This window comes from Mya arenaria, chromosome 2, assembly GCF_026914265.1.
Source record: "Mya arenaria isolate MELC-2E11 chromosome 2, ASM2691426v1".
In the NCBI taxonomy this organism is placed as follows: domain Eukaryota; kingdom Metazoa; phylum Mollusca; class Bivalvia; order Myida; family Myidae; genus Mya; species Mya arenaria.
The window spans coordinates 30,566,678-30,625,047 of NC_069123.1; the positions used below are offsets into that span (position 1 = coordinate 30,566,678).

Consider the following 58,370-nt stretch of genomic DNA (forward strand, 5'->3'; position numbering starts at 1 on the left):
CCTATGGTCCCTTGCTCGTTTCTTCGAGCGAACGAGCCTTACATGTATGGTAGGGTCAGTAGGGCTTATATTGCCCATATACGCACAATGGTTGGGCTAAGGACGGGGCCAGACTAAAATCCTCGTAGTATTAACAGTTTCCCCGAATGTATCACACCGCCAGGTAACCCTTGGATACAGTGCCATTGGTCCCCTTGCTCGTTTTTAAGGCATCCGCACCATAACAGTGTCTGAATATGGGCCAAATTGGCATTGGGGGATCGAGTTCATGTCCCTATCCCGCATAGCCTGCCTAAAATCCTAGGGTATTCACATGTGCCATCACCTAGGGCCAGGTCTCGCTACACAGTGACATAGGCCCCTATGGTCCCCTTGCTCGTTTCTGCGAGAACGAGCCTTACATGTATGGTAGGGGTCAGTAGGGCTTATATTGCCCATATACGCACAATGTTGGGCTAAGGACGGGGCCAGACTAAAATCCTCGTAGTATTAACAGTTTCCCCGAATGTATCACACCGCCAGGTAACCCTTGGATACAGTGCCATTGGTCCCCTTGCTCGTTTTTAAGGCATCCGCACCATAACAGTGTCTGAATATGGGCCAAATTGGCATGGGGGATCGAGTTCATGTCCCTATCCCGCATAGCCTGCCTAAAATCCTAGGGTATTCACATGTGCCATCACCTAGGGCCAGGTCTCGCCTACACAGTGACATAGGCCCCTATGGTCCCCTTGCTCGTTTCTGCGAGAACGAGCCTTACATGTATGGTAGGGGTCAGTAGGGCTTATATTGCCCATATACGCACAATGTTGGGCTAAGGACGGGGCCAGACTAAAATCCTCGTAGTATTAACAGTTTCCCCGAATGTATCACACCGCCAGGTAACCCTTGGATACAGTGCCATTGGTCCCCTTGCTCGTTTTTAAGGCATCCGCACCATAACAGTGTCTGAATATGGGCCAAATTGGCATTGGGGATCGAGTTCATGTCCCTATCCCGCATAGCCTGCCTAAAATCCTAGGGTATTCACATGTGCCATCACCTAGGGCCAGGTCTCGCCTACACAGTGACATAGGCCCCTATGGTCCCCTTGCTCGTTTCTGCGAGAACGAGCCTTACATGTATGGTAGGGGTCAGTAGGGCTTATATTGCCCATATACGCACAATGTTGGGCTAAGGACGGGGCCAGACTAAAATCCTCGTAGTATTAACAGTTTCCCCGAATGTATCACACCGCCAGGTAACCCTTGGATACAGTGCCATTGGTCCCCTTGCTCGTTTTTAAGGCATCCGCACCATAACAGTGTCTGAATATGGGCCAAATTGGCATTGGGGATCGAGTTCATGTCCCTATCCCGCATAGCCTGCCTAAAATCCTAGGGTATTCACATGTGCCATCACCTAGGGCCAGGTCTCGGCTACACAGTGACATAGGCCCCTATGGTCCCCTTGCTCGTTTCTGCGAGAACGAGCCTTACATGTATGGTAGGGGTCAGTAGGGCTTATATTGCCCATATACGCACAATGTTGGGCTAAGGACGGGGCCAGACTAAAATCCTCGTAGTATTAACAGTTTCCCCGAATGTATCACACCGCCAGGTAACCCTTGGATACAGTGCCATTGGTCCCCTTGCTCGTTTTTAAGGCATCCGCACCATAACAGTGTCTGAATATGGGCCAAATTGGCATTGGGGATCGAGTTCATGTCCCTATCCCGCATAGCCTGCCTAAAATCCTAGGGTATTCACATGTGCCATCTCCTAGGGCCAGGTCTCGCCTACACAGTGACATAGGCCCCTATGGTCCCCTTGCTCGTTTCTGCGAGAACGAGCCTTACATGTATGGTAGGGGTCAGTAGGGCTTATATTGCCAACATACGCACAATGTTGGGCTAAGGACGGGGCCAGACTAAAATCCTCGTAGAATTAACAGTTTCCCCGAATGTATCACACCGCCAGGTAACCCTTGGATACAGTGCCATTGGTCCCCTTGCTCGTTTTTAAGGCATCCGCACCATAACAGTGTCTGAATATGGGCCAAATTGGCATGGGGGATCGAGTTCATGTCCCTATCCCGCATAGCCTGCCTAAAATCCTAGGGTATTCACATGTGCCATCACCTAGGGCCAGGTCTCGCCTACACAGTGACATAGGCCCCTATGGTCCCCTTGCTCGTTTCTGCGAGAACGAGCCTTACATGTATGGTAGGGGTCAGTAGGGCTTATATTGCCCATATACGCACAATGTTGGGCTAAGGACGGGGCCAGACTAAAATCCTCGTAGTATTAACAGTTTCCCCGAATGTATCACACCGCCAGGTAACCCTTGGATACAGTGCCATTGGTCCCCTTGCTCGTTTTTAAGGCATCCGCACCATAACAGTGTCTGAATATGGGCCAAATTGGCATTGGGGATCGAGTTCATGTCCCTATCCCGCATAGCCTGCCTAAAATCCTAGGGTATTCACATGTGCCATCACCTAGGGCCAGGTCTCGCCTACACAGTGACATAGGCCCCTATGGTCCCCTTGCTCGTTTCTGCGAGAACGAGCCTTACATGTATGGTAGGGGTCAGTAGGGCTTATATTGCCCATATACGCACAATGTTGGGCTAAGGACGGGGCCAGACTAAAATCCTCGTAGTATTAACAGTTTCCCCGAATGTATCACACCGCCAGGTAACCCTTGGATACAGTGTCATTGGTCCCCTTGCTCGTTTTTAAGGCATCCGCACCATAACAGTGTCTGAATATGGGCCAAATTGGCATGGGGGATCGAGTTCATGTCCCTATCCCGCATAGCCTGCCTAAAATCCTAGGGTATTCACATGTGCCATCACCTAGGGCCAGGTCTCGCCTACACAGTGACATAGGCCCCTATGGTCCCCTTGCTCGTTTCTGCGAGAACGAGCCTTACATGTTTCTTCGAGAATATTGCATGTCCTCTTATTGTATAGATTTTGATGGTGATATGGTGCTAGCACCGCATCACCGCGGTGATATGGGGATACGGTGCTACGGTGCTAACTTCACGCACATACTTGTATGTACTTTCTGGACTGACACAGATGGTAGTATGTTTACGCTTGCGTCTTTCAACAAGATTAAACAGGCTTTTACCGACATCAGTAGAACTATCTGAATAATTCTAGCATGTGTCAAACCTGTCACATTATGGTATACATTATTGCTATCAGGGGGCAATATGACCAGCATTATTGCTAACATCTGGCAATGGCCTACATAATTGCTAACATTTGATAGTATGGCCTACATTATTGCTAACATTTGGTAGTCTGGCCTAAATTATTGCTACCATTTGATAGTATGGCCTACATTATTGCTAACATTTGGTAGTCTGGCCTACATTATTGCTACCATTTGATAGTATTGCCTACATTATTGCTACCATTTGATAGTATGGCCTACATTATTGCTACCATTTGATAGTATGGCCTACATTATTGCTACCATTTGATAGTATGGCCTACATTATTGCTACCATTTCGTAGTATTGCCTACATTATTGCTACAATTTGATGGTATGGCCTACATTATTGCTACCATTTGATAGTATTGCCTACATTATTGCTACCATTTGATAGTATGGCTTACATTATTGCTACCATTTGATAGTATGGCCTACATTATAGCTACCATTTGATAGTATGGCCTACATTATAGCTACCATTTGATAGTATGGCCTACATTATTGCTACCATTTGATAGTATGGCCTACATTATAGCTACCATTTGATAGTATGGCCTACATTATTGCTACCATTTGATAGTATGGCCTACATTATTGCTACCATTTGATAGTATGGCCTACATTATTGCTACCATTTGATAGTATGGCCTACATTATAGCTACCATTTGATAGTATGTCCTACATTATTGCTACCATTTGATAGTATGGCCTACATTATAGCTACCATTTGACAGTATTACCTACATTATTGCTACCATTTGATAGTATGGCCTACATTATTGCTACCATTTGATAGTATGTCCTACATTATTGCTACCATTTGATAGTATGGCCTACATTATTGCTACCATTTGATAGTATGGCTTACATTATTGCTACCATTTGATAGTATGGCTTACATTATAGCTACCATTTGATAGTATGGCCTACATTATAGCTACCATTTGATAGTATGGCCTACATTATAGCTACCATTTGATAGTCTGGCCTACATTATAGCTACCATTTGATAGTATGGCCTACATTATAGCTACCATTTGATAGTATGGCCTACATTATAGCTACCATTTGATAGTATGGCCTACATTATAGCTACCATTTGATAGTATGGCCTACATTATTGCTAACATTTGATAGTATGGCCTACATTATTGCTAACATTTGGTAGTCTGGCCTACATTATTGTTACCATTTCGTAGTATTGCCTACATTATTGCTACCATTTGATAGTATGGCCTACATTATTGCTAACATTTGATAGTATGGCCTACATTGTTGCTAACATTTGATAGTATGGCCTACATTATAGCTTCCATTTGATAGTATGGCTTACATTATAGCTACCATTTGATATTATGGCCTACATTATAGCTACCATTTGATAGTATGGCCTACATTATTGCCACCACTTGGTAGTATTGCTTACATTATTGCTACCATTTCGTAGTCTGGCCTACATTATTGCTACCATTTGATAGTATGGCCTACATTATTGCTACCATTTGATAATATGGCCTACATTATTGCTACCATTTGATAGTATGACCTACATTATTGCTAACATTTGATAGTATTGCCTACATTATTGCTACCATTTGATAGTATGGCCTACATTATTGCTACCATTTGATAGTATGGCCTACATTATTGCTACCATTTGATAGTATGGCCTACATTATAGCTACCATTTGATAGTATGACCTACATTATTGCTAACATTTGATAGTATTGCCTACATTATTGCTACCATTTGATAGTATGGCCTACATTATTGCTACCATTTGATAGTATGGCCTACATTATTGCTACCATTTGATAGTATGGCCTACATTATTGCTACCATTTGATAGTATGGCTTACATTATTGCTACCATTTCGTAGTCTGGCCTACATTATTGCTACCATTTGATAGTATGGCTTAATTATTGCTACCATTTGATAGTATGGCTTACATTATTGCTACCATTTGATAGTATGGCCTACATTATTGCTACCATTTGTTTGTATGGCCTACATTATTGCTACCATTTCGTAGTCTGGCCTACATTATTGCTACCATTTGATAGTATGGCTTACATTATTGCTACCATTTGATAGTATGGCTTACATTATTGCTACCATTTGATAGTATGGCTTACATTATTGCTACCATTTGATAGTATGGCTTACATTATTGCTACCATTTGATAGTATGGCCTACATTATTGCTACCATTTCGTAGTCTGGCCTACATTATTGCTACCATTTGATAGTATGGCTTAATTATTGCTACCATTTGATAGTATGGCTTAATTATTGCTACCATTTGATAGTATGGCTTACATTATTGCTACCATTTGATAGTATGGCTTAATTATTGCTACCATTTCGTAGTCTGGCCTACATTATTGCTACCATTTGATAGTATGGCTTAATTATTGCTACCATTTGATAGTATGGCTTAATTATTGCTACCATTTGATAGTATGGCTTACATTATTGCTACCATTTGATAGTATGGCCTACATTATTGCTACCATTACGTAGTATTGCCTACATTATTGCTACCATTTGATAGTATGGCTTAATTATTGCTACCATTTGATAGTATGGCCTACATTATTGCTACCATTTGATAGTATGGCTTACATTATTGCTACCATTTCGTAGTCTGGCCTACATTATTGCTAAAATTTGATAGTATGGCTTAATTATTGCTACCATTTGATAGTATGGCTTACATTATTGCTACCATTTGATAGTATGGCCTACATTATTGCTACCATTACGTAGTATTGCTTACATTATTGCTACCATTTGATAGTATGGCCTACATTATTGCTACCATTACGTAGTATGGCCTACATTATTGATATCATTTGATAGTATGGCTCACATTATTGCTACCATTTGATAGTATGGCTTACATTATTGCTACCATTTGATAGTATGGCCTACATTATTGCTACCATTTGATAGTATGGCTTACATTATTGCTACCATTTGATAGTATGGCCTACATTATTGCTACCATGGCCTACATTATTGCTACCATTTGATAGTATGGCTTACATTATTGCTACCATTTCGTAGTCTGGCCTACATTATTGCTACCATTTGATAGTATGGCTTACATTATTGATATCATTTGATAGTATGGCTCACATTATTGCTAACATTTGATAGTATGGCCTATATTATTGCTACCATTTCGTAGTCTGGCCTACATTATTGCTATCATTTCGTAGTCTGGCCTACATTATTGCTACCATTTGATAGTATGGCCTACATTATTGCTACCATGGCTTACATTATTGCTACCATTTGATAGTATGGCTTACATTATTGCTAACATTTGATAGTATGGCCTACATTATTGCTACCATTACGTAGTATTGCCTACATTATTGCTACCATTTCGTAGTCTGGCCTACATTATTGCTACCATTTGATAGTATGGCTTAATTATTGCTACCATTTGATAGTATGGCTTAATTATTGCTAACATTTGATAGTATGGCCTACATTATAGCTACCATTTGATAGTATGGCCTACATTATTGCTACCATTTGATATTATGGCCTACATTATTGCTACCATTTGATAGTATGTCCTACATTATTGCTAACATTTGATAGTATGGCCTACATTATTGCTACCATTTGATAGTATGGCTTACATTATTGCTACCATTTGATAGTATGTCCTACATTATTGCTACCATTTGATAGTATGGCTTACATTATTGCTACCATTTGATAGTATGTCCTACATTATTGCTACCATTTGATAGTATGTCCTACATTATTGCTACCATTTGATAGTATGGCTTACATTATTGCTACCATTTGATAGTATGGCCTACATTATTGCTACCATTTGATAGTATGGCTTACATTATTGCTAACATTTGATAGTATGTCCTACATTATTGCTAACATTTGATAGTATGTCCTACATTATTGCTACCATTTGATAGTATGGCTTAATTATTGCTACCATTTGATAGTATGGCTTAATTATTGCTACCATTTGATAGTATGGCCTACATTATAGCTACCATTTGATAGTATGGCCTACATTATTGCTACCATTTGATATTATGGCCTACATTATTGCTACCATTTGATAGTATGTCCTACATTATTGCTAACATTTGATAGTATGGCCTACATTATTGCTACCATTTGATAGTATGGCTTACATTATTGCTACCATTTGATAGTATGTCCTACATTATTGCTACCATTTGATAGTATGGCTTACATTATTGCTACCATTTGATAGTATGTCCTACATTATTGCTACCATTTGATAGTATGTCCTACATTATTGCTACCATTTGATAGTATGGCTTACATTATTGCTACCATTTGATAGTATGGCCTACATTATTGCTACCATTTGATAGTATGGCTTACATTATTGCTAACATTTGATAGTATGTCCTACATTATTGCTAACATTTGATAGTATGTCCTACATTATTGCTACCATTTGATAGTATGGCTTACATTATTGCTACCATTTCGTAGTCTGGCCTACATTATTGCTACCATTTGATAGTATGGCTTAATTATTGCTACCATTTGATAGTATGGCTTACATTATTGCTACCATTTGATAGTATGGCCTACATTATTGCTACCATGGCCTACATTATTGCTACCATTTGATAGTATGGCTTACATTATTGATACCATTTGATAGTATGGCTTACATTATTGCTAACATTTGATAGTATGGCCTATATTATTGCTACCATTTCGTAGTCTGGCCTACATTATTGCTACCATTTCGTAGTCTGGCCTACATTATTGCTACCATTTCGTAGTCTGGCCTACATTATTGCCACCATTTGATAGTATGGCCTACATTATTGCTACCATTTGATAGTATGGCTTACATTATTGCTAACATTTGATAGTATTGCCTACATTATTGCTACCATTTGATAGTATGGCCTACATTATTGCTAACATTTGATAGTATGGCTTACATTATTGCTACCATTTGATAGTATGGCCTACATTATTGCTACCATTTGTTTGTATGGCCTACATTATTGCTACCATTTGATAGTATGGCCTACATTATTGCTACCATTCGTTAGTATGGCATACATTATTGCTACCATTTGATAGTATGGCCTACATTATTGCAAACATTTGATGGTATAGCCTACATTATTGCTACCATTTCGTAGTCTGGCCTACATTATTGCTACCATTTCGTAGTCTGGCCTACATTATTGCTACCATTTCGTAGTCTGGCCTACATTATTGCCACCATTTGATAGTATGGCCTACATTATTGCTACCATTTGATAGTATGGCTTACATTATTGCTAACATTTGATAGTATTGCCTACATTATTGCTACCATTTGATAGTATGGCCTACATTATTGCTAACATTTGATAGTATGGCTTACATTATTGCTACCATTTGATAGTATGGCCTACATTATTGCTACCATTTGTTTGTATGGCCTACATTATTGCTACCATTTGATAGTATGGCCTACATTATTGCTACCATTCGTTAGTATGGCATACATTATTGCTACCATTTGATAGTATGGCCTACATTATTGCAAACATTTGATGGTATAGCCTACATTATTGCTTACATTTGACAGTATGGCTTCCATTATTGTTAACATTTGATAGTATTGCATACATTATTGCTTACATTTGATAGTTTTGCCTATAATAATGCTAACATTTGATAGTATTGCCTACAATATTGCTAACATTTGATAGTATGGCCTACATTATTGCTAACATTTAATAGTATGGCCTACATTATTGTTAACATTTGTTAGTATTGCCTACATTATTGCTTACATTTGATAGTATTACCTACATTATTGTTTACATTTGATAGTATTGCCTACATTATTGCTACCATTTGATAGTATTACCTACATTATTGCTTACATTTGGTAGTCTGGCCTACATTATTGCTACCATTTCGTAGTATTGCCTACATTATTGTTACCATTTGATAGTATTGCCTACATTATTGCTTACATTTACTAGTATGTCCTACATTATTGCGTACATTTGATAGTATGGCTTACATTATTGCTACCATTTGATAGTATGGCCTGCATTATTGCTAACATTTAATAGTATGGCCTACATTATTGTTAACATTTGTTAGTATTGCCTACATTATTGCTTACATTTGACAGTATGGCTTCCATTATTGTTAACATTTGTTAGTATTGCCTACATTATTGCTTACATTTGACAGTATGGCTTCCATTATTGTTAACATTTGATAGTATTGCATACATTATTGCTTACATTTGATAGTTTTGCCAATATTATTGCTAACATTTGATAGTATGGCCTACATTATTGCTAACATTTGGATGTCTGGCCTACATTATTGCTACCATTTGAGAGTATGGCCTACATTATTGCTAACATTTGGTAGTCTGGACTACATTATTGCTACCATTTGATAGTATGGCCTACATTATTGCTTACATTTGGTAGTCTGGCCTACATTATTGCTACCATTTCGTAGTATTGCCTACATTATTGTTACCATTTGATAGTATTGCCTACATTATTGCTTACATTTGATAGTATGGCCTACATTATTGCTCACATTTGGTAGTCTGGCTTACATTATTGCTACCATTTGTAAGTATGGCCTACATTATTGCTACCATTTGATAGTATGCCCTACATTATTGCTCACATTTGATAGTATTGCCTACATTATTGCTACCATTTGATAGTATGGCCTACATTATTGCTAACATTTGGTAATCTGGCCTACATTATTGCTAACATTTAATAGTATGGTCTACATTATTGCTAACATTTGATAGTATGTCCTACATTATTGCTTATATTTGATAGTATGTCCTACATTATTGCTTACATTTGATAGTATTGCCTACATTATTGCTACATTTGATAGTATGGCCTACATTATTGCTACCATTTGATAGTATGGCCTACATTATTGCTACCATTTCGTAGTATTGCCTACATTATTGCCACCATTTAATAGGATGGCCTACATTATTGCTTACTTTTGATAGTATGGCTTACATTATTGCTACAATTTGATAGTATTGCCTACATTATTGCTACAATTTGATAGGATGGCCTACATTATTGCTACAATTTGATAGTATTGCCTACATAATTGCTAACATTTGATAGTATTGCCTACATTATTGCTAACATTTGATAGTATCACCTACATTATTGCTACCATTTGGTAGTCTGGCCTACATTTTTGCTACCATTTCGTAGTATTGCCTTCATTATTGCTACAATTTGATAGTATGGCCTACATAATTGCTTACATTTGATAGTATGGCCTACATTATTGCTTACATTTGATAGTATGGCCTACATTATTGCTACCATTTGATAGTATGGCTTACATTATTGCTCACATTTGGTAGTATGGCCTACATTATTGCTACAATTTGATAGTATTGCCTACATTATTGCTATCATTTGATAGTATTACCTACATTATTGCTAACATTTGATAGTATTGCCTACATTATTGCTAACATTTGATAGTATTACCTACATTATTGCTACCATTTGGTAGTCTGGCCTCTATTTTTGCTACCATTTCGTAGTATTGCCTACATTATTGCTACCAATGACAGTATGGCCTACATTATTGCTACAATTTGATAGTATGGCCTACATAATTGCTAACATTTGATAGTATGGCCTAGGTTATTGCTAACATTTGATAGTATTACCTACATTATTGCTACCATTTGGTAGTCTGGCTTACATTTTTGCTACCATTTCGTAGTATTGCCTACATTATTGCTACCAATGACAGTATGGCCTACATTATTGCTACCATTTGATAGTATGGCCTACATTATTGCTACCAATAACAGTATGGCCTACATTATTGCTTACATTTGAAAGTATGGCCTACATTATTGCTACCATTTAATAGTATGGCCTACAATATTGCTAACATTTGATAGTATGGCCTACATTATTGCTAACATTAGATAGTATTGCCTTCATTATTGCTAACATTTGATAGTATTGCCTACATTATTGCTAACATTTGATAGTATTACCTACATTATTGCTACCATTTGGTAGTCTGGCCTACATTTTTGCTACCATTTCGTAGTATTGCCTACATTATTGCTACCAATGACAGTATGGCCTACATTATTGCTACAATTTGATAGTATGGCCTACATTATTGCTACCATTTAATAGTATGGCCTACAATATTGCTAACATTTGATAGTATGGCCTACATTATTGCTAACATTAGATAGTATTGCCTTCATTATTGCTAACATTTGATAGTATGGCCTACATAATTGCTAACATTTGATAGTATTGCCTACAGTATTGCTAACATTTGATAGTATTACCTACATTATTGCTACCATTTGGTAGTCTGGCCTACATTTTTGCTACCATTTCGTAGTATTGCCTACATTATTGCTACCAATGACAGTATGGCCTACATTATTGCTACCATTTGATAGTATGGCCTACATTATTGCTTACATTTGATAGTATGGCCTACATAATTGCTACCAATGACAGTATGGCCTACATTATTGCTTACATTTGAAAGTATGGCCTACATTATTGCTAACATTTGATAGTATGGCCTACATTATTGCTAACATTAGATAGTATTGCCTTCATTATTGCTAACATTTGATAGTATGGCCTACATAATTGCTAACATTTGATAGTATTGCCTACAGTATTGCTAACATTTGATAGTATTACCTACATTATTGCTACCATTTGGTAGTCTGGCCTACATTTTTGCTACCATTTCGTAGTATTGCCTACATTATTGCTACCAATGACAGTATGGCCTACATTATTGCTACCATTTGATAGTATGGCCTACATAATTGCTAACATTTGATAGTATGGCCTACATTATTGCTACCATTTGATAGTATGCCCTACATTATTGCTACCATTTGATAGTATGGCCTACATAATTGCTAACATTTGATAGTATGGCCTACATAATTGCTACCAATGACAGTATGGCCTACATTATTGCTTACATTTGAAAGTATGGCCTACAGTATTGCTAACATTTGATAGTATTGCCTACAGTATTGCTAACATTTGATAGTATTACCTACATTATTGCTACCATTTGGTAGTCTGGCCTACATTTTTGCTACCATTTCGTAGTATGGCCTACATTATTGCTACCATTTGATAGTATGGCCTACATAATTGCTAACATTTGATAGTATGGCCTACATTATTGCTACCAATGACAGTATGGCCTACATTATTGCTTACATTTGAAAGTATGGCCTACAGTATTGCTACCATTTGGTAGTCTGGCCTACATTTTTGCTACCATTTCGTAGTATTGCCTACATTATTGCTACCAATGACAGTATGGCCTACATTATTGCTACCATTTGATAGTATGGCCTACATTATTGCTACCATTTGATAGTATGGCCTACATTATTGCTACCAATGACAGTATGGCCTACATTATTGCTTACATTTGAAAGTATGGCCTACAGTATTGCTACCATTTAATAGTATGGCCTACAATATTGCTAACATTTGATAGTATGGCCTACATTATTGCTATTATCAGATAGTATTGCCTACATTATTGCTAACATTTGACAGTATGGCCTACATAATTGCTACCATTTAATAGTATGGCCTACAATATTGCTAACATTTGATAGTATGGCCTACAATATTGCTAACATTTGACAGTATGGCCTACATTATTGCTTACATTTGAAAGTATGGCCTACAGTATTGCTAACATTTGATAGTATTGCCTACAGTATTGCTAACATTTGATAGTATTACCTACATTATTGCTACCATTTGGTAGTCTGGCCTACATTTTTGCTACCATTTCGTAGTATGGCCTACATTATTGCTACCATTTGATAGTATGGCCTACATAATTGCTAACATTTGATAGTATGGCCTACATTATTGCTACCAATGACAGTATGGCCTACATTATTGCTTACATTTGAAAGTATGGCCTACAGTATTGCTACCATTTGGTAGTCTGGCCTACATTTTTGCTACCATTTCGTAGTATTGCCTACATTATTGCTACCAATGACAGTATGGCCAACATTATTGCTACCATTTGATAGTATGGCCTACATAATTTCTAACATTTGATAGTATGGCCTACATTATTGCTACCAATGACAGTATGGCCTACATTATTGCTTACATTTGAAAATATGGCCTACAGTATTGCTACCATTTAATAGTATGGCCTACAATATTGCTAACATTTGATAGTATGGCCTACATTATTGCTATTATCAGATAGTATTGCCTACATTATTGCTAACATTTGACAGTATGGCCTACATAATTGCTACCATTTAATAGTATGGCCTACAATATTGCTAACATTTGATAGTATGGCCTACATTATTGCTACCATTTAATAGTATGGCCTACAATATTGCTAACATTTGATAGTATGGCCTACATTATTGCTAACATTTGATAGTATGGCCTACATTATTGCTAACATTTGATAGTATGGCCTAAAGTATTGCTACCATTTAATAGTATGGCCTACAATATTGCTAACATTTGATAGTATGGCCTACATTATTGCTAACATTTGATAGTATGGCCTACATTATTGCTAACATTTGATAGTATGGCCTACATTATTGCTAACATTTGATAGTATGGCCTACAGTATTGCTACCATTTAATAGTATGGCCTACAATATTGCTAACATTTGATAGTATGGCCTACATTATTGCTATTATCAGATAGTATTGCTTACATTATTGCTACCATTTGACAGTATGGCCTACATTATTGCTAACATTTGATAGTATGGCCTACATTATTGCTACCATTTAATAGTATGGCCTACATTATTGCTACCATTTGATAGTATGGCCTACATTATTGCTACCATTTGATAGTATGGCCTACATTATTGCTAACATTTGATAGTATTGCCTACATTATTGCTACCATTTGATAGTATTGCCTACATTATTGCTACCAATGACAGTATGGCCTACATTTTTGCTTACATTTGATAGTATGGCCTACATTATTGCTACCATTTGATAGTATGGCTTACATTATTGCTAACATTTGATAGTATGGCCTACATAATTGCTAACATTTGATAGTATGGCCTACATTATTGCTAACATTTGATAGTATGGCCTACATTATAGCTACCATTTGATAGTATGGCTTACATTATAGCTACCATTTGATAGTATGGCTTACATTATAGCTACCATTTGATAGTATGGCCTACATAATTGCTACCATTTGACAGTATGGCTTACATTATTGCTACCATTTGATAGTATGGCCTACATTATTGCTAACATTTGACAGTATGGCCTACATTATTGCTACCATTTGACAGTATGGCCTACATAATTGCTAACATTTGATAGTATGGCCTACATTATTGCTTACATTTAATAGTATGGCCTACAATATTGCTAACATTTGATAGTATGGCTTACATTATTGCTTACATTTAATAGTATGGCCTACATTATTTCTACCATTTGATAGTATGGCTTACATTATAGCTAACATTTGATAGTATGGCCTACATTATTGCTTACATTTAATAGTATGGCCTACAATATTGCTAACATTTGATAGTATGGCCTAGATTATTGCTTACATTTAATAGTATGGCCTACAATATTGCTAACATTTGATAGTATGGCCTACATTATTGCTTACATTTAATAGTATGGCCTACAATATTGCTAACATTTGATAGTATGGCTTACATTATTGCTAACATTTGATAGTATGGCCTACATTATTGCTAACATTTGATAGTATGGCCTACATTATTGCTACCATTTGATAGTATGGCCTACATTATAGCTACCATTTGATAGTATGGCCTACATTATAGCTACCATTTGATAGTATGGCCTACATTATTGCTAACATTTGATAGTATGGCCTACATTATTGCTAACATTTGATAGTATGGCCTACATTTTTGTTTACATTTGATAGTATGGCCTACATTTTTGCTTACATTTGATAGTATGGCCTACATTATTGCTAACATTTGATAGTATGGCCTACATTATTGCTAACATTTGATAGTATGGCCTACATTTTTGTTTACATTTGATAGTATGGCCTACATTATTGCTTACATTTGATAGTATGGCCTACATTATTGCTAACATTTGATAGTATGGCCTACATTATTGCTACCATTTGATAGTATTGCCTACATTATTGCTACCAATGACAGTATGGCCTACATTTTTGCTACAATTTGATAGGATGGCCTACATTTTTGCTACAATTTGATAGTATGGCCAACATTATTGCTAACATTTGATAGTATGGCCTACATTATTGCTAACATTTGATAGTATTGCCTAAATTTTTGCTACCATTTCGTAGTATGGCCTACATTATTGCTTCCAATGACAGTATGGCCTACATTATTGCTTACATTTGAAAGTATGGCCTACATTATTGCTACCATTTAATAGTATGGCCTACAATATTGCTAACATTTGATAGTATGGCCTACATTATTGCTAACATTAGATAGTATTACCTACATTATTGCTAACATTTGATAATATGGCCTACATTATTGCTAACATTTGATAATATGGCCTACATAATTGCTAACATTTGATAGTATGGCCTACATTATTGCTAACATTTGATAGTATTGCCTAAATTTTTGCTACCATTTCGTAGTATTGCCTACATTATTGCTACCATTTGATAGTATGGCCTACATTATTGCTTCCAATGACAGTATGGCCTACATTATTGCTTACATTTGAAAGTATGGCCTACATTATTGCTACCATTTAATAGTATGGCCTACAATATTGCTAACATTTGATAGTATGGCCTACATTATTGCTAACATTAGATAGTATTACCTACATTATTGCTAACATTTGATAATATGGCCTACATTATTGCTACAATTTGATAGTATGGCCTACATAATTGCTAACATTTGATAGTATGGCCTACATTATTGCTAACATTTGATAGTATTGCCTAAATTTTTGCTACCATTTCGTAGTATTGCCTACATTATTGCTTCCAATGACAGTATGGCCTACATTATTGCTAACATTAGATAGTATTACCTACATTATTGCTACCATTTAATAGTATGGCCTACAATATTGCTAACATTTGATAGTATGGCCTACATTATTGCTAACATTAGATAGTATTACCTACATTATTGCTAACATTTGATAATATGGCCTACATTATTGCTAACATTTGATAGTATGGCCTACATTATTGCTTACATTTGATAATATGGCCTACATTATTGCTAACATTTGATAATATGGCCTATATTATTGCTAACATTTGATAGTATGGCCTACATAATTGCTTATATGTGATATTATGACCTATATTATAGCTTCCATGTGACATTATGACCTATACTATTTCTTACATGTGACATTATAACCTATATTATTGCTTACATGTGACATATTGACCTATATTATTGCCAGCATGTGACATTACAATCTAAATTATTGCTAACATGTGACATTATTATCTTTATTATTGCTTACATGTGGCAATATGGCCTTCATTAGTGTTAGCATTATAAGTTATGGGGTTAGTAGGGTCCGGATATGGGATATATGGGGCAAAGGAAACCATATCAGGTGAGAGTAAAGCTCGAACCCTAATATGGTTTCCTGCTCCCCGTATATCCCATATCGGGTCACCTACTAACCCTTTAAAATATATATCACTTTGACATCCTGTTACATATATTCATTGGAATCGGAAAATAGATGCCATTTCGGTACGATATAAGTTTGGTGACCCAATATGGACTAGATGTTCACTGAAAACTGATACTTCAACTCATGCATTTAGTGACATATAAATTTCTACTGTCTACTATATAAGAAAATAAAATATGGACAATCAGAAAACCTTTTTTCAGCTTACAGTCACACTGACCTTGACCTTTGACCCACTGACCTCAAAATCAATAGGGTTCATCTGCTGGTCATGACCAATAAGCCTACCTAGTATGAGGTCCCTGGGTCAAAGCGTTCTCAAGTTATTGATCGGAAACCGTTTTTCATGTTAAGGTCACACTGACCTTGACCTTTGACCTCAAAATCAATAGGGTTCATCTGCTGGTCATGACCAATACACCTACCAAGTATGAGGTTCCTGGGTCAAAGCGTTCTCAAGTTATTGATCGGAAACCGTTTTTCATGTAAAGGTCACACTGACCTTGACCTTTGACCCACTGACCTCAAAATCAATAGGGTTCATCTGCTGGTCATGACCAATAAGCCTACCTAGTATGAGGTCCCTGGGTCAAAGCGTTCTCAAGTTATTGATCGGAAACCGTTTTTCATGTTAAGGTCACACTGACCTTGACCTTTGACCCACTGACCTCAGAATCAATAGGGTTCATCTGCTGGTCATGACCAATACACCTACCAAGTATGAGGTTCCTGGGTCAAAGCGTTCTCAAGTTATTGATCGGAAACCGTTTTTCATGTAAAGGTCACACTGACCTTGACCTTTGACCCACTGACCTCAAAATCAATAGGGTTCATCTGCTGGTGATGACCAATACACATACCAAGTATGAGGTCCCTCGGTCAAAGCGTTCTCAAGTTATTGATCGGAAACCATTTGGTATTCCGACCGACCGACCGACAGACCGACCGACCGACCGACCGACCGACCGACCGACATGTGCAAAACAATATACCCCACTTTTTTCAAAAGGGGGCATATCAATTCTTACTGGTACTTAAATTAATTGTTTTCGTATATCATGATTGTAAGATTTGTATTATGTAATGATTTATGTAAAATGCATACATATTGTTGAATAAATCCAAATTATTAAAAGAACAAATTCATTGTGAAATTACTAATTTTCAAAAAAAAAAAAACTTTTCTGAAACCGAACAGTGCCTAATAATTGCAGAAATTATTTTGAGCTCCATTCAAATGAATGAAAACATATCGAAATAATGCATCTAATTTCTTTAAAACCTTATCGAGAGGGGGGGGGGGTGTAATACCTACGCTACAGATTCATTATGTCTATTTAAGTATTAAAAACAATAACATCATTAATTGAAAATAAATAAAAGCAACAGTAAATACAGCATGGTTGCTTTGGGCTAATGGAATAAATTTCTTCTTGATCTAAATTGGCCGCAGTTTTCGAAACCCTTCTTTATTTATGTCGTCCGCACTATTCAACGATTTTAATATCGTCCGCTTGATTGTAATAATAAGCTCAACTCTAACTAACCTTTTTTATCAATTTCAATTTTTTTATATCGTAAAAACATTTTAAATTTGCCAACTAAATTTAAATTCATTGTGAAATTACTATTTAAAAAAAAAAAAAATTTGAAAACGAACAGTGCGTTTGAATACCAGAATTATTTTTTTAGCTCCATTTGAATAAAACATATCCAAATAATGCATCTAATTTCTTTAAAACCTAATGAAATAAAATTTCTTCTTTATCTATATTTGCCGCAGTTATCAAAACCCTTCTATGTTTATGTCGTCCGCACAATTCAACGCTTTTTATATCGTCCGCTGAAAGGACCGCGTTTTAGAACTCCCCCCAGTTATTGTTTGGTACGTGATTACAAACTGAAAAAATAGTAGTGCGTAACCTTCTACATTGAGGTATGGGTTTTCCAAATGTTTTCGGGGCATTTTTAAGGACGCTTTTAAGGACGTTTTAAGGATGGCGAAAAAGAAAGTAGAAATGAAATAATAGTATCTACTCACCAGATCAGACGGTAAGATAATAATTTCGTGCTTGTTTAACGCTTTTTAATATTATTTTTATTGTTTGCAAGATATCACTCGTTTTCAGTCTGTACAGGAAACGAAAATCTTACTTGAGTTTTTCACTGTGGATCTTACTTTAGTTTTTCACTGTGGTAATGCACCAGTCAATTGTAACCACGCCCCCCCCCCAAGTCTGGGGAATAGCGGGGACTTTGACTTTCGGTCCAGCCAACCCTGGGTAAGATCTCAACCCTGCCTGGACGAACAGATGATAAAATCCCCGCCAAATGCCCCCAAACCCCAGGGACCCTAGGTTATGCCTAATCCCGGCTATATTTTTGTAAAGACAGAACCACCGCATTCACCGGGCACTGCGGGGCCACCTGAAAGGCAAAAACACGGCCCATTTCCCCGGCTATCCCCGGTATACCCCCGACCAAGGGGGGCCGTGGTTACAATTGACTGGTGCATAAGTGCTACATGTAGCCACAATAATGCGATTTAAAGCTGCACTCTCACAGATTGAACGTTTTGACACCTTCTTTATTTTTTGTCTTAGAACACAGTTTTTTTGCGTAAATATCAGTGAAAAAGGACTGATGACAAAAGATCAGAACGCAGATGTTTATATTTCCTCTCCTAAATTTGGAATGAAAATATGAAAATCTGCGATCTGATCTTTTGTCAACAGTCTTACATTACTGGTTTTCAGATATTTACGCAAATATTTGCTAATTCCAAGACAAAAAAATAAAAGAGTTGGAAAAACGATAGATCTGTTAGAGTGCCGCTTTAATTAAACTTTTTTAACATTTGGACCATATGTTCCTCTTTATCCCATAACAAAACCAAAACAAAAATTGTTAAAGACTCTGAAGCGGCTTTTTATATGGTTCAGTGCTGCAGACAAAAGTCAGACGATAACTTTTACATTGTACAAGAGCTGGTTTATATTGCTCCAAAGTACTAAGGATAACATCAGCAGATTGCAGCAAGAACAAGTTCTTACATTGTTAAAATGTATGGTTTTCTTAAGGAAACACTCCAGTGACCCCAATAGGAAAATAAACAAATGTTGACCTTTGGTAAAACAACTTTTTGGCAAAGGATACAGTACTACATGTACATGGCGGTGTACATTATTTGATTATTGCAGACATCAGTTTTTTCATTCACAGAGATAATTAGCATTAATGAATGAGAATGATTTGTAAATTAGTGTAAAGCATACTTTTTGAGCAAAAACATCATAGATATACATGTGTGGGGAAATAAAGCAAACATATCTAGAAAAAAATCTAAAACTGTTAAAGCTGCACTCTCACAGATTAACCGTTTTAACAAGTTTATTTTTATTTTTTGTCTTGGAATGAGCCTATTCGCTTAAATGTCTGAAAACCAGTGATACAAGACTGCTGACAAAGATCAAATCGCAGTTTTTCATATTTACGTTGGAAAATTGTTATTTATGGATAAAAGCGTCACTAAGACTTTAAGAAAATGAATTTTCGGCAGTTTTCAAAATAATTGAGATCTGTTCTAGTGTGAATCACCAGCTGAATCCGTCCGAGACAAAAACCAAAAAAAGTCTTAACTGTCAATCTGTGAGAGTGTGGCTTTTATTCATCAAAAAGTAAAAAATACTATCAGCAAGTATTCTATCCGAAGGCCATCATGCATATATACTACTACCATAAGTTGGGAAATATTTGTTTTGTGCCTTTAAATGCTGTCTCAAATCTTACATGCACAATTAACTATATGGTTAAAATTTATGTCCGATCTTATTTGCCTGACTTGTTCATGCGTAGATTTTTCTGCTATAACCAGGGACGACTTACTAAAATATCAGCTCGCTGTTTGAAAGGTATGTTAATTTCGTTACATATTACTTAAATTTGAAAAGTTAATGTGTAAACCAGTCATGAAATGTTTATATATTTTTAATTTATACCATTTTCATTATTTAACATGTTGTTGTTTACTTTGTTCAATTATCATTTGCATATTGTTTCTTTATAGCATAAGTGTAGTTTCCTTCCGGTTGTCACTTGGCAAAATAGACAATGAAAAAGCTGAAAGACTTAAGCCGCAAAATTGCGTTTAAGCAAGCTACATGTAAGTGGTGATTAATATCATGTTTATTTGTGTTTTATTTCATTTATACATGTTTGTCAAATGAATATGAAACACTTTAAGACTTAAACCACAATTTTGTTTTCAAGGAAAGTACATGTAAGTGGTGACAATTAAACATAGCTTTTTTGTATTTTATTTCATTTATACATGTATGTCAATTCATCATGATGCAGTGAAACTGTACATGTTTATATGAATTGTGCTATAATTATTCAAACATAGTGCTAACGATATAATGCAGTAAAGTTAATAGATAATAGGTAGTCACGTAACTATTTCCGGACTAGCTCGTCAGTTAAGGGTTCATTATATATCCTAGTTCTAAGGAAACTCAAAGCTGCTCACACTTCAACTTTTAATGTAGCATAATATCCAATACGAGTAGTATAATATGACGTACTCTGAAAATACAGAAATAACAATCATAAGCATAATATAAAGAATTAATACATAGTAATTCATACATATTATCAATAGAAATAAATTAATGACTTCTAAATAAAATATAAGTCATAACAACTATTCAACTCAATTGAATAGTTTAGCTGAGATAATCTAGTGGCCGTGATCATTGCTAAAATACATAGAAAACTATAAAACACATAAAGCACAAAACTAACACAGCAACAATACATTTTACATACCGTTTGTGTATCGGGTAGTCTATTACTACAACTCACTCTCCGTTCTGTATCATCCAAACTGTGCCCGTGTTAGTCTGTCTGGTTGTAAAAATAAGAATGTGATAAGTGCACAGAAGAATGTGGTATCTTCATGCCAAGAATACACAATATACATTTATATGCCGCCATGTTGAATTGTAAAACAATGCAATAACTACAATTTAAATACAAACAACAATTCAACTGCAATCATAAAGAATTAGAAATAATACCATGACTAACCTCTTGAAATGTCTTGAAAGTTACATCATATAAAATACATCAGCTGTGCCTACCAGTAGTGGCTACCACAGAAGTCAGGTGAACAATGACCTCAAATTCCCTCCAAAACTAAGCAAAGAACTGGTCACACCTGATGACCACAAAAGGTCACATAGGTTATTATACTTTCAATAATCATGAATGGTCAAAGGGAGATAACCACAATATTAAAACTTAGACCTGGTTACACACTCCCCCACAGTCAAAAATGACGTCTCGTCATTAATCCTTATATGTGTGACAGTGACGTAAATGTCAAGGTATAGTCATGTCAAACTTTTGTCAAAAAAATAAAAAAATAAGAATGAACATATCATCATTGTGCTTACTCAATTACTACCTTTCTACTTATACACTACTTCTATAACTAAAGTATACTACATTTTGTAGACTACTACCACCTCAACTAGGTCATTCTGCACAAAGAACAAACCCTTTGTTTTTATTAGAAATACTTCAGTATTATCTATAAACACTCCTTCCCCGTCTAAAAAAAAGGAATGCGTCTTCGCATTGCCAATGTATTCAATCACACATTTCTGCATCAAATGTTGATATGTTACATAGTAAAAGGAAATGTAAAACATTGCAATGACATTTTTTCTAAAAAAACACATGTCAAAGTACATGGTAAATAATAAATAGGTCAGCTACTTTTTAAAATTGCATCAAGTAGTTTATGAGCAATACTACTATTCACTTTATTGAGTATACCAGATTCAACTAGCACATTAACTGCTTGGACCTTGTCATCCATGGGCACCATCTGGTTAATATGGTAGTCCCCCAATCGTGTTGGTGGTCTTCGCTCTCTAGTTGAGCGTCTTGGTTGTGGTACAGGAATATCTTTATCCCTCTCAGAATTTTCTTCAAGTGAATCTTTACCCTTTTCTTGTGATGTCTGTTCTTCTGGTGGTTGATCAATATCTCTCACACTATCATGTCTTTCAACAGTTCTACCTTCGTTGATGTTCTCAGCAGCTTCCTCGATATCAGGGTGTTGTTGTTCTTCCACTTCATCAGGTGGTTCTCCAGCATCAGCTGCAGTGTCTTCTTCAGCTGTAGGCTCTTCCACTACTTCAATGGTAGCAGGTACACCCTGATCTTTATCAACATCCTCATCTTCCTTGGCAACACTATCATCTGATTTAATCAACGTTACTTGATCCGTGTCAGGTTCACTAACATCAGCTCCTTGTTGATTACCATAATCATTTACTAGACTTCGGTCTGTGTCAGGAGGATGAGCGTCCCCATCAAGGCCCGTAATCCATACGAGTCCTTCTCCATCTTCACTATCCGAGTCCTCTTCCTTAGTGACGTCACTCTTCTCCTTATCTTCTATGATGGATCCATCCTTTTCAATACTTTCCATGCCAATACTGTCAATGACCTCTTCACCTTCATCAATATCTTGGTTGGGCAACAAGAAAAGAAGATTTCTATGAAGGGTCTTCACTTTGTCCCCACATCTCACACGATACACGGGTATCTCATCTCGAGGCTGTTCTTCAACGAGGTAAATGTCTTCCTCATAACGGTCCACAATCTTGTGTTTCCCATCGAAAGACACTCTCTTCACAAGGACTTTGTCTCCAACAGAAATCTTCACTACCTTTGCTTTCCTGTTGTAAAATTTCTGCTGTTTTGCCTTTGTAGCAATCAAATGCCTGTCAACAATGGCCCTTGTCATCTCCATGCGTTCCTTGAGATCATCTACATAGTCTGACTGCTTTTTCTTGGCCTCAGGCTCTTCTCTGGCTTTATCATACACAGCATCAATGGGCAAGCGTGGTCTTCTGCCGAACATCAGCTGAAACGGAGAGAATTGTATGGATTCATGAGGTGTGCAATTATATGCAAATACAAGTGAGTTTACATACTTCTTCCAATCAGATTTCTGGCTTGTTTCAAGTGTCCCTAACATGTTCAGCAAAGTTCGGTTAAATCTTTCAGGACCAGCATTACCTTGCGGATGGTATGGAGTCGTATGACTCTTCTTAATGTTCATTGTGTGGCATAACCCTTTAATGAGCTCACTCTCAAAATTTGCACCTTGGTCCGAGTGAAGCCGAGTTGGTATGCCATAGTGCACAATAAACTCATTATAGAGAGCTTCTGCCACTGTCTTGGCATTTTGATTTCTTGTTGGAATAGCAAGAGCAAACTTGGTATAGTGATCTGTAATGATCAAAATATTCCCAACCCCTTTTGCAGGCTCCAAAGTAAGGTAGTCCATACAAACCAACTCAAGGGGATATGTAGTGGTTACACTAATGAGGGGTGCTCTTTGCATGTTCTTATCTTTGCGTCTCAGACACCTGTCACACTGCTTTACCCAATGCTCTACATCAGTAGTCATTCCAGGCCAATAAAAACGTTCCCGGAGAAGTCTTAATGTCCTCTCTACTCCCGGGTGTCCCACGTCGTTATGCAAACCTCTCAATATCTCTTCTCTACATACTTCAGGTATGACTAACTGTTCAATAGTTTCGTTGTCCTCTTGTATCTTCCTAAATAAGATTCCTCTTTTCATGAACAGATACTTGAACTGTTTTCTCATAATCATGTCTGGTTTTGTCAAATTCTTTGTTTGAACTACATTGTCAATTACTGCTCTCCTCCACAGTTCAATTGTTGGATCTTGCCTTTGCAAAGCTCTGATCTCCCTCACCTCTTTCTGTGCTAAAACTTGACCCTGTTCTTCAAGTATGTCAACGAGGTTGATGTTGAGAGCTGTCAAAGTTTCAATGTATGGGGTCGTAATATGCATGGCAGAGCAAATAGCCTTAACAGTAGTATCCCTAATTCTCACAAGATCTGGATATGTTTGACTGTCAAGCTTCTCATAGGGAAAACGACTCATGCCATCAGCATCTCCGTTCTTATGACCAGCCCTATACACAATATCAAAGGAATAATGACCTAGGGCAGATGCCCAGCGCTGCCCTGTGGCGTCGAGCTTTGCACTTGATAAAATATGTGTAAGGGGGTTGTTGTCTGTTAGGACAGTGAAGTGGTTGGCTGTTAAATAGTCAGCAAACTTTTCAGTGACAGCCCACTTCAAGGCTAAATACTCCAGCTTAAAAGCACTGTAATTCCTCTCAGATTTGTTAAGTGCTCTACTGGCATATGAGATAACTCGTTTCACCCCCTGGCTTTCCTGGTATAAAACAGCCCCAAGAGCCTTGGTCGATGCATCTGTGTGGAGCTCGAAAGGACATGAAAAATCTGGATATGCCAGAATAGGTGGAGAGGAGAGAATACTCTTAACCTTATCAAAGACCTCCTGTTCGACTTGCGTCCACTTCCAAACCGGTGCTACCTTCTTGGTACCCTTCTTCGTCGATGTTGGGGGTAATAATTCTGAAATTGGCCTTGTGATTTTGCTGTAATCTTGAATAAATCTTCGGTAATAACCGGCAAAAGCAAGAAACGAACGCAACTCATCATGGTTTGATGGAATGGGCCAACTCTTCACTTTATCAATTTTCTCAGGGTCAGTTTCAATGCCCTCACTCCCAACAATGTGGCCTAGAAAGTTTATCTTTGGCTTAAAGAAGTGACATTTTTCAGGGACAAGCTTCAAATTGCAAGATTGAAGTCTTTGCAGAACAATGTCTAATCTTTCTAAATGTTGATCAAAATTTTCACTAAAAATGATTACATCATCAAGGTAAACAAGACATATGGTGCCATTTAAGCTTCCTAAGCATTCCTGGATTAGACGCTGATAGGTTGCTGGTGCATTTGTTAAACCAAACGGCATACGATTGTACTCGTAGAACCCCACTGTTCCAACAGTAAATGCTGTTCTAGGCTTATGCTCTTCTTCAATTTCAACTTGATGATATCCAGATTTCATGTCCAATGTTGAAAAATATCTAGCACCATGCAAATTATCAAATATTTCCTCAATTCTAGGGAGTGCAAATGAATCCTTAATAGTGCGATCATTCAACATTCTATAGTCGACACATAATCTTAACTTACCCGTTTTCTTCCGGACTAAAACAACATTGGAAGTCCATGGTGACTTAGAAGGTCTGATGATATCACATGCCAATAATTGTTCTATATGTTGTCGAACTTCTTGCATCATGGCAGGTGGAATCCTCCTATGACGCTGTTTAAATGGTGTTGGATCTGCTAAGTCTATTCTATGTTTAATAAAATTACACATCCCTATATCAATATCACTAGTAGCAAACATTTCAACATGTGATTGTAAAAGTTTCCTTAACCTATCTCTCTGACCCTCATCCAGCATCTTATCCTCATCAATGTTCAATGTATCCAAAGGTACAGTGTTGCTTTTGGTAGGTTGCCTATCTAAAACTTCATCCGCCACAGACACAGGTTGTAATTCACAAAGTAAAGTTCTTGGCTGAATGGTAACTGTCTGTGTTGACATGTTACTTAAACTTACTTTGACTTCACCATTATGCTTGTAATTATAACATATCAATGATGGTGTAACGTCTATGAAAGGATGCAATGTACTTTCCTTAGTTTCGTGCAACATAGCAGTTGTGGTCGGATAATCAAGTTCTTTATCTAAGTAACCTATCACATCAATGCATTGATTTGGCCTTAAAGTTATCTTTTGTGAAGAGGCACATTTGACCACCGCGATCCTACCCTTATTTTGCTCTAACCGCTTAGCACGGATGGCCATACTCCTGAAGCTAAGATACCATGGACTATGTAATTTAGCTCTTTGTAAATACTGTGCCCCAAAGTTTTCTTCACATTCATGTAATAACTCTTGCAAAATATTTGTACCTAATATGACTGGGGTGCTTGAGGAGTAAGAAGTGTCAGGAGTAACTAATAAAAGACAAAACTGTGGTGTTGCTTTTGGAAACCCAGCACTAATTTCCAGTTCAACCTCAATATAACCAACATATGGAAGGTTGTTGCCATCTGCACACTCAATGTGCAGTATATCACCTATAGGGTTAATAGTTACATGTGCTAAGTTATTCTTGTAAAAAGTTTCTGCAACAACACTCACACAACTACCTGTGTCTAAAAGAGCCTTAACTTCAACACCATTAAGAAGGACTGATACTTCATTGGTTTCACCTACTAATTTGAGACCTACAGAAGACGTACCCAGGGTCGATCCCACAGCCTGAGCACTTAGGCTTTTGGGCAATCTTTACCAAAGTGGCCCTTCTTCCTGCACAGTCCACAAACCATCTGTTGCAATATAGTTGGGCAATTTCTTTGCACATGTCCCTTCTCATTGCATATATAGCAGGTTGGTTGAAAGTTCTTTGCAGCTATAGGGGTCTTTATCTTGTAGTTTCCTCTGCCTCTGCCTCCACCATTACCCCTATATCCACCATAACCAGCACCTCTTTGGCTATAGTTTGGTTCCCATGTCCTATGGTCTTCTTCCTTCTTCTCATCCTTCTTATCTCTCTCATCCATTCTCTGGCTAAGTTTAAGGAGCAGCTGTTTCACTTCCGCCAATTCTTCAGCCTCTTTGGACCTCTTCTCAGTGTATACTGCCGGCTTGCAGGGCTTTCTATGCTCAGGGCTCTTGGTTCCCCTCAATTCTGACTCCAGTTTTCTTGCTGCTTTCTTGAAGTCTTCATATGATGTCATACGTTCCCTCTGGTACACTAATAAATGTTTAATGTCCTGCTTGAGGCCAGAATACAGTAATTCTTTCAACAAGTTCTTGTCAGACCTCTTCATAGCATTTAAATTTACAGCCTTATCAAACAAATCTTCTAAATGAGTGGCGAATGAATGAATTGTTTCACTTTCTTTCTGTTCACAAGAATATAATTTCCGTATAATACTCTCTCTAGATTCTAGAGTGCCATACTCGTTTTCTAACTCTTTTAGCACAAAATGTAAATTTGCTCCTGGGCCTAACCTTCTAATTTGATCACCCGCTTCGCCCTTAAGCGCACGTCTAATTCCTAAGAGTACCTGATCTTCAGTAAACCCACTTGAATTCATTAGACCTTCAACTTCATATCTAAATGTAGCCCATGTAACCTCACCCTTTCCCTCTTCTCCATAAAAGGTGGATAATTTCGGATAGTGATATGTAGATCCTTTCATTGCCCCAATTCCATCTTTCTTATCCTCTGAGTCAACCTTCCCTCCAAATGCTTGCATTAATTTCACGATATCATCCGCATCATCAACCTTGGGCTTAATGCCTAACAAATGCAATGCCTGCAACATTTTTACATCATTTACTGTAAACCCAGTTGCCTCATTCAACTTTCCATCCTCAGGATCAACAAGTTCATCAACCTCTGACATAATTCCTAATTATCAAAATGACCCTCTTTTATTACAAATGACAATAACCAATGTATGCATCCAACACAGCTCCAGTCATTAAAATGTAACAAAAATAAAATCTTGCCTGACAATTTCCCTAAACAGAATAAGAGACAATAACTGCCCGTAGAAAACACAAGTTTTCAAATTACCAAATTAAATCAATAGCCCATTCATCATCTAAGTATCATCAATCAATACCCTGCATGAAATGCACAAAGTTATTTCAGGCAAAATATCACCAGAAAATTATCAGGTCAATTGGTTGCATTACATAAATATCTAGTCAAAGTGTTCCAGCAAAATTAATTCCAACAAAGTAAAAAAATAAAGATTGAACACAAATAAAAATGCAAAACTATCAAATAATTTAAATAATTTTATAATCCAATTTAAATTAGTAATCTAATTATTACTTATTGATGCCTAGTGTTTATTAAATTCCAAAAATCAAAGTTCAGAAATTAAAGAATTATAAATTATAAATTAAATTATTTCTAAATTAATCCAAATTAGTTAAGTAATTTCCTCAATAATCCGAACTGTTATATATTCATACAATGATAAGGTAATCTCAGAAATTAATCCTATTTGGCAGCTGTAAGAACAGTAATTGTTACTACAATTACATTTCTCAAAGCTAAATCATAAATTATCAAAGTATTTATTTATAATACAATGAATTTCCAATAATTTAACTAAAGTTTTATTTGATATAATTCAACTTTCAATCTAATGAAGAGAAATGTGAATGTAAACACCAGTTACATTTCCCACGGTTCAACGGTGTAATCCAACTGATTTATTTAATCTTCAGCTACTGGTATAACAGAAATTTAATTAAATAAATTTCATTTCTACCAGCTGTGTATGTATTTATTTATCACAATTATAAAATAAATATTTCTTTAAATATTATCAAATAGCTATCCTATTCTCTAAATGTATATGCTACTACTACTACGAACTACAAATAATTCAAACTATTTTTTTTCATCAAAGTAATTGATGATCAAATAATTGTGTTATTCAATCAACTGTCAGCCTAAATGTTCTCCACTGTCAAGTATAATGTACAAACAGAGTCTGTGTCAGAGTTCAATGTCAATGTCATAGGTCAACCCATCACAATGCAGTAAAGGAGAAACTATGTTATGACGTAAGCAATACAAAAATTAACAGCCAATCAGAAATTAGAAATTATTCAGCAAAACATTCACCGGCCAATCAGAATGCAGGGAATATTCAGTATCAAAACAGAAACATGTGACTCTGGAATGTGACCTCAATCAGCTGAGAGATTTGTTTACATGTGTCAAATGAAACCAATACACAACCGAAATAGTAATTACACTTGATTTCAAAGAAATACACCAGTGATTAAAATTAATATTTAAGGCCTACTACCAGGTGCTCTACCAATATGAAATTAAATCATAAAATTCCGTTCAATTAGTCAAAATGTAAGCAATTCACGGATGGTAAATACCTTAAATGATTGCAGTCAAATGTTATTCGAAATGAAATAAATAGAGTAGTTTCTAATTCAAAATAGCGGCATAAGCATGTCAATGTTTTTTGAAAGAATTATCAGAGAGAAAGTTGCTGTTTAATAGATGAGAAACTTAGTAAAACAAGACCTTCACCATTAAGCCTTCACCTTTTAGCTGGAAATTAATTATTTTAACATGCAAGTGACTTTCTTTTCATTCAGGCTACAATATCTCACATTAAAATATCAACAATATCAAGCATTGCAGTCAACTTCGGAATAAAACCGTTATAATAAATGGATTTTTTTAAAAAAATAAAGAAAAGGAAACTGCAATATTTGAATACTGTTTAAAAACAATGGTACTCACACGCTGTTGTTTAGGAAAACTGTAAATATGGCCACTAGATAAAATGTCACTATATTACACAATGTTCAGTGTTCACTTTTAAAACATGTCCTCCTGGTTCCTATCCTGATGTATCCTGATGCACTCTAACGAACGAAAACGTCCTAGGCTCCGTAACGTTCCTGGGCTCCAACGACCGTATCGGCGAAGTTCTCACGACCAAAGCGTCCTATGTTCCAACGTCCGAAATGTCCTCCCAATATATAATATTGAGTAAATGCCCGTCACTGTTCCTCCCTAGCACTAAAATGAGTGTCCTCAACCATACATAAAGTTATTAAGTTTGCTTCTTGAAAACTATTCCTCAGCTCAAATGTCTTACTCTTTATGCGAGTTAAGTTCCCTCCTGAGGAATTTTAAACAATCAGATATGTTTTCGTTGTATAAATTTTTAAGGAAAGTTTAGAAACAGACTGATATAGATGTAACACTGGCACTTAAATGTTACTAGAATAATCCATATGGTTGGGCGCCAATATTTCCGGACTAGCTCGTCAGTTAAGGGTTCATTATATATCCTAGTTCTAAGGAAACTCAAAGCTGCTCACACTTCAACTTTTAATGTAGCATAATATCCAATACGAGTAGTATAATATGACGTACTCTGAAAATACAGAAATAACAATCATAAGCATAATATAAAGAATTAATACATAGTAATTCATACATATTATCAATAGAAATAAATTAATGACTTCTAAATAAAATATAAGTCATAACAACTATTCAAATTTAGCTGAGATAATCTAGTGGCCGTGATCATTGCTAAAATACATAGAAAACTATAAAACACATAAAGCACAAAACTAACACAGCAACAATACATTTTACATACCGATTGTGGATCGGGTAGTCTATTACTACAACTCACTCTCCGTTCTGTATCATCCAAACTGTGCCCGTGTTAGTCTGTCTGGTTGTAAAAATAAGAATGTGATAAGTGCACAGAAGAATGTGGTATCTTCATGCCAAGAATACACAATATACATTTATATGCCGCCATGTTGAATTGTAAAACAATGCAATAACTACAATTTAAATACAAACAACAATTCAACTGCAATCATAAAGAATTAGAAATAATACCATGACTAACCTCTTGAAATGTCTTGAAAGTTACATCATATAAAATACATCAGCTGTGCCTACCAGTAGTGGCTACCACAGAAGTCAGGTGAACAATGACCTCAAATTCCCTCCAAAACTAAGCAAAGAACTGGTCACACCTGATGATCACAAAAGGTCACATAGGTTATTATACTTTCAATAATCATGAATGGTCAAAGGGAGATAACCACAATATTAAAACTTAGACCTGGTTACATACCGAATCATCATCATAATCATTATCATCATCAACATCATCATCATCATCATCATCATCATCATCATCATCATCATCATCATCATAAAACTTAAACACATGGTAATGTTTATGTTTCAGTTTGAAAGTTAATGTAAAAAATAGTTTAAAAAGTCACAGAAATGAAAAAAGGTACATTTTCTCAATTTTACTTGTACCATGTTTGAGAGTGGTTTCCGTGTTTTCGTCAGCACAATCACTCCCATATCGGAACAGTAAAGCAATCGCCATTATTTTTACACCATTACCCAACAATGAAATTGATGTTGATATAAAAGTTCATAAAAAATGCAGAAATATTTAAATGTTAATAGGGAACCTGTCAAGAATTGTTTGTGCATGTTAAGCTTGAAACAATGTATCTTGATTGCTGGTTTACTAACCACCGTGTATACTTCCAATAAACATAGTATCATATTATATTAATAAATGTTTAAAAGTGTTTGCTTTATTTTGTACTCATGTAGTCATCAATACAAACAGGGTCTATGAAGAAGCTAGAATACAGAGTCGATAATGGCACAAGTTTGTTTGCCTTTCGTAAAGGATGACCTCAGTTATTGAAGTTTAATTTGTGTATGAAGCTTTTTACAAATGTTCCTGAAATTATAATCTCCACCCGAACTGAAGGTTTTGGGAGGAGGATTTTGTTTTGGCCTTGTCCATCTGACCATTATTCGATCCGTCCGTATTACCTTCACTTATCTTTTTCTGTCTGGAACCTTATCTTAGTACAGATGTGTCAAACTAGGTCGGAATATCCCCTTTGATATAATCTTGACCTCGTGTAAATGTGTGTCACCTGGGGTAAAAACCTAGGCCACTTAGGTCAAATCTTTTGAACAGACTTCAGATATTATATTTGGTTTAATATTCATGAAACTTTAACATTATGTTTTCCTTGATGAACTCTAGGAATAGTAAACTAGGTCACATGGTGTCAAAAACTATTTCACTAAGTCAAATCGTAGAAAAAATCTTAGATACATACTAGAGGCAATATATCTGGTCCTATATTCATTAAACTTTATCATTATGTTTTCCTTGATAAAATATTGACCACTTGTAAATGTGGGTCACATAGGGTTAAAACATGGTAACAGGGTCAAATCTTAGGAATCGTTTTGAATACAAGTTAGATATATTGTATATATATTTAGTCAAATATCGATAAAAACTTTATTTAAATGTTTTCCTTGATTATCTTTAGTTTGAAATAAGGTCATGTGCTGTCAAAGACTAGGTCACTATGTCATATCTTCAAAAACCTTAAAAGGCTATTAATTTTTGGTCCAATCTGGACTTGATGAAATATTTTTTTAGTTTAAAAATAGGTTATGTTGGATCAAAAAAAATTAACCAGCGTGATCGAAACATGATTATTAGAATGACATACGTCGTTGTTTGGGCGACAAGGCGGGCGGCGTCAAGCTCACATATGGAACTAAATAACTTTAGTTGGGTTTGACATATCTCGACCAAACTTTTTATAAACGAAGAGATTAAAAATACCTTCCATGCGATTGCGTTTGGAACCCCTTGGGTCAGGGTCAAGGTCACTGTCACTAAAAATAGAAAAACTGTTGAAACTTAAAAACTTTAGTTAGGGTTGACATATCTTGAATTAACTTAATATTAAAGAAACGTTGATGGAGACCTTCAATGGGATTGTAATTGGGTCCCCTCTGATGAAGTTCAAGGGAACTGTTTCTAAAAATAGAACAATGATGGAAACTGAATCACTCGAGTTAGGGTTGATCTTATTTGATAATTATGAAGATTTTATAGAGACCTTTCATGGGATTGCGTTTAGGGTCAAGGGCAAGGTCACTGTCACTAGGAATAGAAACAAAACGGTTGAAATGAGTAACTTCAGTAAGTGTTAACATATATTGAGTTAATTTGGTATTAAGAAAGAATTTATGTAGATATTTCACTGAATTGCTTTTGGAGGCCCTGGTGTCAATGTCAATGTCACTTACTAATATAGAAAAAAATGGTGAAACTGAATAACTTTGTTTAGAGTTGACATATCTTGACCAAACATCATATATATGAAGAGTTTATGGAGACCTTTATCTGTTACTAAAATAGAAAAAAACGGTTGGTACTAAATAACTTAAGTCAGTCTTACCATATTGTGACCTACCTTGATATAAAGGAAGAGTTTACGGAGTTCCTCGTGATTTCGCAATGGACACTAAAAATGGATAACCGCTTGGTACTGAATAACTTCACCATAACTTCAGTTAGGCTTGACATATTGTGAACAAACTTGGTTTGAGGGATGAGTTTGTGGAGGACTTTCATGGGATTGTATTTGGTGCTTGAGGGTCAAGGTCATGGTCACTGTGAATAAAAATAGATACACAGTTGAAAGTGAATCTCACAAGGAAGGTTGAAGTCCTTCTGTCAATCATTGAAAATCAGGTTTCGTCGCATTGCGGCCTTTCTAGTTTTAATTTAACCTGTTGCAAACAATATCATATTTCATATCCTTTATTCATAAGAGTCCATCCCTTTTCAGCCGTAGTGCATGTTCTTATTGGAATATTTCACATACACATGCTTTTCATGCCATCTACTTTGCCAATCTGGTGGGGGATATCAATTCAACAGATTTGCTTGTTTATGAACACCATTGCTTTGGTTTTTGCATTGAAGTGAATATTTAATGCATTTCAGTTTAAGCAAACATCTGGAATGGCTAGAGGACTGATGTTAAAGTAGTGGAGTAAAATGGTAAGTTAAAATTGGTAATGAGTTGTGTGTTGTTTTCCCCATTTTTTAAGGAAATGGTGGCGAGGGCCTTTCATAGGGGAAATGGGGTCGTTTACTTACATGATGCCAGAGCTTTTTTTGTCCATTTTGAGAAAAAGACCTTACACGATTTGCATTGTAAAATTTACGAATTTAGGAAGATATTTCAGGTCTGTTTGTCATTTTTATACGCCCGAAGGGTCGTATTATGTTATGGCCTCCATCGTCTGTCCGTCTGTCTGTCCGTCTGTCCGTCCGTTAGCAATTCCGTGTCCGGGCCATAACTTGGTAACTAATAAAGCGATCTTCAAATAACTTTATACAAATCATCACTACATTAAAAGGATGTGTCGCGCGCAATTTCCAGGTCCATACCTCAAAGACTAGAATCACCATGGGGGGGGGGCGTTAGCAATTCTGTGTCCGGGCCACATCTTTGTTACTAATAAAGTGATTTTCAAATAACTTTATACAAATCATCACTACATTAAAAGGATGTGTCACAAGCAATTTCCAGGTCCATACCTCAAAGTCTAGAATCACCATGGGGGGGGGGACGTTAGCAATTCCATGTCCAGGCCATAACTCAAAGACTAGAATCACCATGGGGGGCGTTAGCAATTCTGTGTCCGGGCCACATCTTTGTAACTCGTCCGTTAGCAATTCCGTGTCCGGGCCATAACTTGGTAACTAATAAAGCGATTTTCAAATAACTTTATACAAATCATCACTACATTAAAAGGATGTGTCGCGCACAATTTCCAGGTCCATACCTCAAAGACTAGAATCACCATGGGGGGGGGGGGCGTTAGCAATTCTGTGTCCGGGCCACATCTTTGTTACTCGTCCGTTAGCAATTCCGTGTCCGGGCCATAACTTGGTAACTAATAAAGCGTTTTTCAAATAACTTTATACAAATCATCACTACATTAAAAGGACCTCGAGCCGAATCTTCTTCGGGCGTATAATGCTCCGTTTCGCGGTGCTCTTGTTAGATAAAGTACATGTACATGTATTTGCAAAATATTTTTTAAGTCATGTTTACCATTGCAAATTCTGATAGCATGTGAGCTTTCCCCGAGTTTATGATATATATTGCCCCCCCCCCCCCTCCCGTTGAGATCTGGATGGTAATATAGGAAGACAAGTGCTTGTGTTCAAGTACCAATATTATATATTATGGAATTTGAATGAAAGAGGAGATACAGGTGCTCAATGTGGGCCAAATATTGACTTAATGTTGCACCAAATTAGGTTACTTATCAAGGCACAATTAGTGACTATTAAGGTTAGTTTTTAAAACAAAAAATATTAAGGCTAACATGCAAGTTCATGTCAGAAAATAGTTCACATTTAGCTTAGATTATAAATTTAAACGGTTTACCATTTTAAGTGTTATATATATTTATTAATTATGTGAATAATGTATTTTCAGGGTGCTGTCTTGTAGAAACAACTAACTGACAAATGTGGCTCGAGTTTTGTGGTCACAGACTGCATTGTTACATGTGTTTCTTTAAGAATATGAATATCTTGACATCTTTGAGCAATAATATAGAAATGTATTGTTTATTATAACATGCAAATGGTAGATCGGCATGGCTTGGTTGTAAATATGGGCTTTGTTATCCTAAAATGATAACTGAATTCGAAGTTGCTGTCTGTATGTTTCAGTTTGAATTATATAAGCCTGCTTTTTAAGTTAATTTAGCAAAAACTAAAACAGATGTGTTTGTATCGCTTATAGTTTTATGAATCGTTATTCTTTGAGGTGTCCGACCAACGATAAGCTAGTTCTCTGATATATCCATAATTTAATCTGCTTGCCGATAACAAATTTCTAAAAATAAACGGCTGAAAAACATCGTATATCAAGGTATTACTGTTTGTGTTTTTGCTTGTAATTTCAACTGAAATCAGGCGTTATTGACATGTTTTGCCATTTTTGAAGACCAATAAACTTGTTTGTTTTATTTTTGTGTTGATTATTTATATAAATGAATTGGCCGGTTGTTCGGAACTTTGTTTTAAGTTAACAACGTGATTTACGACATCGTTGTTAATTTTTAAACGTGAACTATTTAATGATCGGCTCACATATTTAAATATAAACAAGCAAAGCCGAAAACATTTGTCACAAATCTTGTTAAAATACAACAGATTACAAGTATATCCATTCAACTTTGAGAGTAGAAACGATTTGAAAATTAATTAATACTAAGTTAACAACCTTGATAACATTAACAAAGTTCTGATCAGTCAGCCCAATATCTAGTACTAGTAGAATATTTGTTTCACATGGTAAGAGTTTTTTTAGACTCTTGATTCAGTACTATGGAAAACATTTCTCCAATACAATGCATTGGGCCTAAAAAAAAAATATGTTTGGTTAGGGTTACATCCTTTTCAAAAATAGGTAGGGTAGGTAGGCTTTATATATATATTTTTTTATTAGGCTTTATATACGAATATCATTTTCATCATTGGAGAATGGTGTTAAAGCTATCTTCAGTATAAGGATTTAAGGTTTAAACTACATATTGAAAAGCAATTAAAAAAAAACCGAAACAATTTATTTTTATTTTAGTTTTTCATTTATTTTTCAAACTGACTATAAAAACGGTAGGGTCGGCGCCTATTCCGTAGGTAGAGTCGGGTAACCCGAACCAAATGTATTTTTTTTTAGGCCTTGGAAAAAAATGTTATTTCAGTCACATGCTTGTCAGTACTTTTGAACATTCAAACTTTCAGCAATGTCTTCATTGTGCAAATGCCACTGACTTTTCTTTGAAAGAAATTAAAATATCTAATGTTATTTTTAACTACGCTTTTGAAATAATGTCAGTGATGACATGTTAAAAACAATGAAATATTCAATGATAGGAAGGTGTTTACTGATCGCCATAGTTTTAATTGGGATCAATTTTTCAGCTACAATATCAGCCATTTTATAATTTGAAAAAGATGGAAACCTTAACATATTTCACTTTTTAAACTCATTGTTGATCACAATTGATAACAGAACCATGTAAATATATATTTAATGGCTTTGTGTAAGACACAAACATTAATGATATTGTTTGTTGATATTGTGTCTTTTTGTAAATACAGTGTAACTCGTATGATTGTAAAAATATCCGAATTGAATGTTTAAAAAATAATATAAATAAATATACATTGTTGATCATTGCCCTTTCGTTGGAAATTGCCCCAGTGTATCCAGTTCAATGTGAATATTGTTCATAAATTATGGCCAACATTCAGATCACACTTAACAACAACAGCGATGATGAAACCATGGTAATGACATGTCAGGGGTGTATCATAAAACCACAGACAAGCTTTTCGTATGAATGGTACAACTTGCGTATATAAATAATTTCAGGCACATTTTAAACAGAAGGGCTAATATTGCCTTTATGCTCACCTTAGCTTTAGCTCACCCGAGCACAAAGTAATGAGCGTGAGCTATTTTGATAGGAGGAATGTCCGCCATCCGTCCGTCCGTCCTTTGTCAACTTTTAACTTCAAACAAATTTTACTGAACCACTTAGACATCAGATCAGGCCAATTGCACATGACTGTTCCTTGGTAGGTCCTCTTCCTTATTCCCAAAAATAAAACTGTTTAATGTAAAACTCTGGTTGCCATGGTAACCAAAAGGAAAAAAAATCTTTGAAAATCGTCGTAAAATATTCTGGTCAGATTTCAAAATATTTCCTTGAAAATGTTTTAATGGCGTCCTTTATCAAAATCTTTCAGCCATGTTGGTTTGTCAAAGCTCGTGAAGTTTTCACTTTATTACTACATGTTTATGGAAAACATTGAAAATCTTCTCCTCAGAAACCGCTGGCACCATCAAAGGTGTCTCAGGTTTACCATATACTTATATTGTGAATTCTTTGAAAATCTTCTTCTCTGAAACTGCAAGTTTCAGACCCTATACATATATATATATATATTGTATGTACCTTTACCAAGATTGTTCAAATTATGGCCAATCGAGTCAATGCTGGCCCAACCCCGGGTGTCGCAGGTTTTCTATTAATTTATATTGTAAAACTCAAACAAATCTTCTCTGATATCTCAAAACCCATTCCCTTGATAGTTGATATGTAGCCTGATGTTGTGGTTAGTTACTACTTATAACCATAGCACCCAATGGCAGCCTTCACAACCAATGACTTCTTTATAAACATTACTTTACATGTTCTAAGCAAACAATGGCTTCTTTTGCAGCCACTTTATTTCTTGGTAACAAACAACCTCCATAGCAACACATTGCTTCCTTATCAACCATTCACTTTCTACGTCACCAGTGCTTTCCTTAGCAACCAATCACTTCCTCACCAACCAATGTCTTCCTAAATTACCACTGACCTCCTTAGCAGCTAACCAATGATTTGCTTAGTAACGACTTACTTCCTTAGCAACCAATGTCCTACTTGGCAACCATTAATTAACTTAGTGACCATTAACCTTTTTAGCAACCGCTTGCTTCCTTACCATCTACCTACATCCAAAAATATATAACTTCCTTAGCAACCAAGGACTACCTTACCAACATCCTTCATCAAAAGCAATCATTGTCTTCCTTGGAATTAATGATTTGCAAACAATGACTTTTGAGCAACCAATGATTACATAAGCAATTATCGTCATCTATAGCAACTAATGACTTATTCTTCATCCAAAGATTTCCTTAAGAACAAACGACCTTCTTAGCAAACAATGACTTCCTGAGCAACCAGTTTCTTCCCTATGAACTACCTACATTCATATGAACATTTTTCTTAGCATCAATTGAGTTCCATAGCAACAGTCGATTTTCGTTACCATCATATCTCTTGCCTGGGAACAACCAGCTGACAATGTTTTCACTTACATAGAAATATTACTCATTTGCCTTTAAATGGACCAACCTCCTTATCGACCGTCAAATTACTCAGGAACCACTTAACTTCTGAGCAAGCAGCAACATCTTTAATGAACACTTGCTTATTTGTCGTTTTAATCAGGTGAGCCATTTAGGGCCATCTATGTCCTTTAGTTTAATATCAGGTCCACCCTTATCTAAGCAACAGACTGGGTTTTTAAATTACTTTTGGTTCATAATTGAGTTAATTCAAGATGCAGATTTTCTACACAGCAACCTGAATCAAAATCGACCTAGCAATGTTTACAAGGCAGCAAAATCTAGCCATAGGGAACAACACAGATCTCACTGCTTATATTACATTGAGCGCTATATAGCTTAAGCAACTCAACCCTTTTTACGATATATTGTTGGTGTAGAATCATTGTGCTAATTTTGTCAACAAAAGAGCCATGGTGCATTAGTACTAATAAGAAGATGTACTAAAGTTTCAATGAAAGAAGTTGAGAATATAAATAGATATAAGCTGAAATTGAACGGAAGTGGCATGTATCAGTACATAGGGTAATCATGTCAGTGTTTTCTGTTGTATTTACTATACATGACATTATGGATGGCCCGTAAGAATGCAATATAATAAGACATTGATATTTGTATTCATTGCCAATTTCTCTATCAAACTATGCTTTGTATCTACCTCGATACTCAATTATGCATTTTACTAAAGTTATATAACTCTATGTTGTGTATAATGCAAGTTTGTGCTCTTGATTATTTATCTATTCTCCGAAATTCTGGTTAAGGTTTTACATGTTACAACGTTTTATTCAATATATCAACAAATAAATGTACTTAAATAAACTATACGCATGTCTTCCCAACTATACAACCTACTTGCGGCATGTTAGATAACTCAGTATTGTATATAATGCGAATTATTGCGATTTTTCAACTTAAAATTCATAGTTTAATATCTCTGTTATTACTTGATGTATTATACTGATATTTCATACAACGGAACCCAAACAGCAAACCTACTTGAATAAACAATTTAAAGAATTGTTTTTGCATATAATGCAAATTATCGCCCTTATTTCTTCGATTAATTACTGTATATTGATTGATGGGGCTATACAAATTAAGGCTCGCACTTCTAGGTAATTTCATTCCAAAACTTTACATAAGCTTCTTTCATCATTTCTCAAAATTCAGAAATATATATAATATAGATGAATGCTTTGTTTACTTCACCTCTATCTGGCACAGTCTCAAAAACGATAAAGAACAATTATCATTGAGAAGTCATTGAGTATCGAAAGCTGATACGACAAGTCACATAACTTTATGATTAAAAGCGGCAGTCGAACGACGCCAAAGGTAGCAAAAAAGTGCAGAAAATACAATGTTGTTAAATAGCGTTTTTTGCATCATTTTAGCAAAAATGAGGAAACATACCTGAAATCATTCTGGCGAATTTTCATAGAATTTGAAAGATATTATATTTTGAAAGTCAACTCTGACGGAGCAACGTAATCCACCACCTAAACTAAGTACTTCTTCATCACATCACAACATGCGTAATAATCTCTTTTCAGTCTAAATCGGTCCTGATTCATCATGGCTGACAACGGAGGCTCAGCAGAGAGCCTGATGCAGAATGATGATGAGCAGAATAAAGAAGTGGTTAACATTCTAAAAGAAGTAAGGGCTAACCTCTCTGAAATCGGAAAAGCCCAACTTGATGATGAGATAAAGCAGGTAGTCAAAGAATGCATCGAAGGAGGAGACCTGAGCTGGAGAAATGTGTCTGAAATAATGAGGTACTTTGAAAATGTTGTGTCTGTGAAGCTTGGTGTAAGCCTTGAAGAAACAAAGCAAATTCTCCGAATATTCCTTCTTTGCTGGAACAAGCAAGGATTGGCAGAGACCATATGGAAAGAGATCTATAATGAGAATGAGCCAGAAGAACCAGAGGATGATGAACAGATTCTCATGGAAGTTGAAATATCTGATGACGAAAAACGTGCAATGTTTGCTAGAGCTTTACAAGAGGGCCATGAAGAGGTACAACGAATTCGAGCAATGGTTGTCGGCATGTTTTCCGTTGGAAAAACATCCCTTGTCAATAACCTAATTGACGCCTCAAAGAATAAAAGACCAACACAGCTTCCGGTTGATGAGCAATATCCACCAAGTACTGAAGGCATTGATGTACACTTGTGTAAGATTGAAAATGAAAAATGGAAAAAGCTGGCCTTGACGCAGAAACGAAATGTAAAACGTACATTTGAACGGGCTTTTGAACTGTTTGACAATACTGATTCTATTACGCCTGTTGTGGAGCATGAACAACATCATGGAGACAATATGGATGTATCTGAACCGACTGATGAAAGTACACAAGTAAAGGAGACTGTTCAGCCTTCTGTTAATGTTCCAAACGTTGACTTGAATAAGTTAAAGAAATTGATTGAACCAGATGAAATAGAACCAAGAGAAGAAATTTCTCGAACTATTCATACCACAGCTCATGAAGAAGTCATAAAAGAAACAGACATTCAAGGAAATCCACCACTTGTTTCAGTGTGGGACTTCGCGGGGAAGAATTTGTACTATTCAACCCACCACTTTTTCTTGAACAAGCGATCAGTTTACCTTTTGTTGATGAATATGACCAAAAAGTTAGAGGATCTTGTTGAAAAAAGTGAATCATTGGCTGGTTTGGTTCATGAAGAGTTAACCTGTCTGGATGCCTTCAAGTTTTGGCTGAATTCCATACACATGTACAGCTCAATTCATGATCAAGAACACGAAGATAAACCAACAGTCATCCTAATAGGCACTCACAAGGACTTGATGGAAGGCACAGAAGAAGACAAAGAAGAACACATGAATGCCTTCTTTAATGAAGCAATGCGACCATTTATTGGCACAAATATTTTAAAGCATGTGCATGATAGAAAATTTCTCGTGAACAATCTTGATGCAAAAGACCGAGTTTTTGATGAAATCAGAAATGAAGTAAAGAAGGTGGCTGAAGCTCAACCCTATTGGAATGAAAAGCATCCCCTGAAATGGATACAGCTTGAGAAAACCTTTGAACAAATGAGAGGGGACGGAAAAGAAATGGTAACACTGCGTGAGGTTGAAGCTACAAACAGAGAGAACCCACAACCTTTGGAAAAAGCCCAGCTTCAGTTGTTTTTGGAAGTTCAGCACATGTATGGGAACATCCTTTACTTTGACACAGAGAAATTGAAAGAACATGTAATTTTGTCCCCACAATGGATCATTGAAGCCTTCAAATGCTTCATCAACTACAAAGAGAAACATGTTCCACCAAAGCTCATTGGAGAGTGGCAAAGTTACAAAGAGTCTGCTATATTAGATCAGCAACTGCTGCAGGCGATTTTGAAGCACAGCGCTCCACAGATCAAAGCCAACGCTGATGTTGTCGTTGAATACATGAAATACTTAAACATTATGACCAAGCCAATACATTTGGAAGATTACGAAGAACAAGATAAAGAAAGAGTTCAACAAGATGACGCCAGCTGTGTGGATCCTAAATACAGAGATCCCATCTGTGCGCCTCTCCATTCATGTTCAAACTTTCATATCTTACCTTGCCAGCTGAAAGTAATGCCTACAGACGCTCTTGAGGAAATAACAAATCCACGAAAGCAAAACACTGAAGCCCTCTGTTTTGTTTTCAAAGACAATTTTATGCCACCAGCTATTTTCCACAGGCTACTAGCTGCTTGCATTAGGCACTATAAAATTGCATCAATGGATAGGAAAAATATGATGTACAATAACATTGGCGTATTTAAAGTAAACAGTCGGGATAAGCTCAGACTATGGTTCGTCGACCACGTCGTCTATGCAAGGATTTCATTTATGTCGAAGCATAAGAAACAAGCAATAGATTCTGGTGTTTGTACGGATGTCAGACGTGTTTTGTACCGCAACTTGATTGCGATCCTGGGCCTTTTACCAAGGTCAAAGAACTTCGCAAAAACAACACCATTCGAAGAACATGTTCAGTGTCCTACAATAAATAAACCAGGCGTCGGTCTTTTCCGAGTAAATGCCCTACTTATAGATGGAGAAATTTGTTGTGAAGATCACGAGATATGTAACCAACATGCAATGGAAGCAGACGAACATCTGGGGTGTTGGTACAACGATGTTCTTAAGGACAGGGAAGCGGCAAAATCGTCAGTCGAAGGTGTAGATTTAGATATTGTTCCAACTGATAAACACTTATCAAAGATTGCATTACGCTTGAAAAAACACAATGAGATTTGGCTAATAGGCATCGAGCTTGGATTAAGGCAAGTTGATATGGAACGAATAAGAAAAGACCACTTTGATTTTAGAGTGGACTTTGTATACCATGTGCTACTCGAATGGAGAAAACAGAAGAATAAAACACTCAAGACATTGAAGCTAGTTTGTGTCGCCGTGATGAAAAATTCACCAGGAGACATCTTTGATATATTTGCAGCCCTTAATGAAGAACCGGAGGTTGATGAGCAGATCCCCATGGAAGTTAAAGCTTTGAAAGACGAAGAACTTCGCATGTTTGCTAGAGCTTTGCAAGAGGGCCATGAAGAAGTACAAAGAATTCGAGCAATGGTTGTTGGCATGTTTTCCGTTGGAAAAACATCCCTTGTCAATAACCTAATTGACGCCTCAAAGAATAAAAGACCAACACAGCTTCCGGTTGATGAGCAATATCCACCAAGTACTGAAGGCATTGATGTACACTTGTGTAAGATTGAAAATGAAAAATGGATAAAGCTGGCCTTGACGCAGAAACGAAATGTAAAACGTAGATTTGAACGGGCTTTTGTACAGTTGGACTTTGCTGATTCTATTACGCCTGTTGTAGAGCATGAACAACCGCAGAAAGAAAATATTGATGTATCTGAGCAGACTGAGGATAATACACACGTAAAGGAGACTGTTCAGCCTCCTGTTAATGTTCCAGTTGACTTGAATAAGTTAAAAAAATTGATTGAACCAGATGAAATAGAACCAAGAGTAGAAATTCATCGAACTATTCATACCACAGCCCATGAAGAAATCATAAATGAAACAGACATCCAAGGAAATCCACCGCTTGTTTCAGTGTGGGACTTCGCGGGGCAGAATTTGTACTATTCAACCCACCACTTCTTTTTGAATAAGCGGTCAATTTACATTTTGTTGATGAATATGACAAAAAAATTGGAGGATCTTGTTGAAGAGAGTGAATCATTGGCTGGTTTGGTTCATGAAGAGTTCACCTGTCTGGATGCCTTCAAATTTTGGCTGAATTCCATCCACATGTACAGCTCAATTCATGATCAAGAACACGAAGATAAACCAACGGTCATCCTGATTGGCACTCACAAGGACCAGATGAAAGGCACAGATGGAGAAAAAGAAGAACACATGAATGCCTTATTTAATGAAGCATTGAGACCATTTATTGGCACAAATATTTTAAAGCATGTGCATGATAGAAAATTTCTCGTAAACAATCTTGATGAAAAAGACCCAATTTTTGATGAAATCAGAAATGAAGTAAAGAATGTGGCTGAAGCTCAACCCTATTGGAATGAAAAGCATCCCCTGAAATGGAGACAGCTTGAGAAAACCTTTGAACAAATGAGAGGGGACGGAAAAGAAGTGGTAACACTGCGTGAGGTTGAAGCTACAAACAGAAAGAACCCACAACCTTTGGAAAAAGCCCAGCTTCAGTTGTTTTTGGAAGTTCAGCACATGTATGGGAACATCCTTTACTTTGACACAGAGAAATTGAAAGAACATGTAATTTTGTCCCCACAATGGATCATTGAAGCCTTCAAATGCTTCATCAACCACAAAGAGCAACATGTTCCACCAAAGCTCATTGGAGAGTGGCAAAGTTACAAAGAGTCTGCTATATTAGATCAGCAATTGCTGCAGGCGATTTTGAAGCACAGCGCTCCACAGATCAAAGCCAACGCTGATGTTGTCGTTGAATACATGGAATACTTAAACATTATGGCCAAGCCAATACATTTGGAAGATTACGAAGAACAAGATAAAGAAAGAGTTCAACAAGATGACGCCAGCTGTGTGGATCCTAAATACAGAGATCCCATTTGTGCGCCTCTCCATTCAGGGTCAAACTTTCATATCTTACCTTGCCAGCTCAAAGTAAAGCCTACAGATGCTCTTGAGGAAATTACAAATCCACCAAATCGGCAAAACACTGTAGCCCTCTGTTTTGTTTTCAACGACAATTTTATGCCACCAGCTATTTTCCACAGGCTACTAGCTGCTTGCATTAGGCACTGGAAAATTGCATCACTGGATAGGAAAAATATGATGTACAATAGCTTTGGCGTATTTAGAGTGAACAGTCAGGCTCAGCTCAGACTATGGTACGTTGACCACATCGTCTATGCAAGGATGTCGTTTATGTCGAAGCTTAAGAAACAAGCAATAGATTATGGTGTTTGTACGGATGTAAGACGTGTTTTGTACAACAGCTTGATGGCGATCCTGGGCCTTTTACCAAGGTCAAAGAACTTCGCAAAAACAACACCATACGAAGAACATGTTCAGTGTCCTACAATTAATAAACCAGGCGTCGGACTTTTCCGAGTAAATGCCCTACTTGCAGATGGAGAAATTTCTTGTGATGATCATAAGACGCGTGACCAACATACAATGGAAGCAGACGAACATCTGGGGTGTTGGTACAACGATGTTCTTAAGGACAGGGAAGCGGCAAAATCGTCATTCGAAGGTGTAGATTTAGATATTGTTCCAACTGATAAACACTTATCAAAGATTGCATTACGCTTGAAAAAACACAATGAGATTTGGCTAATAGGCATCGAGCTTGGATTAAAGCAAGTTGATATGGAACGAATAAGAAAAGACCACTTTGATTTTAGAGTGGACTTTGTATACCATGTGCTACTCGAATGGAGAAAACAGAAGAAAGAAAGACTCAAGAAACTGAAGCAGGTTTGCGTCGCCGTGATGAAAAACTCACCAGGAGACATCTTATATATATTTGCAGCCCTTAATGAAGAACCGGAGGTTGATGAGCAGATCCCCATGGAAGTTAAAACTTTGAAAGACGAAGAACTTCGCATGTTTGCTAGAGCTTTGCAAGAGGGCCATGAAGAAGTAAAAAGAATTCGAGCAATGGTTGTTGGCATGTTTTCCGTTGGAAAAACATCCCTTGTCAATAACCTAATTGACGCCTCAAAGAATAAAAGACCAACACAGCTTCCGGTTGATGAGCAATATCCACCAAGTACTGAAGGCATTGATGTACACTTGTGTAAGATTGAAAATGAAAAATGGATAAAGCTGGCCTTGACGCAGAAACGAAATGTAAAACGTAGATTTGAACGGGCTTTTGTACAGTTGGACTTTGCTGATTCTATTACGCCTGTTGTAGAGCATGAACAACCGCAGAAAGAAAATATTGATGTATCTGAGCAGACTGAGGATAATACACACGTAAAGGAGACTGTTCAGCCTCCTGTTAATGTTCCAGTTGACTTGATTAAGTTAAAAAAATTGATTGAACCAGATGAAATAGAACCAAGAGTAGAAATTCATCGAACTATTCATACCACAGCCCATGAAGAAATCATAAATGAAACAGACATCCAAGGAAATCCACCGCTTGTTTCAGTGTGGGACTTCGCGGGGCAGAATTTGTACTATTCAACCCACCACTTTTTTTTGAATAAGCGGTCAATTTACATTTTGTTGATGAATATGACAAAAAAATTGGAGGATCTTGTTGAAGAGAGTGAATCATTGGCTGGTTTGGTTCATGAAGAGTTCACCTGTCTGGATGCCTTCAAATTTTGGCTGAATTCCATCCACATGTACAGCTCAATTCATGATCAAGAACACGAAGATAAACCAACGGTCATCCTGATTGGCACTCACAAGGACCAGATGAAAGGCACAGATGGAGAAAAAGAAGAACACATGAATGCCTTATTTAATGAAGCATTGAGACCATTTATTGGCACAAATGTTTTAAAGCATGTGCATGATAGAAAATTTCTCGTAAACAATCTTGACGCAAAAGACCCAGTTTTTGATGAAATCAGAAATGAAGTTAAGAAGGTGGCTGAAGTTCAACCCTATTGGAATGAAAAGCATCCGCTGAAATGGATACAGCTTGAGAAAACCTTTGAACAAATGAGAGGGGACGGAAAAGAAGTGGTAACACTGCGTGAGGTTGAAGCTACAAACAGAGAGAACCCACAACCTTTGGAAAAAGCCCAGCTTCAGTTGTTTTTGGAAGTTCAGCACATGTATGGGAACATCCTTTACTTTGACACAGAGAAATTGAAAGAACATGTAATTTTGTCCCCACAATGGATCATTGAAGCCTTCAAATGCTTCATCAACCACAAAGAGCAACATGTTCCACCAAAGCTCATTGGAGAGTGGCAAAGTTACAAAGAGTCTGCTATATTAGATCAGCAATTGCTGCAGGCGATTTTGAAGCACAGCGCTCCACAGATCAAAGCCAACGCTGATGTTGTCGTTGAATACATGGAATACTTAAACATTATGGCCAAGCCAATACATTTGGAAGATTACGAAGAACAAGATAAAGAAAGAGTTCAACAAGATGACGCCAGCTGTGTGGATCCTAAATACAGAGATCCCATTTGTGCGCCTCTCCATTCAGGGTCAAACTTTCATATCTTACCTTGCCAGCTCAAAGTAAAGCCTACAGATGCTCTTGAGGAAATTACAAATCCACCAAATCGGCAAAACACTGTAGCCCTCTGTTTTGTTTTCAACGACAATTTTATGCCACCAGCTATTTTCCACAGGCTACTAGCTGCTTGCATTAGGCACTGGAAAATTGCATCACTGGATAGGAAAAATATGATGTACAATAGCTTTGGCGTATTTAGAGTGAACAGTCAGGCTCAGCTCAGACTATGGTACGTTGACCACATCGTCTATGCAAGGATGTCGTTTATGTCGAAGCTTAAGAAACAAGCAATAGATTATGGTGTTTGTACGGATGTAAGACGTGTTTTGTACAACAGCTTGATGGCGATCCTGGGCCTTTTACCAAGGTCAAAGAACTTCGCAAAAACAACACCATACGAAGAACATGTTCAGTGTCCTACAATTAATAAACCAGGCGTCGGACTTTTCCGAGTAAATGCCCTACTTGCAGATGGAGAAATTTCTTGTGATGATCATAAGACGCTTGACCAACATACAATGGAAGCAGACGAACATCTGGGGTGTTGGTACAACGATGTTCTTAAGGACAGGGAAGCGGCAAAATCGTCATTCGAAGGTGTAGATTTAGATATTGTTCCAACTGATAAACACTTATCAAAGATTGCATTACGCTTGAAAAAACACAATGAGATTTGGCTAATAGGCATCGAGCTTGGATTAAAGCAAGTTGATATGGAACGAATAAGAAAAGACCACTTTGATTTTAGAGTGGACTTTGTATACCATGTGCTACTCGAATGGAGAAAACAGAAGAAAGAAAGACTCAAGAAACTGAAGCAGGTTTGCGTCGCCGTGATGAAAAACTCACCAGGAGACATCTTTGAAATATTTGCAGCCCTTAAGGAATAGAAAAAGGTATATATGGATATCTTGCTAATAATGACGCACCATGCAAAACAAAAATAAAGATGTTTAAGCATCTAATATGAGCTTTACATTATCGTATGTTTTCACAAATGCTGTATGATCTAGCATTATCGCAAACAATGAGCCCTTGTGTGTCGCCAACGATGCTGTAAATAACATATTCTGTAAATGTAAAAGGTTATTTTCACCTTAGAAAGCAATTTATTTGAGATTATGTTCTTTGGGCAGTTTTACATGTGTGATTGTATCTTGTTTTTGAAGTCGAGTTGATTATATAGCTGCAATGTTTATTTGTAGAGCAGAAGACCCATATGGCCGAATATTGAGATAATAATGAACAATATTGACAATATATATATATATATACAATATTGAGATCAATACAAATATTCACCCAGTCAATCTAGCAATCAAAATTACAACCAAAATATACACAGTAAATACATGCACGTTTCAAGTGCCAGTTAGATCTAATTATGTTAAACATTAAACACTATCGATGTTTGAGTAGATGCAATGGAGCAAGTTTAAAAAACCTTTTGTTAAATATTTTAATTTTTCAAATACATGTACAAAATATTATTTTAACTAGTGTCTGTAAGACCTCTTCTTATTTTACAGGTTATTCCAGATATTGGTTTTTCGATTTGGTGTAAACCGGTAAATGGCTCATCGACTGCACGGAATGACAACAATGCAGTCAAGAACTTTTGAATTCAGACAAAACGGTGAAAGGTGTTCCTTATGCAAAAAGTTTTATATGAGATAGTGATTTTTTTGTTTTCAAAATTAAATCTTTGTTACTTTAAGCCGGATTTTTCATTGAGAAAACATGTGTTATTAATTAGCGAAAACTAGGCGGGTGGGCTTTCGGGTGTCGTGAAAAATGCGTTGAGGTCTATTTACATCATGAAACTTGGTCGGAACATTTGGTCAGCATGACACCTAAGACCGGTGTGAATTCGGGTCATTTCGGGTAACAACTAGGTCACTACGTAAAATGAAGGAAAAACATTTATCCAGTCATCAGGAAACTAGGTCAGAGCTTTTGTCCAGCACAATATGTAAGACCTATGTAAATGTGGGTCATTTCAGGTAAAAAAAGTAGGGCATTAGGTCAAATATTAAACAGAAAATGTGAAAGTTTCTTTTTTCTTTCACAAATTCAACAGTGTTGTTCCAATCTTCAAGAAACTCCGTCATATTTCGCAGCATGCCATTTTTGATCAGGGTGATTATGGGCAATGTCGGGTCAAACACTGGGTCGGACCAGTGAGAATGTGCGTCAGCAGCATGTTGTTTTTCTCCTGATGCAAATTCGCATTTGTGAGACTGAAAAATCCGGCTTTAATTCGGTGTCCGCGTTAACATATGTTGTTGGTTTTTTGTATAAAGATGTATGATTGTCTTATGAAAAGATTGGTTTTTAGCTCGACGACTATTCGAAGAATAAGGAGGGGTATACTACTCACCCTGGCGTCGGTGTCCGGTTAAAGTTTTAGGGCAAGTTGGGATTTTCACTTATAAGTCCAATACCCTTCCTTCAAGTGACTTAATACTTCACACAGTTGTGTAGGGCCATCACATAATGTGGTTAGATAACTCCATATTATCCTTTATACAAGTAATTGCCCCTGATTACTCCATATTATCCTTTATACAAGTAATTGCCCCTGATTGACTATGGAACTTGGTTTAAAGTTTTAGGGCAGGTTGGGATATTTATTAATAACTTCTATACCCTTTGTTCAATTGACTTAATACTTCACACAGTTGTTCAGGACCATCACACAATGAGGTTACATAACTCCATATTATCTTTTATACAAGTTATGGCCCCTGATTGAAATCGGTTAAAGTTTTAGGGCAGGTTAAAGTTTTAGGGCAAGTTGGGATTTTCACTTATAAGTGCAATACCCTTCATTCCATTGACTTAATACTTCACACAATTGTTCAGGACCATCACACAATGAGGTTACATGAACTTCATAGTATCCTTAATACAAGTTATGGCCCCTGATTGACTTTGGTTAAAGTTTAAGGGCAGGTTAAAGTTTTAGAGCAAGTTGGGATTTTAATAAAGAAACTTATATACCTTTCATTCAATGCACTTAATACTACGCAGAATTATTGACGACCATCCTACAACAAGGAACATAACTCCATTTTAACCCTACATATTTTGTTCTTTTTTTTCTTTTGAAAGGCACATTTTTATATTCTTAACCGCATTCTCATATTGAATGTCATTGTTCGGGTGGGCTGATGGGAGGGCAGCGTCAAAGTCACCGTCTGTATCGAATAATTTTAGCTTTTTAGCTAGGTTTGACATAAAGAGACCAAACTTAGTAAATACGAAGAGTTTATGGAGACCTTTTATTGGAATGCTTTTGAGGCCCCTAGGATCAAGGTCAATGTTACTATTAATAGAAAGGGTTGGTATTGTATAACTTAAGTATGGATCTACATATTGTGACCAAACTTGGTATATAGGAAGAGTTTATAGAGACCTTTCCTGAGATTGTGCTTTGGGCCCCGAGAGTTATGGTCAAGGTCACTGTTGCTAAAAATAGAAATATTGTTAGTACTGAATAACTCAAGTAAGGGTTGACAAAGTGTGACCACACTTGTTATAAAAGTCAAGTTTATGACCTGCTTTCATGGATTGCATTTTGGCCCCCTAGGGTCAAGGTCACTGTTTCTAAAAATAGGTTACTGTTTCAGTTAGGGTTTACATACTGTGACTAAACTTGATATGTAGGAAGAGTTTATGGATGACTTCCATGGGATTTTGTTTGGGGCCCTTAGGATCAAGGTCACTGTTACAAAAAAATAGAAGAAAGCATTTGAAACTGAATCTCTTCTGCCTATCATTTAAAACCTGGTTTTGTCACATCACGATTCTTGTTCACTTTTTAATTTGATTGTTTTATCGCTTTAGACAGGCACATAATACATCGTTATTGTATTCACTTCTAAATCAAAGCGGCGTAGTCGAGCGCGCTGTCTTACGACAGCTCTTGTTATCGATATTGTTAATGTAAGGATATTTGTTAGGCCGACATACGTGTGTATATTCTTCTAATTGCCTTTGCTGATAACTATTGACATAAGTGTGACTATTTTGACTGTTTTGTATTTTATTCGAAACTGTTTATTGCAAATTTATTTTCTATGTCGACATACGTGTGTATATTCTGCAAATTGTCATCGCCTGTTATGACTGACATACGTGTGCTGATATTGATTGCTGAAACTGATCGCTAAGATCGAGTCGCAAGTCAGAAATATGATAGCCTTTAAATGTGTATGCAGTACAAGATTAAGGTTGGGTTTATCATTTTATTAGGTACTGTTACTGTTTCTTTCAAAGATAATGTGAGGCCGGCATACTTGTGTATATTTTGCAAATTTCCTTTGTTTATAATGATTGACATATGTGTGTATATTCTGCAAATTTCCTTTTTATATAATAATTGACATACATGTATGTGTGTGTATTTTGCAAATTTTCATTGTTTATAATGATTAAGATACGTGTGTATATTTTGCAAATTTCCATTGTTTAAATTGATTAAAATACGTGTGTATATTTTGCAAATTTCCATTGTTGATAATGATTTACATGTGTGTGTATATTCTACAAATTTCCATTGTTGATAACATCTTCAAAAAATATTTCGACTACTTGATGCTATGCTTTTAGAATTCAGACAATTTCGTTTGTCAATTGTTAAGTCATGCCCCTTGAAAACCGTGCACAAGGGCGAGTATTGGCTCCCGCATATTTATTTGTCTGGTTACCTTCTCATATCAATCAAGAAAAGTGTCCTTTAATATATTTATACAAATAAATATTTGCTTTGTTGAGCAAATAAGACACACATAAAAATTATGCACATCAAAATTATATGATTAAGATGGAAGAAAAGTATGCTCAGTGAAAATAACAACAATATGAAAATGTTGACTCGGAACAGGGTTTGAGGTTGCGGTCAGCATTTTCCGGTTAGATGTAATAGTTTTTGTTGACGAAAGAGCCATTTCGATTGTACCCATACATTTATATTTGTTAATTTAAAAATATTATACCTTTCATAAATGTTTTTCTTCCATATTTATTTTAACATACAGGAAATCGTTCTGTTAATAACTTAATTCTAATGAAATGGAAACAGCGGGGAATAAAACTGGTTCGACTTGTCTATCAAAATTATGGTATGCATGGTTGCGACTTTTACGTCAATCTAAGCTAAAATATAAAATCACACATTGACGAGCGCGTTGAATTGTCCGGTACATCTATTTTGCCTTGAAGATGTAGCATTGTATTCAGATTCAAACAATATTTTGTTTATAGTATCATTTAGTTATTGTCTTTAATCATTACTGGGAGAAGTCGAATTTTCTCCATAACGCCATATATTTTAAGGTATTGAACATCATCCATATATTGACTGTGTCATATATTGACTGTGTTGAGAAAACGTGCTGTGCAAAAGAAACATTATTTTGTGTATGGTAGTTTTAAGAGTTGTTGCCCTTTGACTTTTGTATACCTAATGTTTTACTTCTCTCCATAACATCATACACACGTTGACTTTGTTGAGAAGTACTGTAAGAAAGAAACATTATTTTACGAATGGTATTTTTAGAGTTATTGATTAATTTTATACATTTTTTCTTCTCTTCTTTACTCTATATGTAACAGAGTTATTGACTTCAATCTTCATACTTATATTGACTGGGTTGAGGAGAAATGCAAAAGAAACATTATTTTATATATGGTAATTTTCAGTACAAACGGGCTAAAACTTTCAAAATTGAGTCCTCTTATCTTGTGTATGTATCTATTTTGTGCTCCTCTTTGAAATGACGTGATGTTGATTGTTTATGGACAGAATGTGTGCATATGATATAAATGATCGATTTATACACCGTCTTTGTATTTTTGCCCACCATTAAATACTTATAAAACTGCTTTGCCGAATTTTGAAACCTGACCCCCTGAAAATTTTGATTTTGTGATGAGCTCAAAATAATGACCTCGGAGTTTGTATTAGTCGTGGTGCATGCGTGCGTCTGTCCGATGTTGTCTGGGCTAAGACATTGCCACAAAAAGGATCTTGGTCAAAATTCGTTGGATTTTAGCTTGTCCGCAAATCTCTTGAGATGTTAAAATCACGTATCACGTATAAGATAGGTCAAATGTCAAGGTCACAAAAGGGTCATTGGTCTAAAGTAATTGTATATTGCATTGTCCTAATATGAACATTAACTTTGGCGTGCAGTGTTGTTGTTTTTAAATAACCTGACCTAGATGCTCATCCCAAGAAGACGGCGTGATGCATGCAACATCTACATCTGTAAGTCAAAGATCATGAACTTATTTAAGGATCATTTGTCAATTGACCTTGTGTTTTGCCTTGACCGGTCTTCAACACTGCTATAAGTAGGTCAGCGTCAGACTGACCGTTCCTAGCAAGTTACCTGTCTGAACTAGACCTTAGCCGTTCATTTGGGGATTTGAACATAACTTTGCACAGAAGTTAACCATGACCAGCAGGTTTATTGCGTACTAGAACCATGTCTGTTTTTGAAAGGTCAAATCACGCTCAAAGGGTCATTGGTCAACATAACTTGTATTTTCCTTGGATGTACTGTAACCTAGCTATGCATTTGAGGATTTGAAAAAAAAGTTGAGAATATGTTCACCTAATCAGTTTAATAGTGTGTCGCTTGAGTCAAAGGTCAAGGTCACACTCGGGTCTATTGGTCAGACCTATTTCGGTTTGTTTAACCACGGTCGTCAGAATGGCAGACCACTATAAGCTTGTGTGTGAACATAAACTGATTATAAATTCAACTGACAGCGTTGTTCATCATGAGAAGCCGGCGTGCCGCGTGCAGGCCATGGTCACATTCAACAGGTCTTTGGTCGGATGTTCTTTAAAAAAAATATTTTAAAGTGGCTTTGCAATGAGGCATTTCAAAATGAGTTTGCGTATTCGTGTCGCGTGCAAGATCAAAGGTCACACTTGTGTCTTTGGCACAGTATTTGTGGTGTGTTTGAAATCGCTGTTGCCAACATGTGTCCCGTTAATGCAATTAATTCTGTAAGCTTCAGAAGGGACATTCACTAATGATCCAAAGAAGGGTAAAACCGTAGCAGTTTCATTCAGATATAAGCAGCAAACAAAAGATCATTGATATTTGGGGTCAAATATTTAAGTCATATTAAGTGAAAACTGTTTTCGAATTATGAATTGTGTATGACTTGCTTTAGAGTCCGAAAGCCAAAAATGCACATTGCTCATGGTGAATCCGGTTTTGAGTTTGTCAATCAAAGGTCAACGTCATAGTGGTCTTTACTAGATAAATGGTAACGACAAGTTAATAACTTATCTGTATTTGCTGGATTTATCAACGAGAGAATCCGAGTTATAGATTTGCGAAAACCGAGCCGGCGGTGGATGTTCGGTTGACTTCACTCTCACATAAAGTAATGAGGAATGCGTTTTAAATCTCCAGCCTCTTATTTTACGTTCGATAATTCATTATAAAATTCACACCTACGTTATGCTCCAAACTAAGCTATAAATGGTAGTGAACGTGTACGTGTCCAATGCATAACTGAAAAGGTCTTTGAGGTATTGACTACAACCTTCATATACTGAAAGATCTCATTGAGGAGGAGTGGGGTGCACATGAACCATAACTCTAGGTTTAGTTTTTGTGAGTCATTGCCCTTTGTTAATTATTATTATTGTTGTCCACATACTAATGTTCTGTCCGCAGCATAACTTGGACAGTCTTTGAGGAATTACTTCAAACTTCATATACTAATATATTTCATCTAGAAGAAGTGCAGTACTTTTAAGTTACTAGTATTGCCCTTTGTAAATGTTCATACTTATTTTTTGTCCGTTTAATTTATACTTCATTTATGGAATGAATTGCGGGATTAATGTCATTATCGGGATATATTAACAAGATCAACAATTTTCATGTATATTGTTATGCGATCAATTGCGATCCGAACATATCCGAAGATGTTGCGTTCATCGGATGATGATTGCAATTGCCGAAAGGCAGCTTATTTAAGGAATGGAAGTTGAGGTGTAAAAATCGGGGATATGAACGCAATTGGGCTGGTCAAATAACGCGTGGAGACCTTCGGACTCCACACAGTTTGACCAGCCTAATTGCGTTCATACCCCAATAATGACATCAATCCCGCAATTCATTCCTTAAAAAGATCCCATTTAGGTACGTGCAGTGCACAAGAATCATAACTCTGGTTGCAGTATTTTAAGTTGTTGCCCTTTGTCAATTTTTATACTTTTTTGTCCGGAGCCCAACTTGAAAAGTCTGAGATATTTACTTCAAACTTCATATACATATAGATCTCATTGAAGAGAAGTGACGTACATAGAAAGCCATGACTCTTGGTACAGTAATGTTTTAGTAAGAGCCTTTGTTACTTTTATAAATTATTTTTTGTCCGGAGCATACCATGTAAAGGGATGAGGATTGATAAATCTGACATCAGTAGTTTGTGAGAAAATGCCCTTTGTTAATAATCATTGTTGCCCTTTGTCGTAAGGCGTATGTTGATACTATTCTTAATATGGCGGGGGGGGGGGGGGGGGGGGGGTGCAGTGTGCTTATTAATAAATGAAAATAATCTTTATTCCGGTCATTTAAAAAAATTGTGAATAATTGTACAATTTAAAATAGTAATAAAGTAAGAAAAACTTCATCATCAAAACCTCGATAGAAACAAATTTGCAATGAACTGAAGATTTGAATATTTTTTTGTTGTATAATTAGTGAAGTAAGGTTGAATGCGATGTTGGTCCACTGTTAGCCTCACATAGCTAGACAAACAGCGGAGCTTATTATTTTGCGTCATAACTCCAACAGTGGCCCGACATTGGCCATGTGTCATTAAACTGATTTTGAGGGCAGAAAAAAAGGTCATGGTCGTAGAACCATCATCAAAGCTGCCACGTCTTAAGTATCACTTATTTTTTTAGCAGTATTTTCAATATCTCCAACAAATTTAAGGTCATGATAAATTCCTCAGACGCCATGTCCCTTGTTTTTTTTTATATTTATAATTTAACATGAAAAAAACTCAAAAACGCTTCATTCTTATTCGATATATTCAAATTTGAAACGAGCGATTTCGCACATGATTTTAAAAACGACTTTAAAGGCAAACTGTAACTTTTACTACTACACATGTACATGTTGTGTTTCGCAACCTCACTATTATAACCAGTAATGCTCACAAAATGTTTGGCAACAAATTGAACAAGCACATTTAAGTAATGAACAAATGTGGATATACGTATGTGTTTATAATTATAAAATTATAGTTTCATGTAGAAAGTGAACATAATAATAATGAACTCAAATGGAGAGATAAGTGCACATAATAACAAAGGCAGTCTTCCCGCAAGTTCGAAAATATAATTCCAGGTGTGTGTATAATCAGTGTCATTTGCAACTAAAACGGTCGTGGATGTAACGAATTAAGCTACCATTAATTTGGGTAGATGCACAGTATCATATTTTCCCTTGTGCGTTAGTCTGTTGTGGTGAATGTCGGTGTAGTAGCCCAGGTACGAGGGCGGTCCGCGGCCGAGCGCCTTTCTGCTGGTTATAGCCGTCCGTCGCTTTACATCCTCGTCAACCTCCTCCAGCGACTGCTGCCGATGGTCCCCGAGGCTGCGCGACGTCCGCTGGACACCATGGTCCGCCCGGAAGTGTGACTGAGTGTGGGCGTCGGGCTTCTTCTTGTTCAACGCAGGTTTCAGGATGGGTCTCAGTGGACCTTTGTCGCTGACGGCGCTTTTCTTACTTCGGCCACTATCAAATTCTACAGATTTTGGATCAATATGGTGCTTCATTAACAACATCCGGAAGTTTTTGTTCACTTTTGCAAGTTTTTCACACTTCATCTCGGTGTGATTCAGTTTCTCTGACACATTTACCCACTCATCTTTCATTTTCAAGAACTCATTTGTCTTCTTATTAAGCGACTCCAACTTCATGTTCAGTTCAAAAATTTCCGCCTCCATCCTTTCGCTCTTGCCCTTGCGGATATCAATATCCTCGAGGAGAAACATCCGGGTTGTTTTTGCGTGTTCGAGCTCCTTCTTCATACGGTCCACGGTATCCACGGTGACGCCATACGTGTCCTCTTGTTGCCGACGGAGACGGTCGTTCTCCCGCTTCACGGCGTCAAGCTCCATAATCAGGTCTTCAATGCGGTCCTTGTGCTCCTCTTTTACCTGAACCAGCTTTTCTCCAAAGGACACCTTAGAGTTTTTCACAATGAGTGGCTGCGTATAGTCCACCTGAGAAACAGGAAATTTGTCCTTTTTCTTT

General features: G+C 36.5%; 1 protein-coding gene across 1 annotated transcript; it reads left to right on the forward strand.

Moving 5' to 3' along the window:
- The first annotated feature begins 18,901 nt into the window (after positions 1–18,901).
- Positions 18,902–53,906, forward strand: LOC128245701 (uncharacterized). Its single transcript, XM_052963927.1, has 3 exons — positions 18,902–19,030; positions 40,913–48,959; positions 49,593–53,906. Exon 2 carries the CDS (start codon positions 40,935–40,937, stop codon positions 48,951–48,953), a length of 8,019 nt encoding a protein of 2,672 aa, XP_052819887.1. The 5' UTR covers positions 18,902–19,030; positions 40,913–40,934; the 3' UTR covers positions 48,954–48,959; positions 49,593–53,906.
- The last annotated feature ends 4,464 nt before the right edge of the window (positions 53,907–58,370 follow it).

Coding starts and splice junctions, on each gene's coding strand:
- LOC128245701 (XM_052963927.1), top strand. CDS start 40,935: ATGGCTGACAACGGAGGCTCAGCAGAGAGCCTGATGCAGAATGATGAT.